This window comes from Salvelinus namaycush, chromosome 40 (genome assembly GCF_016432855.1).
Source record: "Salvelinus namaycush isolate Seneca chromosome 40, SaNama_1.0, whole genome shotgun sequence".
Lineage (NCBI taxonomy): Eukaryota > Metazoa > Chordata > Actinopteri > Salmoniformes > Salmonidae > Salvelinus > Salvelinus namaycush.
In genome coordinates this window covers 16,249,492-16,321,580 of record NC_052346.1, presented here as the reverse complement: position 1 = coordinate 16,321,580, position 72,089 = coordinate 16,249,492, and the positions used below count along the sequence as shown (strand labels likewise).

The 72,089-nt window shown below is 42.6% G+C and overlaps 2 protein-coding genes and 1 long non-coding RNA gene across 3 annotated transcripts; all 3 read left to right on the top strand.

Moving 5' to 3' along the window:
* The first annotated feature begins 1,199 nt into the window (after nucleotides 1-1,199).
* Nucleotides 1,200-2,615, top strand: LOC120033741. The gene is made up of 3 exons (XR_005473987.1): nucleotides 1,200-1,291; nucleotides 1,978-2,036; nucleotides 2,358-2,615. It is a non-coding gene; the product is annotated as an uncharacterized LOC120033741 (long non-coding RNA).
* A 22,042-nt stretch (nucleotides 2,616-24,657) lies between these two features.
* Nucleotides 24,658-34,051, top strand: LOC120033265. The gene is made up of 5 exons (XM_038979541.1): nucleotides 24,658-24,712; nucleotides 25,056-25,340; nucleotides 25,526-25,798; nucleotides 32,524-32,657; nucleotides 34,025-34,051. The coding sequence occupies exons 1-5, from the start codon at nucleotides 24,658-24,660 to the stop codon at nucleotides 34,049-34,051; spliced, it is 774 nt and encodes a 257-aa protein (XP_038835469.1).
* Nucleotides 34,052-39,261: 5,210 nt separating this feature from the next.
* Nucleotides 39,262-51,394, top strand: LOC120033353. The gene is made up of 10 exons (XM_038979656.1): nucleotides 39,262-39,656; nucleotides 40,983-41,270; nucleotides 43,493-43,762; nucleotides 44,140-44,238; nucleotides 44,336-44,356; nucleotides 44,450-44,470; nucleotides 49,969-50,001; nucleotides 50,083-50,118; nucleotides 50,695-50,760; nucleotides 50,878-51,394. The coding sequence occupies exons 1-9, from the start codon at nucleotides 39,599-39,601 to the stop codon at nucleotides 50,754-50,756; spliced, it is 888 nt and encodes a 295-aa protein (XP_038835584.1). The 5' UTR covers nucleotides 39,262-39,598; the 3' UTR covers nucleotides 50,757-50,760; nucleotides 50,878-51,394.
* Nucleotides 51,395-72,089: the final 20,695 nt, after the last annotated feature.

Below are 72,089 nucleotides of genomic sequence, written 5' to 3'. Positions count from 1 at the left end.
TGCTCTGGCAGTTACAGTACCCTCAAACCATATCTGTCCTGATGATTTGATTCCGGTAACTGATTGATTCTGAAAAGCTAAATATATTATACTGTGTATTATAAATATAGGAGTTTTTCTTTCAAATGAGCTGATTAGAGAAAGTTAGCCCTTTTTGTTCTCATTAACAGCTTGTTGGGTTCTGAGAATATGAAAATATACTTATTCATGTCACTGATGGAGTGCTAAGGTTTAGAGGGTCTACACCAGAAGTTAAGGGTTGTAGGATGAAGGTATATAGTGGGTGCAACTAAGCTTGAAATGTGTTGAGTGCAGGGAAATGATTGCATGTGGCAGTACAGATAAGGGGAGAAACCATTGAAGGCTCATATCACTTAGCTCCCTGCTTAGCAATAATGATGCAATGTTGAGTGATAAGGAGGAGCCTCCACCCAAAGTGGGGTATGAATACTACCACGGGGCAAGCCATGTCTGTGTCTAAATTACAGCTGTATCGACCCTTTGGGAAGAATTAAACTTGGTTAAGTTTCTCTAGTGTCCGTAAGTTATTTACTCAAAAATAGAACCTAACAAGCTGAAGCCAGCAGATCCAGTTGTCCTAAAGATGAGTCAAAGCCTGAGGGTAAGAAGACAGTGTCATTCACATGGAATTCTGCCACTTAGCATCCTTTTCATTGTCATCTAGAAGTGAACACAACTAATACTAATATGGTCTGTGTATGAGAATGCTAAGCTCAACTATTTTAAGACTGTATAAACAGAAGTAACTTCTTTAAATATGTACTATACAGAAATCACTCCTACATTTCCTGGTTGATAAAATTCTAATAGTTTACCTAATTTCAGTTTCTGAAAAAACAAGCAGTCATTGTGTAGAGAATCATTGTACCGTCTAAACCGCTGTGAAATATTTTTCCCATAACCAAACATATTGCATTTTCAGCTGTTTGAAGCTGGTGTACAAAACCGAAAGTTAAAGACAAACTTAAGAATGGGACGCATAGAAATAGCACACCGAACAGATCTATCGCTTCCTAGACATGCTTTCAATGGGCATGAAAGATCTATAACTCACATTTCTATGTGAATTTGGTTGGGTCGCCCCAAAAAGATACATATTGTAGCATTTGATGCAGTAGGAGAGAGGCTGTAGTTGATGTTTCCCTTCTCTGTGTGATTCTGCAGAGGTTACGGTTCTGCTAACAGCCATTACTAAAACAGATGAAGACTACGCTGACAAAGTGTAACGAACGTCGTCGGGAGAAGGAGAGGAGGACCAAAGTGCAGCGTGGTACGTATCCATAATTACTTTTAATCAAGATGAATACACGAACAAAAACAACAAAACGACCAATGAACAGTTCTGACAGGTGCAACAAACACTAACCAGAAAATAACCACCCACAAACAAAAGTGGGAAAACAGGCTATCTAAGTCTGGCTCTCAATCAGAGACAGCGATAGACAGCTGCCTCTGATTGAGAACCATACCAGGCCAAACACATAGAAATAGAAACCTAGACCTACAACATAGAATACCCACCCACATCACACCCTGACCAAACTAAAAATAGAAACATACAAAGCAATCTACGGTCAGGGCGTGACACAAAGCTGAAAAGAGGCAGGAGAATGGAGGTGTGTATGAGACTTAAGTGGATAGTTTACCCGGTAACAGAGTGCTCCGGCAGTTAGTGAACTCCAACCATATTTGTTCTGATGATTTGATTCCTGTAACAGACTGATTCTGAAAAGCTAAATACATTATACTGTGTATTATAAGAAGAGAATCTAATCTAGAACAGGGGCGTCAAACTCATTCCATGAAGGGCTTAGTGTCTGTGGGTTTTTGTTTTTTCCTTTCAATTAAGACCTAGACAACCAGGTGAGGGGAGGTCTTTACTAATTGGTGACCTTAATTCTTCAATCAAGTACAAGGGAGGAGTGAAAACTTTTCTGTTGTGTGTTTTCTTGCCAGAAGCCACAACGTTGAAGGAGAAGTAAGACTGGCAGTAAATAATCCAGTATTTTAGGATGGTAAGTATGAGTCTGAGAAAGACACCAACCACAACATTTATTAAGAAAGCATTAGGAAGTGGTCACATTGTTATTACATTGTTATCATGTTTGTGATGATCAACATGTGGTATTATTATTTGGATGCAATGAAAGAGAAACAGTGAACAAGTCAGATTGGTGTTGGTATTCTTAAAGGAAAGGAAGAACACCTGCTGTTGCATTTATAACATAAGACCAAGAGTTTTTCCAGACCATGTGACCTGACCAGGAAAAACTCCTGGCCCTAGTCATTAGTAATGTTTTGTCTGATGAGCTCTTTCCTCTATTGCTTCCTTCCAGCTGGTGGTCTTCCTGGTGGGTAACTGAGGACCAGAAACATGGGGTTTGAAGGCTCTCACTACATAACTCCATATCTGTTACATTGAGACAAACGACCAAGAAGAGAGAAACATGTTTGAACTGTTGGAGATGCTTTTAATGAAATGTAAAATGAAGGAAAACAACAGGAAAGCATTTCACATAGTAACTTGCATTCAATCAGATGAAGTACAGTGAGCTACAAAAGTATTGGCACAGAGACATCTTTTGTTGTTTTGGCTCTATACTCCAGCACTTTGGATTTGAAATGATACAATGACTATGAGGTTAAAGTGCAGACTGTCAGCTTTAACCCAATATGGATGAGAATACCCTCAAATTAAAGCTGACAGGCTGCACTTTAACCTCATAGTCATTGTATCATTTCAAATCCAAAGTGCTGGAGTATAGAGCCAAAACTATGAAAAAACATGTCACTGTCAATACACACCAATACTTTTGGAGCTCACTGTATGGACAATATGAGGGCAATATTTGTATCTCAGAACATTTGACGATGAACAAAAACAAGAGATTATCCTGTTTGGGCTACGGGGCAGCATTTTCACATTTGGATGAAAAGCGTGCCCAGAGTAAACTACCTGCTACTCAGTCCCAGTTGCTAATATATGCATATTAATAGTAGATTTGGATAGGAAACACTCTGAAGTTTCTAAAACTGTTTGAATGATGTCTGTGAGTATAACAGAACTCACATGGCAGGCAAAAACCTGAGAAAAATCCAACCAGGAAGTGGGAAATCTGAGGATTGTAGTTTTTGAACTCTTGGCCTATCAAATACACAGTGTCTATGGGGTCTAAGTGTCTATTGCACTTCCTATGGCTTCCACTAGATGTCAACAGTCTTTAGAACCTTGTTTGATGCTTCTACTGTGAAGTGGGGGCGAATGAGAGGGGATTGAGTAAGGTCTCTCCCAGAGTGCCACAAGCTGACCATGCGCTGACCATGCGTGTTCACATGAGAGTTAGCTTGAGTTCCATTGCATTTCTGAAGACAAAGGAATTCTCCGGTTGGAACATTATTGAAGATTTATGTTAAAAACATCCTAAAGATTGATTCTATACTTCGTTTTATATGTTTCTATGGACTGTAACAGAACTTTTTTACTTTTCGTCTGCTCGTGCGTCATGAATTTGGATTACTGGGCTGAATGCGCTAACAACAAGGAGTTATATTTGGACATAAATTATTAACTTTATCGAACAAATCAAACATTTATTGTGGAACTGGGATTCCTGGGAGTGCATTCTGATGAAGATCATCAAAGGTAAGTGAATATATATAATGCTATTTCTGACTTCTGTTGACTCCAACATGGCGGAAATCTGTTTGGCTTTGCTTTGTTGTCTGAGCACCGTACTCAGATTATTGCATGTTTTTTTTTTAAATCTGACACCGGTTGCATTAAGGAGAAGTATATCTCTAATTCTGTGAATAACACTTGTATCTTTTATCAATGTTTATTATGAGTATTTCTGTGAATTGATGTGGCTCTCTGCAAAATCACCAGATGTTTTGGAAGCAAAACATTACTGAATGTAACGCGCCAATGTAAACTGGGATTTTGGGATATAAATATGCACTTTATCGAACAAAACATACATGTATTGTGTAACATGAAGTCCTATGCGTGTCATCTGATGAAGATCATCAAAGGTTAGTGATTAATTGTATCTATATTTCTGCTTTTTGTGACTCCTCTCTTTGGCTGGAAAATGGCTGTGTGTGTGTTTGTGACTCTGACCTAACATAATCATATTGTGTGCTTTCGCTGTAAAGCCTTTTTGAAATCGGACACGATGGGTAGATTAACAAGAAGTGTATCTTTCATTTGGTGTATTGCACTTGTGAATGTGTGAAAGTTACATATTTCTAAAAAATATTTTTGAATTTCGTGCGCTGCCTTTTCAGTGGAATGTTGTCCTGGCCCTAATTATCTTATACTTTGTGGTAAATAGCTTTGTGGATTCTTATCCTTTCTCACTATTCATGCCTCGTCTTTACAAATCTCAATTTGTACAGGTTGTTTTTGTTTGAAGCCATAGTATTAATCACTTTGTGGTTGTATGATACATTTTCTGGTATTTTCTCCAGAGCACTTTATGCTAACCCACCGTACTTTCTGTTTTAAATCGCAGCTAGTCATTATATAAGAGTGTCTTATATAATTTCATAATTTACTAATTCTTCAATACTTCACTTATGTCAAGGAATTTGTACAGGTTGTTATTGTTGTAGTTCTTTTTCTCAAGAGTAATTTATGCCAACCCCCCACTAGGCAAAGTATACTGTAGGGGGAATATTTTTTTTTTTTTTTTTTTTTTCAGGGGGTGGATCAGCTTTAATATTGCAGACAGATTGTTGCTTCCATCAATGTAATTGTCTGCATCATTTCCAATCCCCCATATATTGTTTGGGTAAATATACCTACCTACACACACACACACACACACACACACACACCACACACACACACACACACACACACACACACACACACACACACACACACACACACACACACACACACACACACACACACATACTGTATATATATATACACACTTTTTAAAATAATATACCTGTATTATTCCCCGCAGACCCTTCCACCCATCCCCCAATTGGAGTAAACTAATAAACCATAACACTTAGGCTTCTACCTTCAGTTTATACATGTTTTACAGACACAATCTATTTTACAATAGTTAAATTTAGTTTGTCTTCAGTCCTGGCCTTCCTCTATTTCTGATCTCCATCCAGTTTGGTTAATATTTGTAACTGTGCTATTTCACAACAATTCTGAAACGATATACTTTTTACAGACCCCGTATGTTCTACATTTGTTATCTTCTTGTTATTGGTCCCACCCTTCAACTCCATTCAGCCCCTCCCATCTATCGCTTAACACCATCCATTTTGGATTTCTATTTAACTTCCTGACTGATGTCTTGAGATGTTGCTTCAATATATCCACATAATTTTGATGCCATCTATTTTGTGAAGTGCAGCAAAGCACCCCCACAACATGATGCTGCCAACCCCGTCCTTCACGGTTGGGATGGTGTTCTTCATCTTGCAAACATCCCCCTTTTTCCTCCAAACATAACGATGGTCGTTATGGCCAAACAGTTCTATTTTTGTTTCATCAGACCAGAGGATATTTCTCCAAAAAGTACAATCTTTGTCCCCATGTGCAGTTGCAAACCGTAGTCTGGCTTTTTTATGGCGGTTTTGGAGCAGTGGCTTCTTTCTTGCTGAGCGGCCTTTCAGGTTATGTTGATATAGGACTCGTTTTACTGTTGATATAGATACTTTTGTACCTGTTTCCTCCAGCATCTTCACAGAGTCCTTTGCTGTTGTTCTGGGATTGATTTGCACTTTTCACACCAAAGTACGTTCATCTCTAGGAGACCGAACGCGTCTCCTTCCTGAGCGGTATGACAGCTGCGTGGTCCCATGGTGTTTATACTTGCATACTATTGTTTGTACAGATGAACGTGGTACCGTCAGGCGTTTGGAAATTGCTCCCAAGGATGAACCAGACTTACGGTCCATAGAGGTATTTAAAAGTGTATTAAAATCTCCCACCATAATAATAGAGTCTAGTGTTGCTTGTAGAGTTGATAAATTCTTATATATTTTCAAAGAAGCTTGGATCATCATTATTTGGACCGTATAGGTTAATAAGCCATATCTGTTTATGTTCCAATAACATATATTTTAAATTATCCATCTACCTTGATGATCTGTTTGGACAATTTGCACATTTGGATCGAAATTAATGTTAATCAATATCATCATCCCTTTTGAATTTCTTTGCCCATGGAAGAAATATATTTCGCCACCCCCAGTCCTTTTTCCACAAAACTTTATCTAAAATTTTGAATGAGTTTCCTGAAAACAACAGATATTATATTATTTCTCTTAATCCAGGTAAATACTGATCGGTCTTTTCTTATTATCTGCTAAGCCATTACAATTATAACTGGCTATACTTATTTCACCAATTACCATAATGAGACAAGTTTCAATTCTATTTATCATAGTATATGTTTGTAAACGTACCATTAAAAGTAACATGATGACTGAGTGTCAATATACGTACGTAGGTGTACCATGATATTTGTATTGCTACTAAGTAAACCTCCAATTGGTCCCCACTATTCCACCCGCTAAAACCCCTCCTCATCCCGAGTTGGGTTGTCATCCCAATGCCCGGCCAACCACCCCCAACCCCCCGGATCCCGTGGCCCCGGAGAGACCGGGACCCATCCTTCGAAAAGAGCACACAGTGCCTCCCATAGAACAGAAGCAGATCAACCGCCAAATGCATATCCATCGCCCTCACCTCGATTTGTATTATATACAGCAATTTAAAAAATATATATTTTTTTAAAATCCTGCTTATCCTATTTTCCATAATTAGCAATTAACATTTGTAGTAATGTAGGCAGTTTATGCAAAGGATTTTTACCTCTCACCAGTCTCGCCATTACCAAAATTACATTATGGAGAGAGGGAGCGAGAGAGTGTTGGTTGAGAGGACCAAGACATGAGAGGTAGAGCTCATCCTCATCTGCCTTGGAAAGAGATAGAGAGAGAGATAGCAACAGCATCAACTTCCGGTAAACAGTCGAAGAGCTAGTACGCTTAACTGTGTACTAAAATGACCTAATAGTATGTAGTATATATTCAGTAAGTATGTAGTATACAGTATGTTAGTATGGGTATTCAAACACAGCTATAGCCACAGTGAGTCAACATACTACACGACTGTTTTGTTGTCAGTAGCTACAAACAAACTTGCAAAATTACTTCTAAGAAGAGGCTCACATTTGTATAGCGTATTTTTGACTGAAGCGATACTCATCAAGTAGGTTATTTTGTTGCACAGGCTGTTGTCTGGGTGGCGCAAAACTCTGCACAGGCTGTTGTCTGGGTGGCGCAAAACTCTTCTTTTAAAGATGCACTCGTGTTTATTGCAAGTTACTGGTCTGTTATGTGTGCTGATTACAAACAAGGATATCACAAGTCAATAAAACACAATGTTATGAAACTGCTAGTAAATAATAAGCCATGTTCGCACAAGTAGGCTACGTTTTCAATATCGACCGCACCCCATAACTGTAATATGTGACTGCAGAAGGCCTATTTGCAGGTCCATAAAATGATGGTACATTTTAGCTGTGTGTGTGTGTGTGTGTGTGTGTGTGTGGGTGGCTTTAGCATAAGAAATAGGGGGTTTCCAGGGTTGGGTAGGTTACATGTAATCAGTTACTCCTCAACCCTTGGGGTTTCTACCTCTGCCCCCCAATGATAACATATTTTTGGCCTATTGTAATGGCAAGGAGAATGATTTTAACAGCTGAAATTGTGCATGGTAACCCTTGTAGTGGAACTGTTAGTGTCCTCTGTGTCTCTGCAAATGCGTGACTGAACGTAGCATGTTGTTTCCTGATGTTTGTGTTAGGATGTTCTGGGACTTTGCTCTCAGGGAAGGGACTGATAGAAGAAGAACAGAAAGAAGGGAACACAGTGATACTTCGGCCTAAAGCCTGGAAACTGTGTGCAATGTCATGATCCGCTTATTGCACCTTGAGAGCAGAGATGCCTAGTTTCTGCATGAGTATAAAGAGTGCTGAAAAAGAAGCTGCCCTTCAGAGCTTTTGACAGACTTGTACTTTGAGTATTGAGTTTGTTGTAACCTCTCCGGCCGATATCAATAAAGATCTGTTCATTTAACTTTGACTTGGAGTCCTTAATGGGAATTTCCACAACAATTTGGCGTCACGATGAAGGATGATTGATTCTACCTATGGAGCTCGGCAGTGAGGGTCTGCGAGGGAACACCGGTGGGCCATTCCATGTGAAGGCATGCAAGGGAAATTCCCGTCTGACCAAAGACCAGAAGGACCCGCCCAGACGAGAACAGATTGTTAGATTATCAGAACATCCTTTTGACGATGTCTCATGTTACACTAAAGAGATGTACTGTACTTAACCCCTCTAATCTCCTCCCTACAGCTGATGCCGGTGAAGAACATGACTGACCATTGAGATTGACTGTAGCCCTAGGCTTGACCTAAAAGACATTCCTCTTTTGAATATGCTATGCTGTTGTCACCACTGTTCAAACTGTGCAAAGTGCTAGACTTCCCCTTCACTTGTCTGCTATTATTTGGTTTAGCTAGAGCATGCATTTTGGCTAAGGATTTCTCAATAGGGGGTGCTGTTTGCACTTTGTAATAATTTCGTTCCCAAATTAAACTGCCTCGTACTCAATTCTTGCTCGTACAATATGCATATTATTATTACTATTGGATAGAAAACACTCTCTAGTTTCTAAAACCGTTTGAATTATATCTGTGAGTAAAACAGAACTCGAGTTGGAGCAATTTTCCTATGAGGATGTGAGAATGCTGAAATCTGCAGGCTGTTCTGAGGTCAGTTTATTAATTTGCCTGTCTTCTATTGGTTGAGATGCACTTCATAAGCCTTCCCCTGGATGTCAGCGAATAGTGAGAATTGAAATGGAGTTGCTAGGCAGATCTGAGGCCTTATAAATGGGCTGGCAACGTGGGGTTCTCCCTTTCTTCTCTTAACCATGACGCAAAAAGGACCTCAGGATGTCGTTCTAGAAAGCTCCCGTTATAGCCCTTAGATATATCCGGCTCTGTTTTTATTCGATATAGGTGTTAAAGACATCATAATGTTGTTATTTTAAACCGAGTTATATCAGTTTATATCAGTATTTTGCGATTTTCGGGTATTTATTTGTGCTGCGTTCTAGGGAATTGGGCACGTCTGGCCCACATGGCTAATGTTTACTGCTAATTCCAACGTTGAAGGCGACAATCTACAACCGAGCAACGATTCTTTTGGAAAAAGGACAACTTGCCCAAGATTCTGATGGGAGCTCATCAAAAAGTAAGAACTATTTATGATGTTAATTCGTTGTTCTGTTGAAAAATGTAAAACTCATATTCCGCCATTAATTTCGGTGCGGTCTCGCTTTAACGCACGCTGTATGTCGTAGTAACGTTAATTTTAAAAATCTAACACAGCGATTGCATTAAGAACTAATGTATCTTTCATTTGCTGTCCAAGCTGTATTTTTTAGTCAAGTTTAGGATTAGTTACTGATTAGATTAGGTGCCTCTCCCAAGATTTCTCCCGACATATTGTTGGCAGCTTGGCTACTATTCTCATTGTATAACCACGATTTGTGCCGCTAAATATGCACATTTTCGAACAAACTCTATATGTATTGTATAATATGATGTTATAGGACTGTCATCTGAAGAAGTTTGAGAAGGTTAGTGAAAAAATTAATATCTTTTGCTGGTTTATTCGTTATCGCTATTGTTGGCCTGAATCAATGCTGTTGTGTGGTTGGCTATTGTAGTAAGCTAATATAATGCTATATTGTGTTTTCGCTGTAAAACACTTAAAAAATCTGAAATATTGGCTGGATTCACAAGATCTTTGTCTTTCATTTGCTGTACGCTGTGTATTTTTCAGAAATGTTTTATGATGAGTATTTAGGTAATTCACGTTGGTCTCTGTAGTTATTCTAGTTGCTTTGGTGAGAGTTGTGATGGTGGCTGCAATGGTAAACTATGATTTATACCTGAAATATACACATTTTTCTAACAAAACATATGCTATACAATAAATATGTTATCAGACTGTCATCTGATGAAGTTGTTTCTTCGTTAGTGGCTATTTATATCTTTATTTGGTCGAAATTGTGATAGCTACCTATGCAGGAAAAAAATGGTGGAAAAAAAAAGTTGTGTCTTTTGCTATCGTGGTTAGCTAATATATTTACATATTGTGTCTTCCCTGTAAAACATTTTAAAAATCAGAAATGATGGCTGGATTCACAAGATGTGTATCTTTCATCTGGTGTCTTGGACTTGTGATTTAATGATATTTAGATGCTAGTATTTACTTGTGACGCTATGCTAGGCTATGCTAGTCAGCTTTTTTACTGATGGGGGTGCTCCCGGATCCGGGATTGTGTGCAAGTAGAAGTTAATATCTACACTGATAGATATGCATTAGGTAACTTCCGGCGTCGACAGAGATGGCCGCCTCGCTTCGCGTTCCTAGGAAACTATGCAGTATTTTGTTTTTTTACGTGTTATTTATTACATTGGTACCCCAGGTAATCTTAGGTTTTAATACATACAGCCGGGAGGAACTACTGGATATAAGAGCAACGTCAACTCACCATTACAACCAGGAATACGACTTTCCCGAAGCGGATCCTGTGTTTTGCCCACCACCCGGGACAATGGATCGGATCTCAGCCGGCGAAACAATACAACGACGCCGTAAAAGGGGTAGATGAAGCGGTCTTCTGGTCAGGCTCTGGAGACTGGCACATCGCGCACCACTCCCGAGCATACCACTCGCCAATGTCCAGTCTCTTGACAACAAGGTTGATGAAATCCGAGCAAGGGTAGCATTCCAGAGAGACATCAGAGACTGTAACGTTCTTTGCTTCACGGAAACATGGCTCACTCGAGACACGCTATCGGAGTCGGTACAGCCAGCTGGTTTCTTCACGCATCGTGCCGACAGAAACAAACATCTTTCTGGTAAGAAGAGGGGAGGGGAGGTATGCCTTATGATTAACGAGACGTGGTGTGATCATAACAACATACAGGAACTCAAGTCCTTCTGTTCACCTGACTTAGAAATCCTCACAATCAAATGTCGACCGCATTATCTACCAAGAGAATTCTCTTCGATTATAATCACAGCCGCATATATTCCCCCCCCCCAAGCAGACACATCGATGGCCCTGAACTAACTTTATTTGACTCTATGTAAACTGGAAACCACATATCCTGAGGCTGCATTCATTGTAGCTGGGGATTTTAACAAGGCTAATCTGAAAACAAGACTCCCTAAATTCTATCAGCATATCGATTGTGCTACCAGGGCTGGTAAAACCCTGGATCATTGTTATTCTAACTTCTGCGACGCATATAAGGCCCTCCCCCGCCCTCCTTTCGGGAAAGCTGACCACGACTCCATTTTGTTGCTTCCAGCCTATAGACAGAAACTAAAACAGGAAGCTCCCGCTCTCAGGTCTGTTCAACGCTGGTCCGACCAATCTGATTCCACGCTTCAAGATTGCTTCGATCACGTGGATTGGGATATGTTCCGCATTGCGTCAAACAACAACATTGACAAATACACTGATTCGGTGAGCGAGTTCATTAGCAAGTGCATTGGCGATGTCATACCCACAGCAACTATTAAAACATTCCCCAACCAGAAACCGTGGATTGATGGCAGCATTCGCGCGAAACTGAAAGCCGAACCACTGCTTTTAACCAGGGCAAGGTGACCGGAAACATGACCGAATACAAACAGTGTAGCTATTCCCTCAGCAGGCAATCAAGGCAATCAAACAAGCTAAGCGTCAGTATAGAGACAAAGTAGAGTCGCAATTCAACGGCTCAGACACAAGAGGTATGTGGCAGGGTCTACAGTCAATCACGGATTACAAAAAGAAAACCAGCCCCGTCGCGGACCAGGATGTCTTGCTCCCAGACAGACTAAACAACTTCTTTGCTCGCTTTGAGGTCAATACAGTGCCACTGACACGGCCAGCTACCAAAACCTGCAGACTCTCCTTCACTGCAGCCGACGTGAGTAAAACATTTAAATGTGTTAACCCTCGCAAGGCTGCAGGCCCAGACGGCATCCCCAGCCGCATCCTCAGAGCATGCGCAGACCAGCTGGCTGGTGTGTTTACGGACATATTCAATCAATCCTTATCTCATTCTGCTGTTCCCACATGCTTCAAGAGGGCCACCATTGTTCCTGTTCCCAAGAAAGCTAAGGTAACTGAGCTAAACGACTACCGCCCCGTAGCTCTCACTTCCGTCATCATGAAGTGCTTTGAGAGACTAGTCAAGGACCATATCACCTCCACCCTACCTGACACCCTAGACCCACTCCAACTTGCTTACCGCCCCAATAGATCCACAGACGACGCAATCGCAACCACACTGCACACTGCCCTAACCCATCTGGACAAGAGGAATACCTATGTGAGAATGCTGTTCATCGACTACAGCTCAGCATTTAACAACATAGTACCCTCCAAACTCGTCATCAAGTTCGAGACCCTGGGTCTCGACCCCGCCCTGTGCAACTGGGTACTAGACTTACTGACGGGCCGCCCCCAGGTGGTGAGGGTAGGTAACATCTCCACCCCGCTGATCCTCAACACTGGGGCCCCACAAGGGTGTGTTCTGAGCCCTTTCCTGTACTCCCTGTTCAACCACGACTGCGTGGCCATGCACGCCTCCAACTCAATCATCAAGTTTGCAGACGACACTACAGTGGTAGGCTTGATTACCAACAACGACGAGACGGCTTTTGGAGTGTGGTGTCAGGAAAATAACCTCACACTCAATGTCAACAAAACAAAGGAGATGATCGTGGACTTCAGGAAACAGTAGAGGGAGCACCCCCCTATCCACATCGACGGGACAGTAGTGGAGAGGGTAGAAAGTTTTAAATTTTAAGTTCCTAAGCGTACACATCACGGACAAACAAATTGGTCCATCCACACAGACGGCGCAGCAGCGCCTCTTCAACCTCAGGAGGCTGAAGAAATTTGGCTTGTCACCAAAAGCACTCACAAACTTTTACAGATGCACAATCAAGAGCATCCTGTCGGGCTGTATCACCGCCTGGTACGGCAACTGCTCAGCCCACAACCGTAAGGCTCTCCAGAGGGTAGTGAGGTCTGCACAACGCATCACCGGGGGCACTACCTGCCCTCCAGAACACTTACACCACCCGATGTCACAGGAAGGCCAGAAAGATCATCAAGGACAACAACCACCCGAACCACTGCCTGTTCACCCCGCTATCATCCAGAAGGCGAGGTCAGTACAGGTGCATCAAAGCAGGGACCGAGAGACTGAAAAACAGCTTCTATCTCAAGGCCATCAGACTGTTAAACAGCCACCACTAACATTGAGTGGCTGCTGCCATACATGTAAAAAATGTATCACAATGTCACGAATCCCGCCGAAGATGGTGCCTCTTCCTGTTCGGGCGGCGCTCGGCGGTCGTCGTCACCGGACTACTAGCTGCCATCGATTCTTTTCTTTTTGTTTCTGTTAGTTTGGGCTGATTGGGTGCACCTGTTTTGAGTTTAGTTTTGTGGGTAGGCTATTTAAGGGCAGTAAGCCCGCTGGCTTTTGTGCGGGCTTGTTTCTCTGTTATTTTGGTGTTGGATTGTTATGTGGATTTATTATTTTTTATGGACAGTTTAGTCCGGTGTTTTTGGACTCGTCTTTTCATGCGCCCGTGTGTTTAGGGCAATATAATGTTTACATACCCTACATTACGCATCTCATATGTACAGTGGGGCAAAAAAGTATTTAGTCAGCCACCAATTGTGCAAGTTCTCCCACTTAAAAAGATGAGAGAGGCCTGTTTGAGGTTGTGGACAGGTGTCTTTTATACTGATAACAAGTTCAAACAGGTGCCATTAATACAGGTAACGAGTGGAGGACAGAGGAGCTTCTTAAAGAAGAAGTTACAGGTCTGTGAGAGCCAGAAATCTTGCTTGTTTGTAGGTGACCAAATACTTATTTTCCACCATAATTTGCAAATAAATTCATTAAAAATCCTACAATGTGATTTTCTGGATTTTTTTTTTCTCATTTTGTCTGTCATATTTGAAGTGATGAAATGATGAAAATTACAGGCCTCTCTCATCTTTTTAAGTGGGAGAACTTGCACAATTGGTGGCTGACTAAATACTTTTTTGGCCCACTGTATGTTTCTCCTCTCCCGAAAAGAGACTCAAGCAGCCCTTACCGTGGGTAGTAAATATTCAGCCATAAATGTCTATTCACAACGTTTGTTTTCAATTTAGAGAGCTCGCAGGTTTTTGTTTACGCCAAGGTTTAGCTAGTAAGAGCAAGATGGAAAGCGAGCAGCAACGTATCTCTACAAGTGTATTCATGTTTGATTGTTGGGATTGTTGTTTTAGTCTGACAATCGGGGTGGGTGGGATTTCTGTTTATTTTTTATTTTTCTATGTTTATTGTTGTTTCCTTCCTAAAGAGACACATAGGTCACTTCTGTGTTCAAACTAAAGTTGAAACATTTCCTGACTATTTACATATGAGAGATTTCCATTCGGTTACATATTTGAAACCCAACCTATACTTAATCCACTAAAATATGTCACATTCAACGTAAAAGGTCTTAACAGCCCGATTAAAAGGAAAAGAGTCTATACATACCTTAAAAGAAATTAAAGGCTGACGTGTTTTTACAAGAAATACATCTTACAGCCAGTGAACACAAGAGAACTCCAAAAGAGAACTCCAAAGCAAGAGGAACTGCAATTTTGATAAGTAGACACATCCCCTTCTGCGTCAACAACACCATCTCTGATCCCTCGGGCAGGTTTGTTTTGGTGCAGGGGCATATGTTTTCAGAGTGTTGGACCCTATTGAATATTTATGATCCTAACTTCGATGACCATATGTTTATACAGAATGTCTTCCTTCAGGTCGCTCAAGCACCACCAGGATGGCTACTGGTTGGAGGAGATTTTAATTTTATTTTAGATACAGTTCTTGATAGGTCCTCTGATTAACCCTCACTTCTTACCAAAGCCGGCAAGCTCACCATGTCATTCATCAAAGATCTCAATTTACTAGACATCTGGAGACAGTTGCACCCACAGGATAGGGACTACTCTTTTTATTCACACCCACACAAGACACACACACGCATAGATAACTTTGTGTGTGTTAGATATCAAGTATCTCCCCAGATTGCTTAGTGACCATTCTCCTCTGGTATTATCAATCTCCATTCCTACCAAGGTAAATGGAGCATATAGATGGTGACTAAATTCTACACTCCTAAAGCAATCTGAATTTTGTGCATTCATCAAAGAGCAAATCAATATTTTTACTTTGACAAACAAACCCTCCGCTCCTGAGTTTCATTCTTTGGGACACATTGAAGGCCTATCTGAGGAGACAGATCACTTCCTATACTAAAGGGCTGAAGAGAAAACATGGTACGGAACTGAATGGCCTTGAATCTGAAATCTCTGAGCTAGAGAAAACCTACCAAAGAGGCCCGACTAAAGACCTATACAGGCTTTTGATAAATAAAAACTCAAATATAATATTCTGAACATATATCAAGCTGAGAGGGCCATCACTAAATCAAAACAGCGTTATTACGAGCTTGGAGAGAAAGCTTACAAAGTATTGGCATGGCAACTGAAAGCAGAGGAAAGTAAGAGGACAATTAATGCTATAGAAACTCTTACTAATGAGATCTTTCGATCCTACAGAATTGAATAATACTTTTAAGAAATACTATGAAGACCTCTACACTTCCCAATCAAGCGATGATCTATCAGAGATCGACTCCTTTCTCTCCTCTCTCAACCTCCCATGCCTGTCAGGGGAAGGCAGCGAGTGCCTGAGTGAACACTTCTTAGTTCCTGAATTGTTGGAGGCCATTAAATCCTTACCTTCTAATAAATCTCCTGGGGAGGATGGCTTCCCTCCAGAGTTCTATAAAGAATTTAGGGAGCTGTTGGTCCCCTACCTTATGGAGGTACTTAAAAAAGCCGGGGAAGACAACTGCTTTCCAGAGTCTTTCTCTCAAGCAGTGATTACTGTAATCCACAAGAAAGGGAAAAACCCGCTAAAGTGCGCCTCCTATAGACCAATCTCTCTCCTTAACACAGATTGTAAACTGGTCACCAAGATGCTATCTAAGGGACTGGAGTCATGTCTTCCCCTGTTGGTCAACCCAGATCAGACTGGCTTCATAATTAATAGATTATCCTCCAATAATCTCAGAAGGTTCCTTGATATAATTCACCTTGCTAACAAAAACAAAATACCTCGTGTCGCAGTCTCCCTCGACGCTGAAAAGGCCTTTGATAGGGTTGAATGGCCATACCTCTTTCGCGTCTTGGAAAAGTTTGGTTTAGGTACCATGTTTGTAAATTTGATAAAATCACTCTACAAATCTCCTAAAGCTAGGATTGCTACCAATGGGATTACTTCCTCCTCTTTCCCTCTCTATAGGGGGAACAGACAAGGTTTCCCAATTAGCCCCCACCTCTTTGCCCTCGCCATCGAACCGTTGGCTGAGGCTATTAGAACGTGCCCTGACATACATGGCTTTGAGGTGGGGCCCCATACCCATAAATTATCACTCTTTGCGGACGACCTTATCTTATTTCTAACAAACCCAGAACACTCCCTCTCTCACTTGCAGATCCTACTACAGTGTTATAGTTCTTTCTCTGGATATAAGGTCAATTTTGATAAAAGCGAAATCTTACCGTTGTCTGTCTTTGACCATCATACCATCAAGCACAAGTTTCCTTTTAGATGGTCGCCTATGGGCTTCACATATTTGGGCATGATGGTGGATGGTAATCTGAACAATTTCTATAAACTCAATCTGGCCAGCTTGTTGCAAAAGGTGGAGGGTGACCTTTGTAAATGGATGGACTTGCCTCTCACTCTACTGGGTAGAATAAATGTAATTAATATGAATGTCCTGCCCAGATTTCTATATTTGTTTCAATCTCTCCCTATCCCTGTTCCCGCAGCATTCTTTTCCTCTCTCGACAAGCTGACCAGACGGTTTATCTGGCACGGCAAAACCCCTAGGGTTGGCCTGGATAAACATAAACTGATCATTGGTTACGGTCAAGGGGGCTTAAACCTCCCCAATTTTAGAATGTACTACTGGGCTGCACAGTCTAGGTTTCTGGCTCAGAGGTTTGACAATGGTCCCTCTCCCTTATGGTTGAACATTGAAAAGCTTGAGGTAAATGATGACACTGGGGCAGAATTGTTTTACAAATGGGACAGAAAATCTATAAAAACCATTACAGACAACCCTTTAATCATACATTCTGTCCTGGCATGGTGCAAACTGCATGAGCTGTTCAGACGAGAGGGATTTCTTCCCCCTAAAACCCCTTTATGGAACAATAGATTGATCCCTATGTTTTTCTAGAATAGTAACTTTAGACCATGGTCTGATAAGGGGATCAATCTTCTGGAATATTGTTATGAGGAGGGAGTTCTTATGTCTTTTGATCAGCTGAAACAGAAATACCACTTGCCTAACAGGGACTTCTTTAGCTACCTACAACTACGAAACTTTATTAGGGTGTCTCTCAAGGGACAATGGAACCTACCTAAGATGTCACCTATTGAACAACTCTGCCACGCAGCCCAACCACTGTTCAAGACCATTTCCCGTGTTTACGATGCTCTTATGTCAGGACTAACACTGCCTGAGCTAGATAAACCCCGATTTAGATGGGAAAAAGATCTGGGTATTGATCTTGATGAGGGTCTATGGAGTGACCTATGCAGGGATGGTGTTACATCCACATTGAACTCCAGATACAGACTGATCCAGTTTAATTTCATCCATCAGCTCTATATCACCCCATCTAGACTGCACAAGTTCAACCCTGATATCTCCTCCCTATGTTTTAGATGTGGCTCAGATGAAGGAACATTCCTCCATTCCACTTGACAGTGTTCAAAACTACACGGTTTCTGGCAGGGGGTATGCGATACCATATCCTCAATTCACGGGGTTGCATTCCCTTTAGACCCGGAGGTCTGTCTACTGGGTAACTTTACTAACTCCAATATTAGGCAAAGCCATACTATAAAGCTAACAGAAATATTGCTAGCGATTGCCAAAAAAATGTATTGCCTTGAAATGGAAATTGGACTCCTCCCTACCAGTTGCAATGTTGCTATCGGAAGTTAATAGTTGTATCCCACTGGAGAAAATCACTTACTGCTTGAGGAATAAGTTAAAGACATTTTACAGAATTTGGCAACCTTTTATTGACTATATGGAGAATCTCCCCCCACATCACATTGATTGAATCTCTATATAATCCTTATATAATGTTTCACACGTAATGTATAATATGTAGTTTATGGCATGTGTAACGGCAGTCTAGCTCTTCCTCCTCCTCGGACGAGGAGAGGCGAGAAGGATCAGAGGACCAATGTGCAGCGTGGTAATTAGACATAATGAATTTAATTAAACAAAACAAGACACTATACAAACTGCCAAACACACTAACCGCCACAGTCCCGTGTAGCACCAACACTGACACAGGAACAATCACCCACAAACAAACAGTGAGAACAGCCTACCTTAATATGGTTCTCAATCAGAGGAAACGTCAAACACCTGCCTCTAATTGAGAACCATATCAGGCAACACATTTAACCCAACATAGAAACAGACAAACTAGACACACAACATAGAATTCCCACCCAGCTCACGTCCTGACCAACACTAAACAAGCAAAACACATACGAACTCTGGTCAGGACGTTACAGCAGGTGACCATATGATCCAATGTCTCATTATTATTATTTTTTATTTTACTCTTTATTATGACTTATTTATTGTATGTTTGTATATATAATTATTATTATGTTTAAAAAAATTACGCTCGTCTGTTACTGTCACTTTGTCCTATTGTTGTCTAATATCTTTTCACTTTTGTTTTGAATGTTCTTATTTGAAAAATGCAAAAATAAAATATATATATATTTTTTTAAAGATGGTTTTGAGGGGTCTATGGTAGGTCAGCAGTGTGAATCGTCGGCCAAACATAATCTGATGTTTGAGACAACAGCACCAACGCCATAAGGCGATGCATCACATGCCAACTGTAATGTCAAGTTGGGGTTGAAGTGGGTTAGGGCCTCTGACTGAGCTAAGGCTGTTTTCACTTTCTTGAAGGCCTCCTCACATCAGTCTGTCCACTTCCACTGTTTGATTTTGTTCAAAAGTTCTTGCAGTGGCTTTAACATGTTAGCTAGGTTCGGTACAAACGTTGCGTAGTATGTCAGTAGTCCTGAGAATGATCTCAGCTGACTCACGTTCTGTGGGGATGGAGCCTCTGCGACGGCCTTCACCTTTTAATGGCGCCTTGTGGAGCCCCGAACTGTCGATGACGTGGCCCAGGTACTCAACAGAATTTGTCCTTCCGAACCCTCAGATGGCCTGCTCAGTATCTGGTCCATAGCTCTCTGAGACTTGCTGTCTGGTTTCACATCAGTTTAACTGTTATGTCCTTCATACAGCCAAGTTCTCCTTTGAACACATCTGCGTGTTTCCTCAATATCCCTTGTAGGTTTGTGTCCTCTTTTGCAACCATGTGAATTTCCTGCCAGTTTAGTTTGATCTTTTTCAGTCATGTGCGTCCTAGCAATGCTGAATGGTTGCCTTTCACGATTTAGAGTGGTAGCTTTACCTTCTGTTTGTTGAGCTCCACTGTAACAATCACGCTTCCTCTCACTGGAACAATCTCACCGGTGTATGTTTTCAGCGTCATCTTTATGGGCTGTAGTGTGAGGTGATGTAATTTCTCCTTGTATACATTGTCCACAGCATCCGTACTGCTTTTCTATCCAGTAGCGGTGTCACCCAGTATCCATGTCTGAAATGGACAAAACATTCAAAGATTCTTCCCCTTCAGACAGGGTATCACTTTGTTCATCCTCGGTGTGCTCCATTTTATTTACTTTCTTTTGTACTTCCTGAAGTCGCTTTTCCTTTGTTCAGTACTTTTGTTTGAATGTGTCTTTTTGTTTTTACATGCACGTTCGATGTGACCCTTTTTCCCCACAACTTCTGCAGTCTAAGTCTTTGCACCAACACTCCTCTGCTTGGTGACCTGGTTTCCCACAGCGATATCATGGCTTGCCACCTACTACCTTGTTTATTAAATCCGTAGACACTTTATGCACTTGGGTCGATGCACTTAGCTGCTGTGGGTCTTTGTTTGCCATTTCCATTGCAAAGAGCAATGGAAGTGAGTATGTCAATGTTAAGTTACCCTCAGTAAATTGCCGCACTCACTATCACATAGTGTCATTCATTGATCTCCCAAATTCAATGTTCAGATAACTGTTTCAATACAGCCACAAAGTGTGAGACTGACTCCCCTTCCTCTTGATTTCTCTTATGAAACCTGACTCTCTCTGCATTTATCAGTGGTTTGGGAGAATAATGTCCTTTTAAGGTAGCCACAATTTCATCATATGATTTATCACCAGGTTTTTCAGGCATTACTAGGCTGCGCAGTAGATTTAATGTTTTTCTTCCCATAACAGTCAAATGTTGGCACAACTACTTCTGCTTTGATTCCATTTGCCAACACAAAGTACTCAGAACATTCTGTGTAAGAACTCCATTGTTCCACAGATTCCTCAAATGCTCCTATATTTCCAACCAATGCAGACATTTTCGGTTTATTTTTCAGACGGTCCCTTACTCCCAGACCCTTTTTTTTCACTCGCAGTGAAATTTGATTCACTTTTTCCCGCAGTGTCACGCCCTGACCATAGAGAGCTTTTTATTCTCTATGTTGGTTAGGTCGGGGTGTGACTAGGGTGGGTCTAGGTAATTATATTTCTATGTTGGCCTGGTACGGTTCCCAATCAGAGGCAGCTATTTATCGTTGTCTCTGACTGGGGATCATATTTAGGCAGCCATTTCCCCTTTGTGCTTTGTGTGATCTTGACTATGTATAGTTGCCTGTGAGCACTATTGTAGCTTCACGTTTCGTTTTGCATTTATTGTTTTCTTTGAGTTTTCACTTCATAATAAAGAGGATGGGACCATACCACGCTGCATCTTGGTCCACTCATTATAACGATCATGACATGCAGCAAAAGTCTTCCTATAACTCGAGGCTCTCTTTATTGTGACATCAGAAGCCAGTTAGCATCACTCGACTGGCTAGGTCTACGTTTCCTTTGCATCTTTCTACATTGAAAAAAAACGAATTAAACTCAGACTTTCTACCGAAAATAATGAACAGAAACGTGAGAACGTTTCTTCCTCGTCGCCAGTTTTTGTTGTATAGCACACTGTATTACTTATACAACTAATATAAGGACATGGCGGGAGTAGAAACTAACGTGGCCATTGTTTAATGCATTTCACAGGACAAAGCATTCCAATGTACGTGAGCAAGGGGGTGTGACATGCTCATTGCTCACATGGAGCACTCCAAACAAAAGTCAATGAAAAAAAATTGCCAACTCCTAAATGATGGTTATGAAATAAACCAACATTTGTTTCTCACAAGTGTAGTAGGTTGTGACCTCTGCAAACAACGTTTCCACTCCGAGAATGAGAACGGTAAATGACTAATGCATTAACATTAAGGTAACCAAATTACGGGGATTAACAGTACATTTACTAGGCCTACTGGTTACATGTGTAATGGGGGAATTGATACAAATAAACAAAGGGCAAACAATTCACACAATGAAACAATTGATGTACACGAATTGGCGGGAGACTGTGGAGCACATTCTGTAGAGCTGAGTGCATGTGTTCTAGAGAAAGACGCTCATATCTTTGCCACACACCCCTCCCCTTGTCTCAACATTTTAAATTATACTCAAGACACTATCTTCACACATATTTTTAATGGTTTTCACTGACAGCCGCAACTCAATAATCAGCTAGGCCTATTGCCACGCGCGCTGCCCAAATTGCTGGCTTCCCAAATAGGCATAACAATCCACATATGTTTCTTTTAAAGAAGCTAATGATCCTCTGTCGCTTAGTCAAACTCTCAGGTAAAGTATTTTTTATGATTTTATTTAGACAGGACTAATTATATCATTTTGGCAAAACAGCAATTTACTTTAGGGGAAGCAAGTATCCGAAAAGTGCACTGTGCACCCTCCAACTTTCTTTTCTAATTCATGTGTCTGAAACCAGAGATATGTATATAATGACCAGATTTAACTAGGCAAGTCAGTTAAGAACAAATTCTTATTTACAATGACAGCCTACCGGAGAACAGTGGGTTAACTGCCTTGTTCAGGGGCAGAAGCACAGATTTTTACCTTGTCAGCTCAGGGATTTGATCCAGCAACCTTTCAGTTACTGCCCCAACACTCTAACCGCTAGGCTACCTTTCCGGCCCGATTTGCTCATCAATCTGTTGGCTCACGTCTCGGTCAAATAAATGATCCATATTTCAATATTTTATTTGGACGGGCAAGGAGGAATGGTAAGGCGGGCCAGGACCCCCATAATGCCTTCCCTGCTTTATGGCAAATATTGATATAATAGCCATCATAAACTTGGACTCGTGTTATATGTTGTGTGGCCCTCCCACTAAGACTTGGGAAAGCATACAGTTTACTAAACTACAGATGAAATAAATTATGAACTTCACAGGGTGGTGAATGTCCAAGGTTATGAGTTTGATGCTCCTTTCAAATAAATATTTATGGTCTTCTTCTGGTGACATGAGGATCGATGCTTTGCGTCCGTTTGACAAATACAAGTAATATCACTATTATCCATAATGTCATAGTTTAGCCCCACTGTAGCTGCAAGCTGTTGGCTAGAGCGCATGTGCCAAAACCAGATTGGGCATATTTGTTGTGTAACACACAGTGGCGGTTTTAGCACCTAAATCTGGGTGGGGCAAACAAAACTTTTTTTTTTTAGATGCATGCCAGCAAAGCCACTACACAACACTAAACAATACATTAATTGCACTAGAACGGTGACAAACGGTGCCCAAACTGTTAGGGCCTACATAAAGCTGTCCCAACAGCAGAGCTTTCTTTTCAGCACCATGGAGTGAATCCTTACCACCGCTACACCTGGCTATCAGCGAAGCCTTGTCTGGCATCGAAACAGTTCATTCAGCCTCATTTACTACCCTTTAAAAAACATAGCTAATATGGCTGACTTGCTTTAACAAATGTGGTTTCAACTGACAATCGAGATGTACAAACTATGGCATAAGGGGACGACGAGCGGATAAGAGGCAATTCGTAATTTCAATTAAGACATCAATGAGCGAGCTAGGACGAACAGGGTCAAAATAACTTTGTTCAGCACTTCAGAACATGGGCCGTTGGTACCGTATTCTCCCTGTATACCAAGTCAGAACCGTAGCATAAATAAAGGGGGCATATAAGCTGACAAGGAAAGTTCTTACAATATTCGATGATTACATTTCTCTTAAACAGGCTATAGGCTACATGTGAACCATCAAGTCAGAACAGTAGGCTAAGTTATGAGGGGGGGAAAGGGACCAAATTATTAGGGTGAGGCACATGGGCTATTAACAGCTTACTACACAACATGCATTTAGTATTACTTTCTTAGCTACAGTATACATATCTCCCAGGAATATTACATAAGTTATGGAGCATCATACAATACATTTTTGGGCTCACCTTGTTGTGCAGTGCTCACTTGAACAGGAAGGTGGTGCGGTGGTCCTTGTGGGCAAATTTTGGCATTCTCTGGAGTTATGGTGCTTTCAAGACAACCGGGAACTCTGAGAAAAACAAGGTTTAGTCATGACGTCAGTGATCTTCAGGTCAGAGCTCTAGAAAGAGGCCAATGTTTTCAACCTTTTCTGGCCCATGGTGTTTAATGTTTATCCTTTTAAGCTTGGAAAAGAGACCCTTAAACCCAGACTTGGACCACACACACACTCCATTGAATAGCAGGCTAGTGATTGCTTTGCAACACTTGCAGTTAGCCGCTGATTCCTTCCAAACCACTCATTGTTGAATTTGCGATTTCCAACTTGTTGTGTAATGTTTATGTCCAATGGCCGATGAGCACCGATATGTTTATGTATAATTTCTCTTCATATCACAGAGATTGAAAAGGATTTGCCAGTAGATAGTCAACGAGATTCATGATGACTGCTTGTCTATCTTGTTCGCTAAGATTTTGAAAGTATGATGTTGACATTTATCAGTCCAATCAAAGCTACAGTAGATATGTGATTTGACGTCATTTTATATGTCCAATGACCTTGACCCTTCTTGGATGGACACTTCTAATGTAACTCTATAGCAGCACCCAAGGGGGATTGAGTTTGAGCACTCCCCGTAGATTTTGTGGTGACGTAGTGTCCCCATGAGTGACAGAACACTGAGCAAATCATGGCGCAACTAGAGAACATTACCAACACCTACGCTCCGCATTTTCTGCTGGCTGCCCGTCACCACAGAAAGCACTGAGCTAAGCTTAAACATCTGTATTTTGGAGCTGCTTTACTCAAGAAAGCAAAAAAGAGACCATGTTTCTATGCGACTTTATTAACTCATAGATACATTTTTTTACATTGTTTGCGAACGGACGTGTGACACGTATTAATGCCAAAATAACATGCACAACAGGCAGCAACAACAACTTTTAGCTGAACAGGAGGGGCTCAAAAAAGGTAGGGCTCAGCCCCACCTGCCCTGAATGATGGGTCGCCACTGATAACACAGCAGTCTATGTAACACAACAGTTTGTGACAAACCGTCAGTAGAGTTGCAAATGAGAGGTTAAACTCATTTAAACGTCTATTTTTCATTTGGTACAAAATTTATTTTTGTGTTCTATGTCATCACGCACAGCCTTTTATCTGCAAAAAGTCAGTTTGATGGAAACATCTCTCTGGTGGGAAAATTTGCGTATTGTTACATGCAGATTTTAAAACATTTGCATGAAAATCAGTCAGAAATTGGATGGAAATTGATTGATACTCTGATACATGTATGAAATGTCTGCTTTTCCAGATCTTTATCATAAAGTGGGAGGTGAGCTCGTGTTGACGCCGGACAAGTCCACAGTGACTGACCCCATCACAAGCATCCTATGGAAGCATGGGGAGTGCTGGGTGGCATATTGGGACAAGGATTTTGGTGGTCTGGACATCTATGCTGCCTTCAAAGAGCGTACAACCCTGAACCAGACTACTGGAGAACTGAGAATCAGTGGATTGATGACAACAGACAGTGGAGTTTATTCTGTGGAGTTCAACAGCAAACTGCTTGAGAAGACATATAAACTATCTGTTATCAGTAAGTGCGTGTGTGTGTGTGTGTGTGTGTGTGTGTGTGTGTGTGTGTGTGTGTGTGTGTGTGTGTGTGTGTGTGTGTGTGTGTGTGTGTGTGTGTGTGTGGTCATTTAGAAACAGCAGGTTATGTATTGTAGTGCCTCACAAGCATTTCCCCTAATTATTCCTGTGTCTTTCCTCTATTTACAGAGGCAGTCCCCAAACCCACAATCACTTCTTCCTGTAACCCAGACAAAACCTCCTGCACTCTGACCTGTGAGGGGGACACCACTGATGCTGAACCAGTGACCTACAGCTGGAAAGTGGGAGAGGGGGTGTGGGAGGTCGGAGGAGAACAGCTGATTGTCTCTAAGAGCGTCAGTGGCAAACCAATCAATGGTTACAAGTACATCTGCAAGCTGAAGAACGCTGTTAGTGGTGAAGGGGAAGTCAGTGAGCCAGTTGGAGAGGTGTTTGGTCCAGGTGAGTGGACACTCATAAGTGTGTTACAGTTTTATGTATTGATATGTCAGTAATGCTGCTAGTGTTGTAGGACATTTTGAATGCTGCACTATGTTGAATTCATTATACATTTCTTTCAACATTGTTACACCTGCTCCCGCTCTCCCTCTCTGGCGCTCGAGGGGACCAGACTGCCTATCTTTATGCACACCTGACCCCTTCGTTACGCGCACCTCATTGGACACACCTGAACTACATCATTATTTGATTGCCTCCCCATTATCTGTCTGTTTCCTCTGTGTTCCCCGTGTCAGCATTGATGTCGTTACTTTGTCCCCTGTCCAGACGCTGTTCCTGTCCTGGTTCATGTCCGTAATTTATTAAATGTCCTCCCTGTACGTGCTTCCTGTCTCCAGCATCGGTCCTTACAAGCATATCAATACAAAAATGTATATACTGTATTTTTATTTTCAGAGCCTTCCACAGTTGGTGGTGGTGTTGTCTGTGGTTTACTTGTCACAGCGCTTGTTATCACCGTAATAGGTAAGGACAGCACATCTATAGTAACAGAGTAAATCACGTATAAACTGGTTACATGTAAATATTTCTGAATAAGATTGACATAACAGCAGCAACAACAGTGAGCTATACCCCCTGAAGGGGATACCTGTTCTACCTGTATTTACAGTACTGTTCAGGCTACTGCTACAGACAAGACAAGAGGTTTGATGTACCACCTGCCGTAGGGCACTGTCTTCGTAACGTGTCACAGGGAGGCACCAAATTGGATCGCGCCCAGTATGGATTAGTCTAATCTGAATTAATCAGCAAACAGGATGGTAATTACTTTGTGGTAACCTAAAAATATGTTTAGTTTACAATGGATATTAGATGTGAAATTGCTGGCTAGGTTTCTTTACCTTTGTCATAGGCTACACCCATCCTGTTTTTTTCAATCGAGTGTGTCAACATGCAAGTTTACTTTCACTTTTACAGATAGCTCATGTCTGCATGTAGGCTGAAGACATAGACACAGTCAACATGCTACACAACTGTTTGTTACAAACTAACCCAAAAAAAATATTTATAAGAAAAGGCTCACAGTGCCTATGAAGACGATATTGGTGATGAAACTACGGAAAGCCATTCATTTTCAATGGCAGAGAAGCGAAGTGTGCGGGTGACAGTTGGGCGATGCTAGCATGGGCGAGGGTCGTGAACTGGGTGGGACCAAAGTTGGAGAAAGCTCAACTTGCAAACACTATGCAAATACTTACCGCCATCGCGGCGGGCTTGAAGTACATCCCAACACAAGTCAATAAAACATAATGTTAGAAAACTGCTAATAATAATCCATGGGTAGAATCTGAATTGTTTACTCTTTGCTTCCTCTGTCCTCAATTCCTTCTCAAATCAAATTTTATTTGTCACATACACATGGTTAGCAGATGTTATTGTGAATGTAGCGAAATGCTTGTGCTTCTAGTTCCGACAATGCAGTAATATCTAATAAGTAATCTAACAATTCCATAACAACTACCTAATACACACAAATCTAAGTAAAGGGATGGAATAGAATATATATACATATAAATATATGGATGGGCAATGACCGAGCAGCATAGGCAAGATGCCATAAATGGTATGAAATACAATATATACATATGGGATGGGTAATGCAAGATATGTAAACATTATTAAAGTGACTAGTAATATATACATATAACTATGTGGATGAGCAATGACCGAGCGGCATAGGCAAGATGCCATAGATGGTATAAAATACAGTATATACATATGGGATAGGTAATGCAAGATATGTATGTAAACATTATTAAAGTGACTAGTGATCCATTTATTAAAGTGACCAATGATTTCAAGTCTGTGTGTAGGCAGCAGCCTCTCTGTGTTAGTGATGGCTGTTTAACAGTCTGATGGCCTTGAGATAGAATCTGTTTTTCAGTCTCTCGGTCCCCGCTTTGATGCACCTGTACTGACCTCGCCTTCTGGATGGTAGTACAGGTGAACCTCTCAAGCTCTGTCAGGTTGGACGGGAGCGTCACTGCACAGCTATTTTCAGGTCTCTCCAGAGATGTGAGATTGAGTTCAAGTCCGGGCTCTGGCTGGGCCACTCAAGGACATTGAGACTTGCCCAAAGCCACTCCGGCGTTGTCTTGGCTGCGTGCTTAGGGTCTGAGGTCCTGAGCGCTCTGGAGCAGGTTTTCAGCAAGGAGATCTCTGTACTTTGTTCCTTTCATCTTTCCCTCGATCCTGACTAGTCTCCCAGTCCCGGCTGCTGAAAAACATCCCCACAGCATGATGCTGCCACCACCATGCTTCACCATAGGGATGGCGTCAGGTTTCTTCCAGAGGCATCACTTGGCATTCAGGCCAAAGAGTTCAATCTTGGTTTCATCAGACCAGAGCATCTTGTTTCGCATGGTCTGAGAGTCTTTAGGTGCCTTTTGGCAAACTCCAAGCAGGCTGTCACGGGCCTTTTACAGAGAAGTGGCTTCTGTCTGACCACTCTACCATAAAGGCCTGATTGGTGGAGTGCTGCAGAGATGGTTGCCCTTCTGGAAGGTTCTCCCATCACCACAGAGGAACTCTGGAGCTCTGTCAGTGTGACAATCAGGTTCTTGGTCACCTCCCTGACCAAGGCCCTTCTCCCCCGATTGCTCAGTTTGGCCAGCTCTAGGAAGAGTCTTGGTGGTTCCAAACTTCTTCCATTTAAGAATGCTGGAGGCTACTGTGTTCTTGGGGACCTTAATTGCTGCGGAAGGTTTTTGGTCCCCATCCCCAGATCTGTGCCTTGACACACTCCTGTCTCGGAGCCCTACGGACAATTCCTTCAACCTCATGGCTTGGTTTTTGCTCTGACATGCACTGCCAACTTTGGACCATATATAGACAGGTGTGTGCCTTTCCAAATCATGTCCAATCAATTGAATGTACCACAAGGTGGACTCCAATCAAGTTGTAGAAACTTCTCAAGGATGGTCAATGGAAACAGGATGCACCTGAGCTGAATTTCGAGTCTCATAGCAAAGGGTACTTTGAATACTTAAGTAAATAAGGTAATTCTGGTTTTATTTTATTTTCATAAATGTGCAAACATTTCTAAAAACCTGTTTTCACTTCGTCATTATGGGGTATTGTGTGCAGATTGATAGTAGTGTGTAGTCCCCCCCCCCCCCCCATCAATTTAAGAATAAGGCTGTAACATAACAAAATTAGGAAAAAGTCAAGGGGTCTGAATACTTTCTGAATGCACTGTATGTGTACATTTATTTTGCAACACCAGCGGAGTGGTCAGCATGTTAGCTCCCTTTAAAAAAGCATGTGTATATTTAGTGATTCTTGTCATTCTTTGAGGTTTTTTGTCTTCATGCGTTCTTGTTGATTGTAGGCCTGGGTAAGTCCTTTGATGTATGCCTTTTATTTCAATGCATGTGTAGGATTTATCTAAGCATAGTTTGCATTCGTCGTCAGCTGTTTAATGCACCGGTTACTTTCACATTGATTTGAAGTCGGCCTTGTGCATCAGTGGCGTGCCGTGGGCCTGGGGCCTGGGCCTTCAGTGAGGTACTACACAGTCCCACCCGAATTAATCCACCTCTTATTACCATCATTATGATGCCATGGCTCTAGACACTATACATTTAGACAGAAACGCAGTATAACCAGTCGTTGCGTCACCTTGAAATTGACAAATTGACATTTTTGGGTAAACAGTGTTTACCCAAAAACATGACACAATTAATGAGTCTTTTCAATATTTCCCTTCACCTTTTCATTGTGCAGCTCCATTGCCCTGCGCGCTTGTTCGTTGAGCTGTAGATCCACTCCGGTGTCCCCAAAAGTTTTCAAAAGCACCATTGCTTGTAAGTGGCCAGCCGTACTTTGGTGTCTCGTTGCTGCCTTGGTTAGACAACTCAAGTTTGCAAAGCCAGTGTGGCTCCAAACACCAAATCGATCACTTGCAAATAATAGGCATTCCCAGCAGTACAGTTTGCAGTGCTTCTCGGAGCCTGTGAGCCATTGATAGCGCTCGTAGTTTGAACTTTGAAAGTGGCGAGCGAACGAACCCCTTTCCCGCCTGTGACAGGCTTTGTAGCGTCGGCGTCGGGCGACCTCTCCTTACAATGTCTAACTTTTCTTGAAAAGTTCGTCTTGAGAATGGCGTTATAATTATATCCTCGACCAAATCGATATCTTCTCCTCCTTCCGCCATTGTGGGTTGAAAAAACAGCTTAGTAGTACGCGAATTAATTATTTTATCAAATTCAGTTTCCTAGATCTGCATAGACCTGCCCATAGGACCTGCCTCTCAATATTGGTAATCCAATCAAAAGACGTGCACGCACTACGCCTGCTAGCTGGCTCCTGTGTAACACTGGAGCCAGCCAGCAGGTGTACAATAGCCAACTCTAAAGCTGATTGGTTGACACTAAATTTTCATTTCCATTCACTATAAGCTACAAGCGCCCGCACTGTTGATTCTGAAGGCCTGAGGGCAGATTTTAGACCCCTGGCAACACATGATGGCTGAATATGATTGGATAAAAGATCTAACATAAAGACCAGCCCTCCAAATCTCAACCTGGGGCTGGAAGCAGTGCAACCAAGAGGAAAGCGATGAAATGAAGAGTATAACTCTTACTCTGGGGAATAATTTAATACATATTTGTGGGAAAATATATTTAAAAAAAAATTACATTCTGATGATGTTTAGGCCAGCAGAGAAGGCCTTGCTGGCCCTGACGGCCCACCACTGGTATGCATGCTCTCAGAAATAATGTCTCCTTATTGCAGCTTAAGCATGTAAATGTGGGTGAAGTCATACTCCATCGCTGACAGAATGGTTAATGCACAGACTTGTACTTTATGAGGGGTTATTTCTCACTCTGTTAAACTTAACACATAAGATACAGAACCCTGGATCAACTTGGAAAATAACACATTTATTTTTTTACTCCTCAGGAATGGTGTGGAAGAAAAAGACTGGTAGGATGATTGTCTCTCTCTTCCTGTCTCAATTCTTCATACTCACTGGTTCACAAAAGGATTTGAACATTTGGATTCCAGTGAAAACAAAGAACCTTGAATGTCTTACATTTTTGTCTCTTTTTCATCTCAGAACATCCAGATGACAACCATGAGGGAAATTTTGAGCAAGGTTTTTTGTGGAATGTGTGGTAAGTGTTACCCTAACTTGACTCTGGTCCCTTTTCAAACTGCTAACAGGGTCCCCAAAGTATTACAAACACAACATCATTAATTCCTTTAATATTTCTTCCATATTTTCAACCTTCCATGCTTCCACACAGGACAGTAGTGTTGTTTTTGTCCCAACCCAGAAATCCAGAAACATGATTTAATCGAATTAGGGCCCTTACTTAGTAATAGGTATCTCCTATTGTATACGCTTGCGTGCGTGCCTACGTTTGTGTGAGAGAGAGTGCGAGAGTGCGAGTGCACAACAGTAATCCCACCACCCAGAATATTTCCACGTTTTCTCATCATAACCTTATGCACACGTAAAGGGCAAATACCTCCTAAATTCAAGGAACCTCTTCTACTCTGTTTACTGTAAACAATGTTGATGGATGGTGTAACTTTACAGGAGATGCCGTCAACAATCAGAATTCTGTTGCCCCGGATACTGTTTATCTCACTGTAGTGGATGTTCAGGTCGCCAACCGTGGAGCATTTGGGGTTCTCTCTGGGGTTGGCATAGATACCATATGCACCATAGGGGAGTAGACTTCTAGAGATTACTCGATGAATCAGAATAATAACAATCCCACTAACACAGGTAGTAACACTAAGACAACTTTTACATGGTACTTCTATGGGGACATTTTGACAATGCAGATATGTGGAGATGTTGCCAGAAATGTGTTTCTCATATTATTTGTGGTGGCATTTATTTGAAGAACATGTTTTAGTGACATCTACATACAGTATGAGAAGGTGATTACTAATGTGAGTTTAAAGTTAGCAGTGTGTGGGCTAGCATATATAAAATGTGTATTATGCAGTTGGAATCTGCAAGCAAAATGTGTTTTAGATGATGTACTTGTGATGAGTATTTGAAATAACCTGCTTGGTTTTGGTTTATCTTTACATCTATGCATTTTTTCACTGTCAAAATGTCGCCCATAGAGGTAACACTGTGGATAAAGATTGTCACTGTCGCCCCTTGCTAGTTTGTACTGTTGAAAAGACAATTATTTCACAATCTTCTTCTTTATTTGATCTGCTACATGGATGTCAATTAGATCATTTTGAGTTCTGAGAACTGTTTCCATGTTGTTTTGTTTGATATGACTGTTACCGGTTTAGAGATTCAACCCTGGTCCTGGAGTGCTGCAGGCACTTCATGTTTTTTATTTAACTGACCTAGAAGATCAGGTGTTATGAATTTAGGCAATCACTGAACTGATCAAATAGCTCAGTTAATTAGCACTCCAGGAACTCCAGGGTTACCTACCCCTGATCTACTGTACGTTACAAATCAAATGGTTACTACATTATCATGAAATATTGTCACAACATAGATGTTTGAGAATGCTAAACTGATCTATTCTCTCTTCAGTTAAATCCATGGATGGAAACAACCAAACCACAGGCAAGTCCAGTTAATTTAAGACGTCATGAAGCAGAAGTAACTTCTTCAAATAGCATTTGATGCAGTAAGTGAGAGGCTGTAGTTTAAGTTTTCAATCTGTGTGATTCTGCAGCGGGGGTTGCGCTAGTGTCCATCAAAACAGGGGACGATGACGCAGACAAATTGCAGGGGAATGGAGGTGTGTATGAGACTAAAGCAGATAGTTTACCCCATAACAGATCTGGAATCAGTGCTTTGGCAGTTACAGTACACTCAAACCATATTTGTCCTGATGATTCCTGTAACTGACTGATTCTTAAAAGCTAAATATATTATACAGTGTATTACAAGTATAGATGGTTCATCTAGAACTGGGCTGTCAAACTCATTCCATGAAGGGTTGTGTCTGCAGGTGTTTGTTTTTTCCTTTCAATTAAGACCTAGACAACCAGGTGAGGGGAGTTATTTACTAATTAGTGACCTTAATCAATTGAGTACAAGGGAGGAGTGAAAATCCAGACACTCGGCCCTCCATGGAATGAGTTTGACACGTGATTTAGAGGGTTACTAGAAATGATCTGATTACCACTGAAGCCAGTGGATCAAACAGTCTTAAAGATGAGTCAATGCCTGAGGTAAGAGACAGTGGCATTCACCTGGAATTCTGCTATGATGTTGATTACCTTGAGGATTATTAGAGCAAGTTTGTGGTCCAGAATAGAAAAACTAGGAGATCCCTGTACTGTTTGATTGTTGTAGCTTGTGAGGGTGTGAATGGAGACAGGGATGTGTGTGTGCGCTTGCGTGTGTGTGTGTGTGTGTGTGTGTGTGCGTGTGTGTGTGTGTGTGTGTGTGTGTGTGTGTGTGTGTGTGTGTGTGTGTGTGTGTGTGTGTGTGTGTGTGTGTGTGTGTGTGTGTGTGTGTGTGTGTGTGTGTGTGTGTGTGTGTGTGATTAAGTCCAACTCTTCTGTTCTTGCCAGAAGCCAGTCCATTGATGGAGTAGAAAGACCACCAGTAAATAATCCAGTGTTTTAGGATGGTAAGTATGAGTCTGAGAAAGACACCAACCACAACATTTATTAAGAAAGCATTAGGAAGTGGTCACATTGTTATTACATTGTTATTATGTTTGTGGTGATCAACATGTGGTATTATTATTTTAATTCATATGCAATGAAAGACAAACATTGAACAATTGAGACTGGTGTTACGTTCTTAAAGCCAGACTCCGTAAGTGTCAGTTTCCTCATTTTGTTTAAATGGTATGTTTTGTTGCGTCGACAAAACAAACCCAGGCATGTCATAACATGCTCTAGAGTCTAGGCTACCTGATATAAATCTGACTTGCAATTTGTTAACAAAGCTGCTGTATTAATATCTCAAAGGTATTTATCACTTTGAAGTGACCCAAATGGCAACTTAAGCTTTCATCCATTTCCAGATATATTAAACAATAAAATAATGTGATATTTTATTTGGGACTTACTTAGTCTGGCTTTAAAGGAAAGGAACAGCCCCATTAGCATTTATAACATAAGACCAATAGTTTTTCCAGACCATGTGACCTGACCAGGAAAAACTTCTGGCCCTAGTCATTAGTAATGTTTTGTCTTTCCTCTATTGCTTCCTTCCAGCTGGTGGTCTTCCTGGTGGGTAACTGAGGACCAGAAAAATGGGGTTTGAAAGCTCTCAGTACATGCCTCCATATATGTTACATTGAGACAAACGACCAAGAAGAGAGAAACATGTTTGAACTGTTGGAGATGTTAAAGAAATGTAAAATTAAGGAAAACAACAAGCAAATATTGCACATAGCATGCAATCAGATGAAGTATAGTAAGCTACAAAGTATTGGCACAAAGACATCTTTTGTTGTTGTGGCTCTGTACTCCAGCACTGTTCCCCGGGTGCCAAAGACTTGGATGCCGATTAAGGCAGCCCCCTGCACCTCTCTGATTCAGAGGGTTAAAAGTGGAAGACACATTTCAGTTGAAGTCATTCAGTGACTAGTTATTCCCCTTTCCCTTTTGGATTTGAAATGATACAATGACTATAAAGGTTATAGTGCAGACTGTCAGCTTTAACCCAATATGGATGAGAATACCCTCAAATTAAAGCTGACAGTCTGCACTTTAACCTCATAGTCATTGTATCATTTCAAATCCAAAGTGCTGGAGTACAGAGCCAAAACAACCAGAAAAGTGTCACTGTCCCGATACTTTTGGAGCTCACCGTATAACGTGATGAACTGTGTGCTTTATGAACTAACAGTACTTCAGAAATATGAGGGCAATATTTGTGTCTCAGAACATTTTGATGATGGACAAAAATTTGATTCTTATACTTTGAGGTAAATAGCTTTGTGGATTCTTACCCTTTCTCACTGTTCATGCCTCGTCTTTACAAATCGCCATCAATAATGTACAGGTTATTTGAAGCCATAGTATCAATCACTTTGTTGTATGATACCTTTTTAATTATTCTCTAGAGCGCTTTATGCCTACCCACTGCACTTTGTTTTAAAATCGCAGCTTGTGAATGTCTTATATAATTTCATAATTCTTCACTTGATTTGTGTCAAGGAATTTGTACAGGTTGTTATTGTTTTTTTTCTCAGAGTAATTTATGGCAACCCCCACATTAGGCAAATTATAGTGTAGTGTTGGTTGAGAGGAACCAGGCCTGAGAGGTAGAGCTCATCCTCATCTGCCTTGTAAAGAAAGAGAGTTCTGCAGCACTGAGATGTTGTATTATTGAGAGAGAGCTCTGCAGTACTGAGATGTTGTATTATTGAGAGAGAGCTCTGCAGTACTGAGATGTTTTATTACTAAGAGAGAGCTCTGCAGTACTGATATGTTGTATTATTGAGAGAGAGCTCTGCAGTACTGAGATGTTGTATTATTGAGAGAGAGCTCTGCAGTACTGAGATGTTTTATTACTAAGAGAGAGCTCTGCAGTACTGAGATGTTGTATTATTGAGAGAGAGCTCTGCAGTACTGAGATGTTGTATTACTATGAGAGAGCTCTGCAGTACTGAGATGTTGTATTATTGAGAGAGAGCTCTGCAGTACTGAGATGTTTTATTACTAAGAGAGAGCTCTGCAGTACTGAGATGTTGTATTATTGAGAGAGAGCTCTGCAGTACTGAGATGTTGTATTATTGAGAGAGAGCTCTGCAGTACTGAGATGTTGTATTATTGAGAGAGAGCTCTGCAGTACTGAGATGTTGTATTACTAAGAGAGAGCTCTGCAGTACTGAGATGTTTTATTACTAAGAGAGAGCTCTGCAGCACTGAGATGTTGTATTATTGAGAGAGAGCTCTGCAGTACTGAGATGTTTTATTACTAAGAGAGAGCTCTGCAGTACTGAGATGTTGTATTATTGAGAGAGAGCTCTGCAGTACTGAGATGTTTTATTACTAAGAGAGAGCTCTGCAGTACTGAGATGTTGTATTATTGAGAGAGAGCTCTGCAGTACTGAGATGTTTTATTACTAAGAGAGAGCTCTGCAGCACTGAGATGTTGTATTATTGAGAGAGAGCTCTGCAGTACTGAGATGTTTTATTACTAAGAGAGAGCTCTGCAGTACTGAGATGTTGTATTATTGAGAGAGAGCTCTGCAGTACTGAGATGTTTTATTACTAAGAGAGAGCTCTGCGGTATTAAGATATATTTTATTATTAAGAGAGAGCTCTGTAGTACTGAGATGTTTTATTACTAAGAGAGAGCTCTGCAGCACTGAGATGTTGTATTATTGAGAGAGAGCTCTGCAGTACTGAGATGTTTTATTACTAAGAGAGAGCTCTGCAGTACTGAGATGTTTTATTACTAAGAGAGAGCTCTGCAGTACTGAGATGTTTTATTACTAAGAGAGAGCTCTGCAGTACTGAGATGTTGTATTATTGAGAGAGAGCTCTGCAGTACTGAGATGTTTTATTACTAAGAGAGAGCTCTGCAGTACTGAGATGTTTTATTACTAAGAGAGAGCTCTGCGGTATTAAGATATATTTTATTATTAAGAGAGAGCTCTGTAGTACTGAGATGTTTTATTACTAAGAGAGAGCTCTGCAGCACTGAGATGTTGTATTATTGAGAGAGAGCTCTGCAGTACTGAGATGTTTTATTACTAAGAGAGAGCTCTGCAGTACTGAGATGTTTTATTACTAAGAGAGAGCTCTGCAGTACTGAGATGTTTTATTACTAAGAGAGAGCTCTGTAGTACTGAGATGTTTTATTACTAAGAGAGCGCTCTGCAGTACTGAGATGTTTTATTACTAAGAGAGAGCTCTGCAGCACTGAGATGTTGTATTATTGAGAGAGAGCTCTGCAGTACTGAGATGTTTTATTACTAAGAGAGAGCTCTGCAGTACTGAGATATTTTATTACTAAGAGAGAGCTCTGCAGTACTGAGATGTTGTATTATTAAGAGAGAGCTCTGCAGTACTGAGATGTATTACTAAGAGAGAGCTCTGCAGTACTGAGATGTATTACTAAGAGAGAGCTCTGCAGTACTAAGATGTTGTATTACTAAGAGACAGCTCTGCAGTACTGAGATGTATTACTAAGAGAGAGCTCTGCAGTACTGAGATGTATTACTAAGAGAGAGCTCTGCAGTACTGAGATGTATTACTAAGAGAGAGCTCTGCAGTACTAAGATGTTTTATTACTAAGAGAGAGCTCTGCAGTACTGAGATGTATTACTAAGAGAGAGCTCTGCAGTACTGAGATGTTGTATTACTAAGAGAGAGCTCTGCAGCACTGAGATGTTGTATTATTGAGAGAGAGCTCTGCAGTACTGAGATGTTGTATTACTATGAGAGAGCTCTGCAGTACTAAGATGTTTTATTACTAACACAATGTGTATTTGTTTTAATACCTTTTTATTTTTATTTGACAAACATAGTGGTTGTCTCCTTCCAATTCCTTCAATTGACCCTCTGGTATATCTGTTTTCACAATATACATTGTCACCTGGATTTTAATAATTTTTCTCATATCTCTACATCAATCTGTGACAGACCAAAGTAAGGGGTAACAGCAGTGTACACTAGTTGCCACCAGATTGGTAAGAACATTTGTTGGGCAAGACCACTAACCTGGTATATCCCAGGTTTTAGTTCGCTTCTGGTATGTCTCATGTAATTCTGTTACAGAAGAACATATTATGAATTAAGACCAGACACTTTGCTTTATTTTGGGACTGGACTGTTCTAAAATGGAGTCCTGGCGCATGCAAAAACCTGTACTTGTACAATCATTGTATGTATCGCTGTTTGTACAATCATTGTATGTATCGCCAGACCTCACACTGTAGTGATGTGTTGATGACTGAATGATTGTGTTATACAGGTACACATCTGAACACCAATTCTATTTCAGAACTTTGTCTTAAGAATGTATTTTTTTCCAAACTTGATTGGTGAGGAAGGTCTGTATAGGGCTGGCTGGGCTGAGCCATCACCAACATACATATCCCTATCTGAACCCTTCAGATCTGTGAATACTGAGTTAGGGAAAGGGACTTTGAGATCAGTCTCGTTGCATGTACTGGAAGTACTTCTCGCCAAACGGATCACACCACAGGACTGACGTTTACGAAGTGTGTCAACTCCTTCCTTCCAAGACATGCTGCTGTGCAAAGGAAATGCACTTCAAAGCTCAGTGTGACATCTTCTATTTGCAACGACCTGAATTCCAGCCTGCATATACTGCCAATTCTTTGTGAATTTGAGGTGTTTTGATATTTCTTTTTTTTCTATAAAGGAGTTGAGTTCTATATCAGATTCTATTATGACCTCCATTCAAAAGGCACATCTGAGCTATCTTTGTTGCAGGTGCATGGTAACAACTGAATAACATGAGAGAAAAAGAAGAAACCCGCACACTGCTCTTGGTAGTATCGCTGCATTTTATTAAGCTTTACGTATCGGCCTCAAGGTCTTTGTCAGAGCATTTCTGAGTGTTTTTAATTTGCACCCTTATGTAGACATTGCTCCACCCACATCCTTTCAATGCATCGAATGAGGTTGGAGTCGAGGGAAAATAAACGTGATACTAAATATAACAATGTGCAATTCATAAGTATTCTAATAAAGTGTGTACATAACGTATTAAACACTTATGTAAAACCACAATGAGGAAATCAACCTATCAAGTAAGCTTTCATAAATCCTTGTGTACATACAGTGCAAGAAAAAGGCCAGAGTAGGTTGAAGTGGTGGCATTATTCATGTTCATATTTACGTGCCATGCATTGGAATTTCATCATTAAGACCTTTTAGGAATAATGTCTGGAGGGTGAAAATCCAAAAACATATTTTGCTCAGTGTTGTTTACTGTTTATCCCCTCCCCTGTCTGATATCTTGACTTTCTCTATGCCACAAAATCTAAAGGTAGAAATGTCCTGTTTTTGGTCATTAAAATGTAATGAGACTGTATAATCCCTGTCGTTTCTCCTGGTTGAACTTTTATGTTCACTAATTCCCTGTTTGAGAGAACGAGAGGTTTTACCTACATAACACAGCCCACATGGACATTTAATCATGCACATAACATGGGTGGAGGAGCACGTAATAATGTAATTTATTTGGAACCGTTTTCCTGTGTGTGGGTGGCAGAAATATTCACACTTCATCAAATTGTTGCAAAACAAATGCACTTGAATCTATCTGCCAAACCTTTGTGAATTTGAGGTGTTTGATATTTAGATTTTTTCAATGAGGGAGTTTGAGTTCTATATTGGATTGTATTTTATGATGACCTCAAAGTGGTAAAGTCGATTTTTTTTCTAACCTGATTGGTGAAAGAAATATACAATGCCATGCCATTGCCATCCCGTAGGAGGCACCAAATATTAACACACTACTCGGCAGAGACACTTCGAGAGAAGGGTGGATATTCTATCTAGGGGCTACATTGTAACAATTAAGAAATGTATGTAGCCCGTAAACTAGGTTACATTTTAACAATCTAAATTGTAACTATTTAAAATACATATAGTTGGCAATTGTAGTCATTAGCCAACAAACGCTTAGCCACACGACAGTACAATTTAATTATCAAGAAATTCTCTAGTAGGAAGTTGACATTTACCTCATAGGCTACGAAAACGGGGCTTTTTCAGAAAGACAAACAAGTAATGTAACCCAGGCTACTGCAATAGCAGTGTTAACAGATCTGACGAATTATCAACGAGACTCAAAAGAAAATGTCGATCACACTTCTGACTGTCTTTCTGGTGGAAGCAATAATCTGCACAATTTCAGGTAGGTTTTGTTGCGCATGGATTATCCATGGTTTACGATAGTCGATATGGGTGGGAGCCCATTCGCAAATTTTAGTTTGTTAGTAATTTAGGCTGTTGTGTGCGTCTTAGAAACAAGGTCAAGAATGACACAGCAAAACAACGTATGTTCTACACAAGCCTCAAAAATGGAAACCGTCGGAGTGAACTGAAGCTTTCACAATGTGTAGGAGTCTACCTACCACCAGCATAATCGCATGGAAGTGGTAAAAATACTATTTTTTAGGCCTATCGATAAGAAAAACGACCGCACCTTTTAATGTAGGCTACATCCACTGGACACAGACGTCAATTCAACGTCTATTCCTGAACCAACGTTGATTAAACCAGTGTGTGCCCAGTGGGATAGATAGTCTTAGTGTGAGCGGGTTGCATAGAGGCCTAACAAAAGTACTTAAGTAAAAATACTTCAAAGTACTACTTAAGTCGTTTTTTTGGTATCTTTACTTTACTATTTATATGTTTGACAACTTTTACTTTTACTTAACTACATTCCTAAAGAAAATATTGTACTTTTTACTCCATACATTTTCCCTGACACCGAAAAGTACTCATTACATTTTGAATGCTTAGCAGGACGGAAAATGGTCCAATTCACACACTTATCAAGAGAACATCCCTGATCATTCCTACTGACTCTGATCTGGCGGACTCACTAAACACAAATGCTTCATTTGTAAGTGATGTCTGAGTGTTGGATCGTGCCCCTGGCTATCCATGCATTTAAAAAAACAAGAAAATGGTGCCGTCTGGTTTGCTTAATATAAGGAATTTGAAATTATTTTTACTTTAACTTTTGATACTTTAGTATATTTTAGCAATTACATTTACTTTTGATACTTAAGTATATTTCAAACCAATTACTTTTAGACTTTTACTCAAGTAGTATTTTACTGGCTGACTTTCACTTTTGCTTGTCGTTTTCTGTTAAGGTATCTTTAATTTAACTCAAGTATGACACATCTAGATATCTCTAGCTTAAACAAACGGATTTTGATAAATTGTATTATGTTGCTTAGATTGATGCACTGGTGTGTCAATCGACTCTAGGGGTTTATTCATGAGGTATAACTTCTTTCTCATTTATAAATATGTGGCAGAAAACAGAACAATATGGTTGGAATGTGTTCATGCAATGGGATGAGAAGGCCACAATAATCTGCAGGTCTTGTGTATACATGTATAGATAGATATAGGCTATCAGACTCCTAACCTGGATAGGCTACACCTCCTTGGTTCATCTCCTTGGTATTCTGTTATAAGTATGACATATTGTCTGGTTTTCCAGGTGAACAGCTCTACATAAAAGTGGGAAAGGATCTTGTGTTGATGCCGGACAAGTCCACAGTGCCTGACTCCATCACAAGCATCCTATGGAAGCATGGGAAGAACAAGGCGGCAGAGTGGGACAAGGATTTTGGTCTGGACATCTATGGTGCCTTCAAAGAGCGCACAACCCTGGACCAGAATACTGGAGAGCTGAGAATCAGTGGATTGAAGAAATCAGACAGTGGAGTTTATTCTGTGGAGTTCAACAGCAAACTGCTTGACAGGACATATACACTATCTGTTATCAGTAAGTGTTTCTGTGTGTGGACTTGTTTTCCTATCTTGAGTAGAGGTCGACCAATTATACCCGCCGATACCGATTATTGGAGGACCAAAAAAAGCTGATACCGATTAATTGGCCGTAATAATAACAATTACAACAATACTGAATGAACAATGAACACTTTTATTTTAACTTAATATAATAAATAAATAAAATCAATTTAGTCTCAAATAAATAATGAAACTTGTTCAATTTGGTTTAAATAATGTAAAAACAGTGTTGGAGAATAAAGTAAAAGTGCAATATGTGCCATGTAAGAAAGCTAACGTTTAAGTTCCTTGCTCAGAACATGAGAACATATGAAAGCTGGTGGTTCAATATTCCCAGTTCTTCAATATTCCCAGTTAAGAAGTTTTAGGTTGTAGTTATTATAGGAATTATGACGCGTCGACTATTTCTCTCTACCATTTGTATTTCATATACCTTTGACTATTGGATGTTCTTATAGGCACTTTAGTATTGCTAGCCTAGTCTCGGGAGTTGATAGGCTTGAAGTCATAAACAGCGCTGTGCCTCAAGCATTGCTAAGAGCTGCTTGCAAAACGCAGTAAAGTGCTGTTTGAATGCTTACGAGCCTGCTGCTGCCTACCACCGCTTAGTCAGACTGCTCTATCATATATCAAATCATATACTTAATTATAATATAATATACTCAGAAATACGAGCCTTTGGTCATTAATATGGTCAAATCCGGAAACTATCATTTCGAAAACAAAACGTTTATACTTTCAGTGAAATACGGAACCGTTCCGTATTTTATCGAACGGGTGGCATCCATAAGTCTAAATATTGCTGTTACATTGCACAACCTTCAATGTTATGTCATAATTATGTAAAATTCGGGCAAATTAGTTCACAGTTCGCAATGAGCCAGGCTAACCAAACTGTTGCATATACCCTGACTCTGCTTGCACTGAATGCAAGAGAAGTGACACAATTTCCCTAGTTAATATTGCCTGCTAACATACATTTCTGTTAACTAAATATGCAGGTTTAAAAAATCTACATCTGTGTATTGATTTTAAGAAAGGCATTGATGTTTATGGTTAGGTACATTTTTAGAGAATGCTTTTGTTAAATCATCACCCATTTGGCGATGCTGAAGTAAGCTGTGATTCGATGATAAATTAACAGGCACCGCATTGATTATATGCAACGCAGGACAAGCTAGATAAACTAGTAATATCATCAACCATGTGTAGTTAACTAGTGATTATGTGAAGATTGATTGTTTTTTATAAGATAAGTTTAATGCTAGCTAGTAACTTACCTTGGCTCCTTGCAGCCACAAGGTCCTTTTGACGCTGCACTCGCGTAACAGGTGGTCAGCCTGCCACTCAGTTTCCTCTTGGATTGCATTGTAATCGGCATCCAAAAAGGCTAATTACCGATTGTTATGAAAACTTCATATCGGTCCTAATTAATCGGCCATGCCGACCTCTAATCTTGACCAGAATGTCCTGACAAGATAGGAAAACAATAAAGATTCTGGAAAGTCATGACATTTAGCATGTCCTGAAAAGTTAAAATGCTATTTTAGGTTTAAGGGTTAGGTTTAAGGGTTAGGTTTAAGGGTTAGGTTTAGGGTTAGGTTTAAGGGTTAGGTTTAAAGGTTTAGGGTTTGGGGTTAAGGTTAGGGTTAAAGATGCACTCTCAAACTTTTGTATAATTTCAGCCAGTAGTTTTGAATGTGGTGCAAACGTGCCAAAAGTGATCCCAGTTTTTTTATACTACATCATCCAATTGTGTACTACTTCATCCATTTCGTATGATATGATACATCCTGCAATTTGTATTTGTTTATTATTATAATAAATGTTTTTGCAATTTGTATGATACTCTATGTTACGAATCCAGTTTGTACTATATGTTCTGAATTTGAGTGTGCTTAAGATCCTGGAGTGCATCTTTAAGGTTAGGGGTAGGGTAAGGAGTTAGTTCGGGTTAAGGTTAGGTGTAGGGTTATGATTAGGGTTAGGAGTTCGTTTGGTTTCGGGCTAAGGTTAGGGGTTTGGGGAAAAGAAAGGGTTTTGAATGGAAAAAAAGTGTACTCCCCAAAAAGTCCTGACAAGTAACGAAAACATGGCTGTGTGTCTGTTTGCATGTGTGTCTGGCGTGCACGAAACAGCGAGTACAAGCACCCCCCCAAAAAAACATTGTTCTGTCTTGATCTCCTCTATTTTCAGAGTCAGTCCCCAAACCCACAATCACTTCTTCCTGTAACGCCAACCTAACCTCCTGCATTCTAACCTGTGAGGGTGACACCACTGATGCTGAACCCGTCACCTACAGCTGGAAAATGGGAGAGGGGGCGTGGGAGTTCTTAGACAAACAGAGGAATGTCTCTAAGAACGGCACTGGCAAATCAACCAACAGTTACAAGTACTCCTGCAAGATGAATAACTCTGCTGGGGAAGGTGAAGTCAGCGAGCCAGTCGAACTGGTGTTGGGCTCAGGTGAGAGGACTCTCGTAAGAGTGACAACACTAAAATCAGCTACACCTGTCAGTTCAAGGACCCTGTGAGCGAGGCCAGTGAAGTCTTTGATAAAGACCCATTTGGCCCAGGTGAAAGGACACTCATAGTTGTTGTTACACTGCCCAGTATGTTGTTATAGCCTAAGACTACTACTTGTAATGATATGTATGAATCAGGGATTGTTGATAGGTGAGGTACTCAATATTAAGATGGTGTTCCTAATGTTTGGTATAGTCAGTGTAGCTGAGGGATTTGGGAAGATAGAACAAAAGCATCTGGAAAAAAGCATCTGGACTGGAAAGTTGTGCCATATTTTATTAAATGTTAATATTAAATGTATTCCTTCCTCACTGCAGATGGCTGGTTGACCAAGGCCAGGTTATTTGGTATTTCTGTCTTTGTTCTTGCTATTGCTGGAGTTCTATTGTTCATTATTGGTCATAGAGCTAAAACAGGTAAGGACAAATTATGTTTATTGCAAATTTTACTTACATCAGTATGAGGTGGATTTGTCTTGCAAAGTAAATGTATTCTTATTTTTCTACACCACAGGAGTTTGGTTCTTTGAAAAAGGTAGGATGATTGTCTGTCTGTCTGTCTGTCTGTAATCTTGGGTAATAGTTGAGAGTTTATGAAAGTAATCCCTTTTTCCTTTTTTTCATTCAGAATCAATGCCATGGAAAGGAGGTAGGAAACATGCATTACTTTTATTTTGTAGTAATGTTCATTTAAGTTCCATTAATTGTTTTGTAGTAATGTTCATTTAAGTTCCATTAATTGTTTTTTAGTAATGTTCTGTCATGCCCTGGCCATAGAGAGGCTCTCTGTTTTGGTTAGGCCAGGGTGTGACTAGGGTGGGCATTCTAGTTTCTTTATTTCTATGTTTTCTGTTTCTATGTTTTGACCGGGTATGGTTCTCAATCAGGGACAGCTGTCTATTGTTGTCTCTGATTGGGAATCATACTTAGGCAGCCTGTTTTTCCACCTTAGTTGTGGGTAGTTGTCTGTGTTAGTGGCCTGTATAGCCCTAGTCAGCTTCACGTTCGTTTTTGTTGTTTCTTGTTTTGTTGGCGACATTTATAATAAAGTAAAATGTACGCTCACCACGCTGCACCTTGGTCTGGTCATTTCCCTGACGACGTTCGTGACAGAACTACCCACCACAAACGGACCAAGCAGCGTGGTAAGGAGGACTGGACATGGGAGGACATCCTGACTGGGAAAGGATCCTGGACGTGGGAGGAGATCCTGGCGGGAAAGGATTGTCTGCCGTGGAAGAAGGTGGAAGCAGCAAGGAAGGCGGAGGCAGTGAGTAAAAGGGCCCAGGATTACACAGGGTCACGGCTGGCACAAAAGACCGGGAGGCCACTCCCAAAAACAAATGTGGGGGAGCTCACAAAGAGATTGGCTGAGTCAGGTTGGAGACCTGAGCCAACTCCTCGTGCTTACCGTAGGGAGCGTGGTACTGGTCAGGCACCGTGTTATGTGGTGGAGCGCACAGTGTCTCTAGTGCGCGTTCACAACCCGGTGCGCTACATTCCAGCTCCCCGCATCGGCCGGGCTAGATTGGGCATCCAGCCAGGACGGATGGTGCCGGCTCAGCGCATCTACGGCCCAGGACCCGGCTCTGCGCACTGTGTCTCCGGGGCGTCCTGTGCCAGTGCCCCGCCTTTGCCAGGTAACCATCCAGCCAGGACAGTTGTGCAGGCTCTACGCTCGAGACCTCCAGTGCGCCTCCACAGCCCAGTGTATCCGGTGCCTGCTCCAAGAACCAGGCCTCCAGTATGTCTCTCCAGCCTGGTGAGTCCTGTGCCTGCTCCCAGAACCAGGCCTCCTGTATGTCTCCCCAGCCTGGTAAGCCCTGTGGCAGCTCCACGCACCAGGCTGTCCATACGTCTCCTCCCTCCAGTGATGATCCATGGCACGAAGCCTCCAGTGATGATCCATGGCACGAAGCCTCCAGTGATGATCCATGGCCCGAAGCCTCCAGTGATGATCCATGGCACGAAGCCTCCAGTGATGATCCATGGCACGAAGCCTCCAGTGATGATCCATGGCACGAAGCCTCCAGTGGTGATCCATGGCCCGAAGTCTCCAGTGATGATCCATGGCACGAAGCCTCCAGTGATGATCCATGGCACGAAGCCTCCAGTGATGATCCATGGCACGAAGCCTCCAGTGATGATCCATGGCACGAAGCCTCCGGTGTTGATCCGCGGTCCGGAGCCTGCAGCGACGGTCTCCAGTCCGGAGCCTCCAACGACGGCCTCCAGTCCGGAGCCTCCAGCGACGGCCCCCAGTCCGGAGCCTCCAGCGACGGTCCCCAGTCCGGGGCCTGCAGCGAGGTTCCCCAGTCCGGGGCCTGCAGCGAGGTTCCCCAGTCCGGGGCCTGCAGCGAGGTTCCCCAGTCCGGGGCCTGCAACGAGGGTCCCCAGTCCGGGGCCTGCAACGAGGGTCCCCAGTCCGGGGCCTGCAGCGAGGGTCCCCAGTCCGGGGCTTGCAGCGAGGGTCCCCAGTCCGGGGCTTGCAGCGAGGGTCCCCAGTCCGGGGCCTGCAGCGAGGGTCCCCAGTCCAGAGGCACCACCAAAGTGGGGGGAGCCAGAGGTGGAGCGGGGTCTGCGTCCCGCACCGGAGCCGCCACCGAAGTAGATGCCCACCCGGACCCTCCCCTATAGAGTCAGGTTTTGCAGGCCGGAGTCCGCACCTTTGGGGGGGGGGTACTGTCACGCCCTGTCCATAGAGAGGCTTTTATTCTCTAGTTTGGTTAGGCCAGGGTGTGACTAGGGTGGGCATTCTAGTTTTCTGTTTCTATGTTTTGGCCGGGTATGGTTCTCAATCAGGGACAGCTGTCTATCTGTAACGGCAGTCTAGCTCTTCCTCCTCGGACGAGGAGAGGCGAGAAGGATCGGAGGACCAATGTACAGCGTGGTAATTTTCCATGATTTAATGAACACGTAAACAAGACAATTACAAAATAACAAAATGAACTAACCGTCACAGTCCCGTGTGGTAACAAACACTGACACGGAAGACAACCACCCACAAATCCCCAACACAAAACAAGCCACCTATATATGATTCTCAATCAGGGACAACGATTGACAGCTGCCTCTGATTGAGAACCATATTAGGCTGAACACAGAAACAGACAAACTAGACACACAACATAGAATGCCCACCCAGCTCACGTCCTGACCAACACTAAAACAAGCACAACACATAAGAACTCTGGTCAGGACGTTACAGTACCCCCCTCCTGAGGTGCGGACTCCGAACGCACCCCTAAAACTCAAGAGGAGGGTCTGGGTGGGCATCTGTCCGCGGTGGCGGCTCTGGCGCAGGACGAGGACACCACTCCACCATTGTCTTTGTCCCCCTCCTTAGCGTCCTTTCCCTCGCCCCCGACCCTGGTCTAGGAACCTTCACAAAGGTCCCCCCTAGATAGAGGAGACAGCTCAGGACAGAGATGTAGCTCAGGACAGAGAGGTAGCTCAGGACAGCGAGGTAGCTCAGGACAGAGAGGTAGCTCAGGACTGAGTGGCAGCTCCGGACTGAGTGGCAGCTCCGGACTGAGTGGCAGCTCCGGACTGAAGGGCAGCTCATGACTGAAGGGCAGCTCATGACTGGAAGGCAGCTCATGACTGGAAGGCAGCTCATGACTGGAAGGCAGCTCATGACTGGAGGGCAGCTCATGACTGGAGGGCAGCTCATGACTGGAGGGCAGCTCATGACTAGAAGGCAGCTCACGACTGGAAGGCAGCTCACGACTGGAAGGCGGCTCACGACTGGCAGGCGGCTCATGACTGGCAGGCGGCTCTGGCAGCTCCTGACTGGCTGGCGGCTCTGGCAGCTCCTGACTGGCTGGCGGCTCTGGCGGCTCCTGACTGGCTGGCGGCTCTGGCGGCTCCTGACTGGCTGGCGGCTCCTGACTGGCGGACGGCTCTGGCGGCTCCTGACTGACGGACGGCTCTAACGGCTCGGGACAGACGGGCGGCTCTGACGGCTCGGGACAGACGGGCGGCTCAGATGGCGCTGGGCAGACGGATGGCTCAGACGGCGCTGGGCAGACGGATGGCTCAGACGGCGCTGGGCAGACGGATGGCTCAGACGGCGCGTGCGCAGACGGATGGCTCAGACGGCGCTGGGCAGACGGATGGCTCAGACGGCGCTGGGCAGGCAGGCAGCTCAGACGGCGCTGGGCAGACGAGCAGTGCAGGCGGCGTTGGGCAGACGGCCGACTCTGACCTGCTGAGGCGCACAGTAGGCCTGGTGCGTGGTGCCGGAACTGGTGGTACCGGACTGGAGACCCGCACCTCAAGGCTAGTGCGGGGAGCAGGACCAGGGCACACTGGACTCTCGAAGCGCACTATAGGCCTGGTGCGTGGTACCGGCACTGGTGGTACCGGGCTGAGGGCACGCACCTCAGGGCTAGTGCGGAGAGAAGGAACAGTGCAGTGCGTACAGGGCTCTGGAGACGCACAGGAGGCTTGATGCGTGGTGCCGGAACTGGAGGTACTGGGCTGGAGACACGCACCACAGGGAGAGTGCGTGGAGGAGGAACAGGGCTCTGGAGACGCACTGGAAGCCTGGTGCGTGGTGTAGGCACTGGTGGTACTGGGCTGGGGCGGGAAGGTGGTGCCGGATATACCGGACCGTGAAGGAGTACACGAGCTCGTGAACACCGAGCCTGCCCAACCTTACCAGGTTGAGTGTTCCCCGTAGCCCTGCCAGTGCGGCGAGGTGGAATAGCCCGCACTGGGCTATGCTGGCGAACCGGGGACACCCTACGTAAGGCTGGTGCCATGTACACCGGCCCGAGGAGACGTACTGGAGGCCAGATGTGTTGAGCCGGCTTCATGGCACCTGGCTCGATGCCCACTCTAGCCCGGCCAGTGTGGCGAGGTGGAATAGCCCGCACTGGGCTAAGCACGCGTACTGGGGACACCGTGCGCTCCACCGCATAACACGGTGTCTGACCAGTACGACGCCCTCTCACTCCACGGTAAGCCCGGGAAGTTGGTGCAGGTCTCCTACCTGACTTCGCCACACTCCCCTTTAGCCCCCCCCTCAAGAAATTTTTGGGTGAGCCTATCGGGCTTCCAGCCGCTCTGCCTTGCTAGCGCCTCATAATGCCGCCTCTCCGCTTTCGCTGCCTCCAGCTCCGCTTTGGGGCGGCGACACTCCTCTGGCTCTGCCCAGGGTCCTTTACCGTCTAGGATTTCCTCCCATGTCCATTCCTCCTTGTACCGCTGCTGCTGTCGCTGCTGCCCGTTTCCACGCTGCTTGGTCCGGGTTAGGTGGGTGGTTCTGTAACGGCAGTCTAGCTCTTCCTCCTCCTCGGACGAGGAGAGGCGAGAAGGATCGGAGGACCAATGTGCAGCGTGGTAATTTTCCATGATTTAATGAACACGTAAACAAGACAATTACAAAATAACAAAATGAACTAACCATCACAGTCCCGTGTGGTAACAAACACTGACACGGAAGACAACCACCCACAAATCCCCAACACAAAACAAGCCACCTATATATGATTCTCAATCAGGGACAACGATTGACAGCTGCCTCTGATTGAGAACCATATTAGGCTGAACACAGAAACAAACTAGACAAACTAGACACACAACATAGAATGCCCACCCAGCTCACGTCCTGACCAACACTAAAACAAGCACAACACATAAGAACTCTGGTCAGGACGTTACACTATCGTTGTCTCTGATTGGGAATCATACTTAGGCAGCCTGTTTTTCCACCTTAGTTGTGGGTAGTTGTCTGTGTTAGTGGCCTTTATAGCCCTAGTCAGCTTCACGTTAGTTTTTGTTGTTTCTTGTTTTGTTGGCGACATTTATAATAAAGTAAAATGTACGCTCATCACGCTGCACCATGGTCCGGTCATTTCCCTGACGACGTTCGTGACATGTTCATTTAAGTTCCAATAATTGTTTTGTAATAATGTTCATTTAAGTTACATTAATTGTTTTGTAGTAATGTTCATTTAAGTTACATTAATTGTTTTGTTATAATGTTCCATTCATTGTTTTCGCTGCCATCACGATTTCTCACGATCATGTCCCTTTGTTCGGTGGAAGGGAGATGAACATGGTACATGTGTATTACTTGCATTAGTCACTGTTGAGATTATTGACCTAATTGAATATCTCTTCTCTGTTTTCCATTACTAGAATTTTGGAAACACCAGAGAGAAGTGGGACCTAGTAAGTGTTTCCTTTACTTGACCACAACAAACAGGATCTGTGTATAATAAAGCTAAGCTAAACTCTTCTCTCTCTCTTCAGCCACTGACACATCAAATGGAGTTTCTGCATCCACAGGCAAGTCATAGAGCTACTTCTAGACTGCGTGATGCAGAAATAGCACCAGAAGTATCATTAGATGCACAGCTCAAAATATCTAAAAAACTTGATTAGTCTATTCCGTCATAGATGGAAGTATTGCACCAAGTACTGGGTGTAAAAGTGACTTTATTTTTTCTTTGATACCAATTATTGTGCTTTTTAGCTCATTTATTGATCGTTTATAGACTTATATAGATGTTTCTAGATGCTTTATAGAGGGGCTGTAGTCGACGTGTTTCTTCTCTGCGTTTAACACAACCGCAGCTGAAGTGGGGCAGGGGAAGGAAGGTATGATGCTCAGCATCTTCCACTTCTATGTTTGATCTGAAGGGACCAATTAGGAGTTAGGTATATAACTTTAACCTCCTGGGCCACCCAAATGAAAAATGTATGCATGCATGACTGTACAGTAAGTCACTTTGGATAAATTACTTCGCTAAATGGCATAAACAGTATTATATTTAGGTGTTAGCAATATGGTGGTAGCTCTATCTAGCTTGGCAATGGGACTTCGAGCACTCCAACTATTCTGTTTTGTTTGTTATTTTGCAGAGGAAGCCTTGGCGAGGAAAAATTATCATAAGGATGATTCAGTAAATAATTCAGTATTGTAGGACGGTAAGTTTGACTGTAAAATAATATATACTGCATCCACCTCATTCTCTTAATTGTGAACCAATTTAGGCCAACTCTACCAGTGTGTTACCAACTCTTGTTCCTGCTGATGTGTTTTAGCTGTGGATCTGTGGGCCAGAGGATCACTGTGGATCAAGAGAAACAAACATCTAGACAACGAGCACTGGATGACAAAGGGAACAATCTACCACTTTATTCTACCCATTAAAAGAATGTTACATCCCGATCTGAGAAATAGAGGTCAATTTGAGTTACAGATGTAGGATCTTAATTTGAGCTAAGCTGAGTTTGTTACTGCAGGAAAATAGTACTGTAAAAAGGAAATGTTTATTATATGGATTATAATCAAAAATGTATTTATAATACATTTTGTAGGGGTTAATATATTTTTTGTACAGGAGAATCAAGTCAGGAGTTTCAAAGTGAAAATTACAAACTTCAGAAGCCCTTTTAAACCTTGAGTACACTACAAGTTTTACATGCTGTTTACATGCTTAGGGCATGGCTAGTCTAAGGCTAGCTGTGCCACTAGAGATCCTGGTTTGAGTCCAGGCTCTGTCGCAGTTGGCCGCAACCGGGAGACCCATGGGGCAGCGCACAATTGGCCCAGCGTCATCTAGGTTAGGGGAGGGTTTGGTCGGCAGGGATGTCCTTGTCCCATCCGCTCTCTTACGACTCCTGTGGCAGGCCGGGCGCATGCACGCTGATACGGTCGCCAGGTGTACGGTGTTTCCTCCGACACATTGGTATGGCTGGCTTCCGGGTTAAGCAGGCTTTGTGTCAAGAAGCAGTGCAGGTTGGTTGGGTCGTGTTTCGGAGGACACATGGCTCTCGACCTTCGCCTCTCCTGAGTCTGTACGGGAGTTGCAGCGAGGAGACAAGACTGTAACTACCAATTGGATACCACGAAATTGGGGAGAAAACGGGGTAAAAAAATAAAAATATAAATAGATATATAAAAAATAAAGTGTACATGCTTTGCAGGAAAGTTTTACAAAACAATTTGCAAAGTTGCAAAGTAAATTGCTAAGCCTTACAAATTCTCAGGATCATAGACAAACCTATGACGCCAATGACTACTACACTGAGTATGTTTACATGCACACTAATTATTCAATATTAGCTAATTAGGATTAATACTCAGAGTTTGGCATTAGTCATGTCAACACCTTACTCTGATTTTCTTAATCGGTGTAAGGTCAAACGGGAAGTAAGCATATGCCGCAATCTTTCTAATTATAATGGTATGTAAAACACCTTAATCTGAGTTCCAGTGGTGTATTAATGGCATGTAAAACACCTTAATCTGAGTTCCAGTGGTGTATTAATGGCATGTAAACACCTTCATCTGAGTTCCAGTGGTGTATTAATGGCATGTAAACATATTAATCTGAGTTTCAGTGGTGTATTAATGGCATGTAAACATATTAATCTGAGTTTCAGTGGTGTATTAATGGCATGTAAACACCTTCATCTGAGTTTCAGTGGTGTATTAATGGCATGTAAACATATTAATCTGAGTTTCAGTGGTGTATTAATGGCATGTAAACACAATCTGAGTTCCAGTGGTGTATTAATGGCATGTAAACACAGTAATCTGAGTTCCAGTGGCGTATTTGATCTGCACATGTGCTATCACGAGCAGTGCAAACCTCCCTCTCTGGCACAGGTGAAGTGAGTTAATCAGAGTATTAACACTAATCATATTATTGAATGCATACATGAAATACAGTAGTTTGCAAAAATATTTTATTTAAAGTTTGTGCTTATATAGAAATATGCAGTTGGTAAAGTGCTATTGCTCAAACTAAAGCCATGTGCCTTTAAAGCCTGCTCACACTTCTACTCTGCCAGTGTGTATCTCTGTGTGTATCTCTGTTCTTTATTAACCTATGTGAGAACAAGTTTACTGTAGTACTAGCAAACTTTACAATGACAATCTTAAAATGTGTGATGTGATTGCAAGATCACTGCCTTACCTCTCATAATCAATAATAGTAAAGTCCATTTTTACGTAGTGCTGTCTAATTGGAATATAAATAATCTATCGTTTTATTTGTTTATTTTCTGAAATTTAAACCAATGTTGATTTTGTGTTGAATGTATGTAGCAGTATGTTGTATGTATATATTTCTATAGAGACCAAGGCTTCAGTTTTGTACATGTATTTTGTGAGAGTGAAGGCTGTCTTTTTAACAGAATTGTAAAACTGTCACACTTAGAATTTAGTAGTAATAAAGCAGTGGTTTTCTTTTTAATAATTTGAATGTGCCTGATGCCATAGACACCCTACAGGCCTGTACCGTACCTGGCATTGCGTGGTATACCAAAGATACTGGCAACTAACCCAATATATCTCATCGGCGTCGTTTCTAATGTGAGCAAATTATCATATTGGACAGAACAACCGAGGTGGGCAGAGCCAAGCACGAGCTAGCAAGATCCTATTGGCACGTGTTTGCAAGCGGGAATTCCTTTTCTCCAAAGTGTGTTTTGTGCAATAACTCAATTCGCCCTTGCATTCCTAAACAACAAAAACATTTGAAACTTTGGTGAAGAGTCAAGTCTACAAAACGTAGTGAGTGGAGGTTCTACATGGATACTTCAGATTTATACATCCGATGAGACATTGACTCCTTTATCTGTGGTGCACTTTGTGACAGTTGAACAAAGGAGTCTCTATTGCACCCCCTAGTCAACTCACACGATCACTGCGTCATAAAAAGACGAAGGGTGTGGCTTAGTTGTTACAATCTGATCATGCTAGAAACGACGGAACATTACAACCACATAGTCCATTTAACCGCTCCCCCTAACCTTAACCATTACCCAAACCTTAACCCTAACTCTAAATTGAGTACCAAAAATTTACGGATCTTGTTGATAATTGGATATGGAGAAGGGTGAGCCGGTCAAGGATCGATTCAGACAAGGTGGTAAATTGTATGACAAGCGACAGTTTAATTATGAGTAAAGATATCTGGTACAAGCGTATACGGTCTCGTTCCTTCGGCTCATAGAGAACCTCCAGAAAAAGCCCAGATAACAGAATGCATAGACATTTTATACAACACAGAAAGTAGGTTGAGTCTGGAAGTTCTGGTCCTTTGGTTGGTTCTGGACAGGTTGTTGTCTTCTCAGATTGGTCCTGATGAGCTGGGCGTCATCCTTCTGAGTCTTATAGCAAAAGTTCTTTGTTATCAAATGTTCAGCTAAGCAGGAGATTTTGTGTGTGCGTAGTCAGCCCCCTGTCCTTGGGTATGCGTGTGTGTGTCTTATTATCTCGTGAAATGCAGACCCAAGCACTCTTTTGATCAAGGCCTTTCCTGCCTTATCAGTGTTTATGAAAGGTCTGTGCCAGCCATCTGTCTTTGGGTGTGTGTGTGGTTCTCTGTATCTGTTTATGAGTGTGTGAGAAACCCTGCTTAGAAAGAAGTTAGTTATAACAATGTAATAGCAATATGCTTGTGTTATTTTAAATGGTATTTATTACAAATCCCCCTCTTCACGTCTCATAAGAGACGTGACAAAAGCTAGGACAAAAGCTATAAATGGCAAAATTAGAGTAAACTTTATCAGAAGATAAAGTTTTGATTCCCTCTCTTCACGTCTCACAAGAGACGTGACATAAACTTTAAGCGAATCCAGGCACAAGAAGGGAAACTTTTTCCAGAAGAAAAAGTTTTGATTCCCTCTCTTCACGTCTCCTAAGAGACGTGACATAAACATGGGATCAAGCAGGAGTAGTATATGCAGAAACTTTCTTGAAGAGAAAGTTTCATATGCCCTCTCTTCACGTCTCCTAAGAGACGTGACATAAACTAGGTAAGAGTAAGAAAAGCAAAAGTAAACAACCAGGGAAACTTTCTCAGAGAGAAAGTTTTAATTCCCTCTCTTCACGTCTCAAAAGAGACGTGACAAAAATAGCTAAGACAAGAAGAGACAGGGAACTTTTTCAGAAGGAAAAAGTTTTGATTCCCTCTCTTCACGTCTCAAAAGAGACGTGACATAAAAAGCTAGATCATGTTAAACCCTCAGGTCCATCCCTCTATACAACCTGTACCAGGTGGGCTCGTCGCCACCCGGGAACTTCAAACCTTCACAACAGGGAGGACAAACATCACTTTTTATTCATTCGACAACATCAACTACAGCGAACCAAGGGTCCTCCTCTGTCAGGCACACTCTCCTGCGAAAGCTTGATTTCGTATCAGCCTCTCCAACTGGAGCATCAAGCAGCGGCATCATACCATAGGCCCTTTCCACATCTGTAACAGACTTCTTCAAACAAGGTATGATACAGGCATTACGGAACATGAGCATATTAAAAACAACAACTTAGGGTCAGAAATCCAGTAATCATCACTGTAGTGTACTTACCAAACCAACCACCCAGCCAGGGGAACAGTCCACTCTCCTCCACACCTGCAAGACCCCCCACCTCCACCGATAACCTTGCCAACCCACTCAGAGCTTTTGAAATGCTCCCATCCGGACTAGTATTGTTACATGCACCTCCCTGGTCGGCCAGAATCATGTCCAGTGCTAGTCTATTTTGTCTACTGGTTTGAGAGGTAGCATCCAATTGTTCAGCCATCCCTGTAAGTGCTGTGTGGGTGTATTTAACAAATCATTATTAATTATAGTAGATATAATTGACCCAGGCATTTTGTTTAGCATCAACAATAGCTGGGCCAATGATGGGCATCAGATGCCACAGGCCATCATTCCTGTTTAATGTCTGGAATTCGTGGGGGACCCCTATTGGGACCCCCAACAGGTTGGTGTGGATGTTATCTGTACTCTTGGACCAAGGAGCGTCACGTTTCTGCCGTCTCCTGGGTTGGTCCCAAGCCTCTGTCATGTGCAGCTCCCAAAAGTTGGTTAGCTGTAACCTCAATAATAGGCAATGGTGTTTATCAGACTGGCCAAAACACATGTTCCCTGATAATCTCCTTTCAAAATGGGGTCAACCGCCTGGCAGGTCCACACATCCACCATACATCAGCAACACCTCTAGTTAATAGTGACATTAGTGATGCAGGCAGCAGTAGGGAACCTCCCATAGTCTATACCTCTACCTGTACCAGTGTTACAGCTGTAATATCCCCCATATGCCTTAACCCCCCATGGTGTCTTCTGGGGACGGACTTCTGGGAACACAAGACTCAGAGTTTTACACAGGGTTGAATTTGGCTTAAACTTTCCAATATGCACATCCAACCTTCCCCCTTACTTAGGGCAAATGGGTGAGCAGCCAGAATAGGTCTGGCATGTCCACATACGACACAGTCCTTTCTATTAAGTGTTTTGTAGGTCAACCACATATTCTCCCTTCCCTCATAACCAGTTTCAGTCCCCAATTGGTCACTATCTGAGATGTCTTTTACATTTATTACCTATACCAGATTGTAGAGTTTAGGTGATGGCGTGGGACTTGGTCTTGAAGTGGTGGAGGAGGCCGGCTGAACCTGGTCTGTTGGAACTGGTGGTGGTTCTGGCAGCACTGCGATGGTAACATCCCCATCATATCCTAAACAGACAACTCAGGACCACAAGCAGTCCTGTAAAGCCCCCTCCTCTCCCAGAGAACACATCATCAGCCAGAGATCAAGCAACACTTTCACTTCTATGAACAAACACAGTGAGGAAAGGTCGGGGGCAGGGAATTCTTCATTAAGGAGTTGATCCCCGAACTCTATTAGTAACGGTTCTTCTCCTTAACTCTGTGATCATTCGGCAGTGTCAGTGTGTCTCACCCTCCAAGTGCGATATGCCCCCAGGTCGGGTGAATCACCTTCTCCTTTAATTCACCTGCAATGCATAAAATCTTGGACATACAGGTTTGGTTAACAAACAGTTTCTCATTTGTTCTATCCGATTATATATTTAACTTCTATGTCTATTTTTTAGCTAGAATTTTTAATTTTAAATTAGTTTATTATCCAATAGGCCCCATCCTATCCTAGACCACAATGTACCCCTCCCCCGTTTGATACCTGGCTCTGGCCAGGTATCAACCTTACCTACTCTAAATAATGACTTTTCCACATGTCCAATTGTCCCTTGGGTTTGGGTGTCCATTCTATCCTTTACTAATTATCTGTCAAGTGACTTATCTACTTTAAAATGTATCTGTGCTGCTTATATGTGTTAACCCCTTTCTCTCCTATCTTATTTCACAGCCTACCTTGCTCATTTCCTGGTCCACCCTCCCCACTCTACTCTCAAACCTTCAAGGTCTCAACAGTGCGGGGTAGACCCATCTGTCTGCCTTTTTCTAATAATAGTCAATAACAACTATGTGTTCTTTTGCAATATTAACTAAGTGTCTCACTGTTTTGACTTTATCTATCCCAAATGGATTTAAAAATAACAACATGTCTTATAGTGTCAATCTCTAAAGTCCTTACATAACCTTAATAAACCTATCTCTATCTTCTTATGGCCAAAACAAATGCTAACCATATAAATTCCTTTCTTTACTAATAAGCTCTCTATCACTTTTATTTCCATGCCCTATAGGCTTAAAATATCTCCTGTTCAAACCAATTCAATAACAGCCCATTCAAAACCGTCATAGCCGATGTTTAAAAACAGAATCCTGACTCCTCTGTGGTTAAAACTACAATTATGGTCAAGAGTTATAAACTCTATTATATCAATTTACCTCAAAACTAGTATTCCCAAATGACCACAATTTCATTATTCTCACTACATCCCCCCGTGATTGATCAAGTCACAGGAAAATGCAACGAAAAGAGGTCAAAAAGGTTACACCTACATTCGTTTTCCATACCATATCTAGACATACCAAAAGAACCCTTTATCTTAACAAAGTCCCTTGCCTAAATAAAACTCAGAAAGTAAAACTCCTATTCCAATATGAGTGTATTCTTTTAAGATATCTTGTCTCTGGGAACACGGAAAACCCCTTAACCCAAAGTGTATATTTTTTCCATGAGCATTATATATCAACTTCTCAACTTTTTTCATTCCAAAGTGTAAACTTACCATATACTTCGCTAAATTTATATCGCATGTCAGCCAATCCATAACAGTAATATCATTAGTCTGTAAATTTAACCTAAATAAGTTATTAAATGTATTCTCTCTACTCCGAATTGGTTCTAAGTTTTTCTCTGTCACTAGCATTCAAACAGGCTCCCCGTTTGCTGGGAGACCGTTGAGTGCTGCAATACTGCCATCTTCTGTCCATTTTCTGTACAGCTCTCCACCCCCATACTATTCTAAGAGTTATGAGTGTGTGAAGGAATATCACAAATAAGGGGCCAGATATCCCTAATCTCGCCCAGGGAGGGAGATATCCCGTTTCCCGGCGAGATTCCTTAGTTCGTGTGACTGGGAGTCTCCTCCACATTCTCACAAACTAAGGGATCTGAATTTGGTGTCGAATTTAGGGCACACAAGTCACCCCTGACCTCAGTCAAAATTCTGGAAGGAGTTGGTGCTGGAGTGCAATGTGTGAGGTGGTGCCAAGGTGCGCCTGATTTACCTTTGACCTGGACTGAGTGTGAAGTAACCTCCTTCACTTCGTACGGTCCAGTCCACCTGGGTTCTAGCCACTTTCTCTTGTGGACTTTCACCCCCACCCAGTCACCATTTTACATTCAGTAGTGGCGTGCCTCCTGGCAGCTCCCCCTCTTGGACCTTGCGAACCTGGGTAGAGAGTGCTACAGAGAGTTCCGTCAGTTTCCTTACATAATCAGTCATACCTATCTGGTGTACATCAAGAGCGGGCATATGACCTCCCTCTCTTGGTGGTCCTTTCCTTCTTAAACAAATGACTTTTATTCTTTTCTACCTCCCTGTCTCTAGCCTCCTGCACTGCCTCTCTCAGTCCACCTTCCATCGTACTCAATTGGACCCTGCTTGGTGGTCCCCCTCCTAGATAACCTGCCTGTGTCCATTTTAACTTCAACCCTTCCCAAACCTTCTTTATTGACTTCCACTGTTCTTTTCCCCCTGACCTGTCTTGTAGCTTTTGATCTAGAAAATCGTTAAATTTAAGCTTGGGAGTATTTGGGGTCGTCATATTGTCATGTATTTTATATTTTAACTTTTATCTCTATATTTTAAATCATCTGATTAAATTTCATCACTATATTTAGACTATCTGAATATACTTAGCCCGTCACTGGTAAATACCCGTGATGAATTCTTGGAGACACGTACTCTGTCTTATCTCAGAGTTCCTCCCTCGTACACTCGGAATTTCGTAAATGTGTGTAGTTTTTAACAGCGTTATGGAACGTGCAACCAACCAATGACCGCTCTTTCTATTCTCTCAAATATGTTAAAACATTTCACTCTTTACTTAATATTCACACCTATCAACACATTTAAACATTAACCATGCAACATGCAACTTTCACACAGACAGTCCTGTATTTTCCTCACAAAATATGATTCACACCCAAATAGTAGATGACTCACATAACAACAGTCACATTTACGCATTACACATTACTGCTATTCCTACCCATCAAAGGGACCGATCGCTGGCGGACTATAGAATAGGACACTGTTTTTTTTCAAAATATGATTCACACACAAATAGTCCTGTATAACAACAGTCACATTTATGTTTTACACATTACTGCTATTCCTACCCATCAAAGGGACCGATCGCTGGCGGACTATAGAATAGGACACTGTTTTTTTTTCAAAATATGATTCACACACAAATAGTCCTGTATAACAACAGTCACATTTATGTTTTACACATTACTGCTATTCCTACCCATCAAAGGGACCGATCGCTGGCGGACTATAGAATAGGACACTTTTCAACCCCTTACCGATTTCTAATCGGACCGGTCTCTGACGGACTTGGAGTGAAATAAAACTTCTCTACCCCTTACCGATTTCTAATCGGACCGGTCTCTGCCGGACTTGGAGTAGAGTTCACTTTTTTCTGTATCCCTTACCGATATCTGATCGGACCGGTCGCTGCCGGACTTGGAATATTCTATTAATTCTATCCCTTACCGATTTCTAATCGGACCGGTCACTGACGGACTTGGAATAGCTATCCCTACCGACCTTAGTCGGACCGGTCGCTGCCGGACTATAGAATAGATTTAAGTACACATATGTTTACTTCACTGTCATTCTCATGTCATCTATGCAAATAAATTTGAACAAAAATTCTTACCCATACTCGGATTACTGATCGAAATTTGGATAGACTATACGACAATATGCAAAGTTTGATTTAACAGGTCTTGCTTACCTTGTTTATGGTCGACCAGGAGATCAGTTTCCCGAGTTTGAGCAGAATTGCTGTCCTCCCCCCAAAGAATTTCACCTGTCCTCCGTGAACCGTCCTTCCACCAACTCGCCCCCTCACATCTATATCAACCACTCTGGACCGGGTATCTAGACAACCATCCTCTGCTACCAAGTTTCTGTTGATAATTGGATATGGAGAAGGGTGAGCCGGTCAAGGATCGATTCAGACAAGGTGGTAAATTGTATGACAAGCGACAGTTTAATTATGAGTAAAGATATCTGGTACAAGCGTATACGGTCTCGTTCCTTCGGCTCATAGAGAACCTCCAGAAAAAGCCCAGATAACAGAATGCATAGACATTTTATACAACACAGAAAGTAGGTTGAGTCTGGAAGTTCTGGTCCTTTGGTTGGTTCTGGACAGGTTGTTGTCTTCTCAGATTGGTCCTGATGAGCTGGGCGTCATCCTTCTGAGTCTTATAGCAAAAGTTCTTTGTTATCAAATGTTCAGCTAAGCAGGAGATTTTGTGTGTGCGTAGTCAGCCCCCTGTCCTTGGGTATGCGTGTGTGTGTCTTATTATCTCGTGAAATGCAGACCCAAGCACTCTTTTGATCAAGGCCTTTCCTGCCTTATCAGTGTTTATGAAAGGTCTGTGCCAGCCATCTGTCTTTGGGTGTGTGTGTGGTTCTCTGTATCTGTTTATGAGTGTGTGAGAAACCCTGCTTAGAAAGAAGTTAGTTATAACAATGTAATAGCAATATGCTTGTGTTATTTTAAATGGTATTTATTACAATCTACACATTACTTCGGACAAAATCGTAACTTTAGTTCTTTCTAGCATGGCCATCTACAGTAGTACTACAGAGTTGTTTTTCGCTGCACTCTTTCAATTACTCACAGATGCCCCCTTCTGGATGTACAGCCAAAAGCACAATGGACACCGTTGTGGCCAGTTTGTGCTGTTAGAATATGTCTAGTTGTGTGCGTGTTTGTGTGTGTACCCACAATGCCTGCATGTGAGTTCAAGTCTCTACCCTTGAATGACACTCACCTTGAGGTTCCGTTTCCTGCTGTCGGCTATCGATTAATAAACTACAACTTTGGTTTCACCACACCTCCTGTTCAGTATTAATAGTAACTCCTTCTGCCCTTGTCATCTGCTGACCCATCTCATTTACCCTTCAAAGCTAAACGACACAGTGTCCCAGAATCCACTCGTTTATGACATCCTTAATCCTAGACTAAAGAACAAGGTTTTTCTGAACCTTTCCTGTCTAGGTTGATGAACAACCAACCTTCACAATTTGTGCAATCGTTGTGCTATAGCAGGACTAGTGTCAGAGTCCTTATAGTGATCTTTTCAAACTGGCAGAATCACGGAACAGAACCCTGCTAACGGAATGTTCATTTCGGAGTAGAATTCATTGTTAAATGGAACAGATCTCTTACTTGACTGTAGACAGTTCAGACTCAATTATTCAACGGAATGTTTTTCCTTTTTAAGGCCTAATAATACTTAATATGAACTTGTTAATAGATACCAGATGAGTTCTGGTCAGACAGACAGTATAGCCTACTATTGTACCACATGTTACACTGTAAGATCAAGCCCATTAACATGCTGTATGCTTCACAGCCTCACACATTGACCTAATGTTCTAAGGTAACTGACTTAAGGGTAAATATCCTTCATCTCTGTGACATTGTTTATAACCTGGTAGTAATGGTCTTTATTAATGTATAACTATGGCAGAGGGTTCGGCAGGTTGGCTACTTTTATGGTACGTAGTTCCACTGACCCTGTTACAATAAAGATAACCTCATACCCAGGCTGGAATTACTGGTGACAGAGAGAGAGAGAGAGACAGAGGGAGAGTGAGAGCCGGCTGGTGGATGAGACTACAATAAAGATAACTTGATGATAAGACTGAAAGAGCTTCAACAAGCGCTGTGTGTGTGTGTGTGTGTGTGTGTGTGTGTGTGTGTGTGTGTGTGTGTGTGTGTGTGTGTGTGTGTGTGTGTGTGTGTGTGTGTGTGTGTGTGTGTGTGTGTGTGTGTGTGTGTGTGTGTGTGTGTGTGTAAAGCCCTGCCAAAGAGCACAAAGTGCTGCCCACTCACACAAGCATGGCATCTGGTGGCTCTCTAGAGCAGTAATAATAAAGAGAGATAGAGGGGAGATGTTCAGGAATGGGAGAGCCCAAACTGCACAGTTGTATCGTTAGTAATGCCAAGAAGCAGAGAGTTAGAGAGAGCGTGAGAAGGATGAGAAACAGAGACAGAAGTGTATTTATTTTTTCTACCAGGAGGAGGCAGTACTAAGCCAAGCTTTTGCACTACTGGCTGCACCCATCAGTACGCACAGTGACTGCGAGTAGCATGTCAAACACACCACAGAAATAAACACGTTTATTTACCCCCATACAAAAAGCACGAATAGATTAAATCTAAACATTAATATTGTATACTGTAATGTTTTGTAATGATCATAGGATTTACTGGAATCAGTCTAGACTAATCTCTATTAACATGTTAAATGTGCAACCAGAGGGAAAATAATTCTAGATCACCTATACTCCACACACAGAGACGCGTACAAAGCTCTCCCTCACCCTCCATTTGGTAAATCCGAGCACAACTCTATCCTCCTGATTCCTGCTTACAAGCTAAAATTAAAGCAGGAAGCACCAGTGACTCGGTCTATAAAATAATGGTCAGATGAAGCAGATGCTAAACTAAAGGACTGCTTTGCTATCACAGACTGGAACATGTTCCGGGATTCTTCCGATGACATTGAGGAATACACCACATCAGTCACTGGCTTTATCAATAAGTGCATTGAGGACGTCGTCCCCACAGTGACTGTACGTACATACCCCAACCAGAAGCCATGGATTACAGGCAACAATCGCACTGAGCTAAAGGGTAGAGCTGCCGCTTTCAAGGTGCGGGACTCTAACCCGGAAGCTTACAAGAAATCCCGCTATGCCCTGCGACGAACCATCAAACAGGCAAAGTGTCAATACAGGGCTAAGATTGAATCATACTACACCGGCTCCGACGCTCGTCGGATGTGGCAGGGCTTGCAAACTATTACAGACTACAAGGGGAAGCACAGCCACGAGCTGCCCAGTGACACGAGCATACCAGACGAGCTAAATGACTTCTATGCTCGCTTCGAGGCAAGCAACACTGAGGCATGCATGAGAGCATCAGCTGTTCCGGACGACTGTGTGATCACGCTCTCCGTAGCTGACGTGAGTAAGACCTTTAAACAGGTCAACATACACAAGGCTGCGGGGCCAGACGGATTACCAGGACGTGTGCTCCGGGCATGTGCTGACCAACTGGCAGGTGTCTTCACTGACATTTTCAACATGTCCCTGATTGAGTCTGTAATACCAACATGCTTCAAGCAGACCACCATAGTCCCTGTGCCCAAGAACACAAAGGCAACCTGCCTAAATGACTACAGACCCGTAGCACTCACGTCCGTAGCCATGAAGTGCTTTGAAAGGCTGGTAATGGCTCAAATCAACACCATTATCCCAGAAACCCTAGACCCACTCCAATTTGCATACCGCCCAAACAGATCCACAGATGATGCAATCTCTATTGCACTCCACACTGCCCTTTCCCACCTGGACAAAAGGAACACCTATATGAGAATGCTGTTCATTGACTACAGCTCAGCGTTCAACACCATAGTACCCTCAAAGCTCATCACCAAGCTAAGGATCCTGGGACTAATCACCTCCCTCTGCAACTGGATCCTGGACTTCCTGACAGGCCGCCCCCAGGTGGTGAGGGTAGGTAGCAACACATCTGCCACGCTGATCCTCAACACTGGAGCTCCCCAGGGGTGCGTGCGCAGTCCCCTCCTGTACTCCCTGTTCACCCACGACTGCATGGCCAGGCACGACTCCAACACCATCATTAAGTTTGCTGATGACACAACAGTGGTAGGCCTGATCACCAACAACGACGAGACAGCCTATAGGGAGGAGGTCAGAGACCTGTCCGGGTGGTGCCAGAATAACAACCTATCCCTCAACGTAACTAAAGAGATGATTGTGGACTACAGGAAAAGGAGCACCGAGCACGTCCCCATTCTCATCGACGGGGCTGTAGTGGAGCAGGTTGAGAGCTTCAAATTCCTTGGTGCCCACATCAACAACAAACTAGATTGAGGGCACGACAAAGCCTATTCCCCCTCAGGAAACTAAAAAGATTTGGCATGGGTCCTGAGATCCTCAAAAGGTTCTACAGCTGCAACATTGAGAGCATCCTGACCGGTTGCATCACTGCCTGATACGGCAATTGCTCGGTCTCCGACCGCAAGGCACTTCAGAGGGTAGTGCGTACGGCCCAGTACATCACTGGGGCAAAGCTGCCTGCCATCCACCAGGCGGTGTCAGAGGAAGGCCCTAAAAATTTTCAAAGACCCCAGCCAACTGTTCTCTCTACTATCGCATGGCACGCGGTACCGGAGTGCCAAGTCTAGGACAAAAAGGCTTCACAAGAGTTTTTACCCCCTAGCCATAAGACTCCTGAACAGCTAACTAAATGGTTACCCGGACTATTTGCATTGTGTGCCCCCCCAACTCCTCTTTTACGCTGCTGCTACTCTCTGTTTATCATATATGCATAGTCACTTTAACTATACATTCATGTACATACTACCTAAATTGGCCTGACCAACCAGTGCTCCCGCACATTGGCTAACCGGGCTATCTGCATTGTGTCCCACCACCCGCCAACCCCTCTTTTTACGCTTCTGCTACTCTCTGTTCATCATATATGCATAGTCACTTTAACGATACCTACATGTACATACTACCTCAATAAGCCTGACTAGCAGGTGTCTGTATATAGCCTTGCTACTCTTACTGTTGTTTTATTTCTTTACTTACCTACACACACACACACATACCTTCTTTTTCTTCGCACCATTGGTTAGAGCCTGTAAGTAAGCATTTCACTGTAAGGTCTAGGTTGTATTCGGCGCACGTGACAAATAAACTTAGATTTGATTTGAGACTCTAGAGACATAAACAAGGATTATGGAAAGATTATGTCCTGTAAGAAAGCAGGAAGTACACATGGGAGCCAACTGATCCATTTGTGTCACTCAGTGGGAGTTGATGTCTAATCCCTCTTCCCTTTCTCATTGTAGGAATCAGTATGACAGCTATGAGCCATTGACCAACTCATCATTTTCAGCTGTTGACACCACAAAATCGACACTGGTGTCGACATCACAGTTCCACATGAATGACTGCCACGTCCACTCTGTCTCAAAATGTTTAACCCGGACACTGCATTTTAACTTGCTTATCCACTCAAAATGTTGCTTCCTCAGTTTCTTCAAACTGTTTTGTATATATTTAATGTATATATAGATATTAAACTGTCTTAATGACATCTCTCATTTCCTTATTACCATAGTGCCTCCATGGTAACAGCGTGAGCATCCTTAGATTATTTCTCAGCCCACTAGTGAGCTAATCTAAAACCAGCATGGGAGAGACATACCTCCTATTATAACCCTTTGTAGAGGGAGTTTAATGTAATTCTCAGAATTCTACCCCACTCACAGAATTCTGCATTCTACCTCCCCCTTCTAAGTGGAGCTAGATCAATGAATGCAAGGAATTCTCTTTCCAAAACTGTCAGGTTCCCCCCACCTCCTCAACATGATATGTATGCTGTTACAGTTTTTTTCAATTGTTTAAGCACAATTTTGAAAACAGGGCCCGGTTTGTCAAAACACTACACACAATTAGCACAACCCTACACCAAAGTAGCACAACACTTCAGATCATTTGCAAAATGGAACACTTTTGTCAAAACTATACACAACTTCCTAAAAATAATATTTTGTTACCATACGAAACACACATTTCATATGACTTCAATCTTTTTGAACCAGTTACACACTGCTGTTGCTAACCTAAAACACTTTTAGCAAGTCTAATTGTCAGTGATTAGAGTAGTGTAAATGAAGTACACAGAGAAAGTGCAACTATACAAACACTACACAAGACCAATGCTGCAGACTGAGGAAAATATAATTTATTTCTCTCCATATACCCAAATCAGTCAACATGTCAACATGGAGAATCACAACAAAACATGTCCCAGTTTTCATGCTACTACAGTAGTGTGCATAACACTGTTAGCTCAGCAAACAGACAAACGTAAAATACTGTATCCAGTACAGGTTACAATTACAGTAAATAACAACAACAAACAAAACATTATCTGAAAAAAACTGACAATATTGTCCAGAAAATACTACAGTAAACATACTATACATTATCTCGTCGCCTAGCTGGATCTGGCCAGAGAATTTCATCAACATCACAAGCAATATCGTCATTAGCAAGACAACGCGGGAAGAACCGTCTTGAATGTCGAATCCATCCTTGCACAGCTGCGGCGTCAATTTGGTCACAGGCGTCCTCCATGGCCTGAATGAGGGGTACCTGAGCCTGGGGCTGGAGATCGTAAACCTTCAACCGCCATGCAGAGAAAAACTCTTCGATAGGGTTTAGAAACGGAGAGTATGGTGGAAGGTATAGTACTGTCAACTGTGGATGGTGTTGAAACCAGTTCTGGACCAAAGCAGAGCGGTGGAATGACACATTGTCCCAGATGACCGTGTATTGCATCTGGTGCATTTCATTACCTGCTGTGACGATGTGGTGCAATCGGTCCAAAAATGTGAGAATGTGAGGCGTGTTGTAAAGGCCCATTTTGGCATGACGGAGGACAACCCCATGCTGTGAAATGGCAGCGCAAAGGGTGATGTTACCCCCACGTTGCCCTGGGACATTGATTATAGCCCTGTGGCCAATGATATTTCTGCCTCTCCTTCTTGCTTTTGTGAGGTTGAACCCTGCCTCATCAATATACTGTATATGAATTCATGCAGGATTTCCTCAGCATCCATCTGCAAAACTCCCTGAAATACAGTGAAAGACAAGATTGTGTAGTTCAGGATAGGTCTAGTATACAGTCAATGTAAAGAAGTCCTGTGTGCAGTATGCAACATCACAGTGCTAAAGTGAACAATACAAACCTCCACATACTCATGCCGCAGCCGTTTGACCCTCTCTGAATTCCGCTCAAAAGGCACTCGATAAAGTTGTTTCATTTGAACCTGATGTCTTTTCAGGATGCGTGCCAGTGTTGACAGAGACCTGATGGACATTATTGAAAATGGCATGGTCACCGATAATGTTGGCTTGTAGTTCTCTGAGCCTGATTGCATTATTGGCCAAAACCATGTTTATTATCTCTCTCTCTTGTTCTTGCGTGAATATGGGCCCCCTTCCTCGTCGTTCGCGACCCTCAATCCTATGTAGAGAATAATACATGTAACTTACTGTACAATGTCACAGGAAGGGGTATCACAAGTGCTGATATGGTGCATACAATAAGCGGCTGATTACTGTAACTGTAGACAGATCTTCTTTTACCTGTTTTCCTGTCGAAAAGTCCTTATGACAGATACCACTGTATATACAGGGGTTGAACTCTCAGTCCAGCCTCCCTCAGCGTCAATCCGTGGTTCACTAGTGTTGCACGAATGTCATTTGATAAGTTTGGTCCTCTTCTTCTTTGTGCACGTTCTCCTCCTGCTTCAGGTCTTCCTCGACCTCTGGCTCGGCCTCTGCCTCTTCCTCTACTTCCTTCTCCTCCTCTGTGTACTCCTCCTCTCACCCTCACTCTTCTTCTGACTCCTTCCATTTTGGTTGAAGGCAGGTGAACCTACCTGCTGCATTTTTATAGTGCTTAAACCTGATTGGTGTGTCTACAATTTAGCAATCATGTGTTTGTGCACCTGATGGCTGTGTTTAACAGATTGGCTCATAGGTGTGGTAATTTGACAGTCAGTGCTTTGGAATTGCAAGGAAGTGACATCATGATATACTTCTGTGTCTGATGTATACAAGTGTGTTTAGTGTTTTGCAAATCACTGTGTGTAATGTTTTGCAAATAGTGTGAAGCTGACAATGTGCTTACAGTTGTGCAAATCTAGCCTTGTGTTTTGCTCCTTGAGTGTAAGGTTTTGCTAATTGTGGGAAAAGTAAAATTTTAGTGTGTAAGCAATCGTAAAACACTGTAAAAGCTGGTGTTTTATTCTGTGTATCCGTAGAGCTCACATCTGACCATGGTCACTGAGCGATGGGCTGTACCTGCCATGGTGATATAGGGGGACCATGGTTTGGGGGAATGGTATTGGAGCTTTTGATGTATTGGAGTTTGCTTTATGATGAGTGGTGAAATGATTATCCCAGACGGTGTGGAAATGTAATCCAGATATCGGTAAATGAATCATTGATATGCACATTTTTCATACCAAGTCATTAATTAAGCTTTCATCGTGTGTGTGTGTGTGTGTGTGTGTGTGTGTGTGTGTGTGTGTGTGTGTGTGTGTGTGTGTGTGTGTGTGTGTGTGTGTGTGTGTGTGTGTGTGTGTGTGTGTGTGTGTGTGTGTGTGTGTGTGTGTGTGTGAGAGAGAGAGAGAGAGGGAGGGAGATAGAGGAGTATAAAGACACACACACAGAGAATGCATAGACTGTATAACCTTACAATTTACTATATTTGGAGTGGCCCTAGCTATCACCTATAGCCACCTCCTACAGTAGCGTTCATCTCTCATAGAAGGTACTGTATGTATCTACCTATCAACTAATCATCAAAGAAATTGTATTTGTCACATGCTTCGTAAACAGGTGTACACTAACAGTGAAATGCTTACTTATGGGCTCTTCCCAACAATGCAGAGAGAAAGAAAATACAAATAATAACATGAGGAATAAATACACAATGTGTAACGATAACTTGGCTATATACACAGGGTACCAGTACAGAGTCGATGTGCAGGGGTACGACGTAATTGAGGTAGATATGTACATATAGGTAGGGGTAAAGTGACTAGGCTACAGAATAGATAAACAGTAACAGCAGCGTATGTGAGTCAAAAGAGTTAGCACAAAAAGGGTCAATGCAGATAGTTAAATAGTTAACCAATAGCCACCCGGAGTAACTATTTAGCAGTCTTATGGCTTGGGGGTAGAAGCTGTTCAGGGTCCTGTTTGTTCCAGACTTGGTGCATCGCTACCGCTTGCCGTGTGGTAGCAGAGAGAACAGTCTGTGACTACGGGTGGCAGGAGTCTTAGACCATTTTTAGCGCCTTCTTCTGACACCGCCTGGTATAGAGGTCCTGGATGGTAGGAAGCTTGGCCCCAGTGATGTACTGGGCCGTATGCACTACCCTCTGTAGCACCTTACGGTCGGATGCCAAGCAGTTGCCATACCAAGCAATGATGCAGCCAGTCAAGATGCTCTCAATGGTGAAAGTGTAGAAGTTTTTGAGGATCTGAGGGGAACTACAAATATTTTCAGCCTCTTGAGGGGGAAGAGGCATTGTTGTGCCTTCTTCACGACTGTCTTGGTGTGAGAGGACCATGATAATTCCGTAGTGATGTGGACACCGAGGAACTTGAAGCTCTCGACCCCATCCACTACAGCCCCGTCGACGAGGTGTGCTCGGCCCTCCGTTTCCTGTAGTCCACGATCAGCTCCTTTGTCTTGCTGACGTTGAGCGAGAGGTTGTTGTCCTGGCACCACACTGCCAGGTCCCTGACCTCCACCCTATAGGCTGTCTCATAGTCTTCGGTGATCAGGCCAACCACCATCGTGTTGTCAGCAAATGTAATGATGGTGTTGAAATCGTGCGCGGCTATGCAGTCGTGGGTGAACAGGGAGTACAGGAGGGGACTAAGCATGCAACCCTGAGGGGCCACCGTATTAAGGGTCGCGTGACGGTTGTGTTGTTGCCTACCCTCATAGACTACTTTCTCGCACAGAATGTGCTGTATGTATCTAGCTATCACCTATAGCCACCTCCTACATTAGTATTCATCTCTCATAGAATGTACTGTATGTATAGAGTTCTGATCTGGCTGAGGGCCGTGGGCTGTGGGATTATGCAACATGACTAGGCCCCAGGAATCTGAGAGAGCCCTCCCATTGTTCACAGCCATGTGACAAAGGTCACGGTCAACTGCAAAGGCATGCCAACACAGGGGCCGGCCGGACTGTAGAAACACAGTGAGGAGGATGGAGAGGAGATGTTTCACATCGGTGCAGCTAAATTGAACGGGCAGGTTGCTCAGAGAACACTATGACAAGCAACAAGTGATTGAATGTTCTAGAGAGTAAGCCACAGAGATAGAAGTTTGACTCTCAGTGAGAATGTACATTTGTAGGAGATAAAGAGTGTGGGAGGTAGAGGGGCTGGGGGGAGAGAGAGAGAGAGAGAGAGAGAGAGAGAGAGAGACAGAGAGAGAGAGAGAGAGAGAGAGGGAGAGACAGACAGAGAGAGAGAGAGAGAGAGAGAGAGAGAGAGAGAGACAGACAGAGAGAGAGAGAGAGAGAGAGAGAGAGAGAGAGAGAGAGAGACAGACAGACAGAGAGGGAGAGAGAGAGAGAGAGAGGAGGAGGAATGAAGATAAGAAAGTGTGCTCTACATTGCTCATTTATATGAATGGTATTAGGCTGTAGGGGAGAGTAGGAGGAAGAACAGGAGTGAGAGAGAGACAGAGAGAGACTGTGAGAGACCGTGAGAGACAAAGGAGAAAAGGAAAGAAGGAGAGTGAGAGAAAAAGAGGGAGGGAAGAAGGAGAGGGTCCAAACTCCACAGAGCTTTCTTGTTAGTGTTGCCAAGGTCAGGTCATTTAGAGCGCAACCTCCCTCACCAGGCACAAATGGTTAACCCTTTCCTTGGTCCAGTTCCCACTTCCCAGCCCTGTCTATGGCTATAGGCCTGACAATGATATGAAGGAGGAACTCGCTCAACTACTTTCTAGACAAAAAAATATAATAATGGCTGGTTGCTAGGAGCTAAGATACCTTCAGTTATGTCCATATACAATTGTAAGGGCCAGCACTCATTGATGTAGTTGGAACAGTTTGCCCTTTTTTACACTGCATATTAAAGGCTACCTCTATCCCTCCCTCTCCTCGCCAGCCATTTTGCAACTTGCCACCATCTACCAACAGGTTGTAGATCAGCAAAGAGACATGTTAGCTAATTCCACTAACGGGTACAGCGAGCCTTGCATCAGGGCGACAGAAATCATAGTGGGGCGTCAACAGCGTACCATGGTTGGCACTCAACTGCTACAATATGATATGTATTGTGTGAGTGTTTGTGTGTGTGAGTGTGGTGGTGAATTCAGCAGCACTGGAGAGAGTAATCTGATCATATAATGAAAGTCTTTCTAAATAGATGTCGCTCAAAGCTCTCTTCAAAACTCAAGAAACAGTATGATTGACAACACAGAGGACTCAAATAAAATGAAGAAGAACAAGTATCACTTCTTTCCCTGTGGGTGCAATATAATGGTTCTTACATGGAGCTCGGGCCAGCTCGACCTTTCTCTGATAAGTGTTCAGCTAAGAGTCTGCGGTATCTGAACACTTTGAGTATTTAATTATTAATCTTTAATGTCCATAACAGCCTTAGCTCAGCTACACATACAGGTGTTTTAGCTACACTCTCCCTGGCTCTGGAGCCACTCAGCTCACTGGAAAACATGGCACCGGATTCTAGGCCCTGAGTGGGTGGAGACTGGAGAAGGCAAAATATGGCACTGAATTCTAAGACCTTGAGTGGGTGGAGGCTAGAGAATGTAAAACATGGTACTGGAATCTTGGCCAAACTGGATCAGGTACCAAGTCTGCTGGATCATAAAGAAAAGTGAATGATTGGTTCAGTTGACAATGGGATGGGAAATGGGAGATTGGGTTTGCAATAAAGGCCTTTATTATGGCTAGCTCAGCATGTTAGCAACAGGACAGTTCTGTGTTGGACTCAGATGGACTTTATGGCTTTACTGCTGCTACTGCGTATCAGCTGCAGCTAGACTAGATTCACCACATGTTGCAGGGCGAGTGTTGCTGGATCATTAAGGATGGTTAACGACTGGCTAACGACTATGTTCCAGAGACAGCGATGGGGATGGAGGGTTGAGAGTGGAAG

Bases quoted from the DNA above. Each gene is read 5' to 3' on its own strand.
- LOC120033265 (XM_038979541.1), top strand. From the start codon at position 24,658: ATGCACAACAGGCAGCAACAACAACTTTTAGCTGAACAGGAGGGGCTC. The intron at 24,713-25,055 runs GTAGGGCTCAGC...CTGCTTTTCCAG, and splicing joins ACAGGAGGGGCTCAAAAAAG to ATCTTTATCATAAAGTGGGA. The intron at 25,341-25,525 runs GTAAGTGCGTGT...CTCTATTTACAG, and splicing joins ATATAAACTATCTGTTATCA to AGGCAGTCCCCAAACCCACA.
- LOC120033353 (XM_038979656.1), top strand. From the start codon at position 39,599: ATGTCGATCACACTTCTGACTGTCTTTCTGGTGGAAGCAATAATCTGC. The intron at 44,239-44,335 runs GTAAGGACAAAT...TCTACACCACAG, and splicing joins TGGTCATAGAGCTAAAACAG to GAGTTTGGTTCTTTGAAAAA. The intron at 50,002-50,082 runs GTAAGTGTTTCC...CTCTCTCTTCAG, and splicing joins CCAGAGAGAAGTGGGACCTA to CCACTGACACATCAAATGGA.